Here is a 71,061-nt window from a genome sequence, read left to right on the forward strand (position 1 = left end):
GCATCCTTGGGAGTCTTACTAACTGTTCTTCAGAATGTCTCTGGGTCATGAAGTCCCATGACTTAGATCCCACAGGAATTGTTGGGGGTCTGTTAGCATCAGCTTTATGTCTCCGGGACACATTTTTTTTTTCCCCGCTGACCTTATTTCTTGTGACCAATTCCCTTGATGTTCTCACATTTGTCTCTAATGCCCTTGACGGAGGATAAGTTCTCTGGGAACTGGGAAGTGTGTCACGAGCTCTCGCCATCTCACTCTGAGGTTTCATCTCAGAATTTTCTATCTGGTCTCAGAATTTTATCTGATGACATTAAATTACCCAGCACCTGCCCATCTCTTCATCCTCCTCAAGAGCTACAGTGGCCTGGAACCAGCTTCTTGTCAAGCCCTCATGGCATCTTCCCTTGGTGCCCTTATGCCCAATGTTCCCTCAGCCTACAAAACTCTGCGACTGCCAAACTGTAACCCACAGACCAATCCTGTCGAGCCCATATCCTCCTGCATCCTTCAGCAGAGGGCTGAAGATACAGCTCTTGGGGCCCCAAATCCCCCTCCACAGAGCCATTGTATTAATCGCTTTGTTGACTGCTGTGGCCAAATACCTAAAAGAAGTTACTTAAGCCAAGCAAGGTTTGTTTTTGCTTCCAGTTTGAGGGGATATGGTCTGTCACCTCAGGGGTGACATAGCAACACGAGGGGAGGCATCTGGCCACATCACATCTGCAGCCAGCAAGCAGAGAGATGAAGGCGGGTTCTCAGCTAGCCTTTCTCTTTTCGTGAAGTTTGGAGTTCAGCCCTTGAAACGGTGCTACTCACATTTAGGTTGGATCTTTCCACAAGAAAATCCTTCACAGACACCCTGGAGGTGTGTTTCCATGGTGATTCTAGTCAAGCTGACAGTGAAGATTAGCCACCACGGCCACGGTGACTTGTGTTTGAACAAGAAACGTTCCCCACTGGCGCATGCATTTGAAAACCTGGTCCTCAGCTGATGGTTTAGGAAAGTTATTGAATCTTTAGGAGGGGAAATCTTGATGGAAGAAGTACATCACTGAGGGGCAGGCTTTGAGGTTTTGTGGTCTGCTTCTGCTTCCTGCTCTTTCTCTCTCTCTGTCTCTTTGTCTCTCTCTCTGTCTCTCCTTCCTGTGTGTGGATAATGTGCAATCATTCATGCTCCTGTGGCTGTGACTTCCCTCCCACGATGGACTGTATCACTCCGGAACTGTAAGCCCAAGAAAGCCCTTTCTTGCTAAGCTTGCTTTCTGCCAGAGTGGTCTATCATAGCAACAGAAAAGTAGCTAACACATGACTTTAGGCAAGAGGAAGACAAGGTGAGGATCCATAAGACGGAGAACATGGTCTTCATTATTACATAAAGCGGAGTAGCTGCGTGATGCTGGCTGAGTTACTTAGACAAGGTGTCTAATGTACAAATGGGATAAGTTATATCTCTCATTTCCACAGCTTTCCAAGGTCAGAGTCTCAACATAAAGACGAGCAGCAGGAATCTAGTAAACATCTCCCCCACCCATCTTTTTGCATCCAAGAGTATTTTCCTAAGAAAGAATCTCTTAGAAGGCAATTCTTGAGAAAGAATATGTAAATAGTTTTACAGACTCTTAAAGCCAACCACTCCTGAAACACCGTGACCCTGTGAAGCTCTCCACGAGTGTCCTCATCACGTGACACTCCTGAAACATGTCCTCATCACGTGCTCGCCGGAGTTGAGCACTGAGCATCTAAGCCAGAGGCCCTCATCGCTGCTCCCCTTTTGTTCCCCCCATCTTAGCACTCTGAGAGTGACTGCACCTCACTATTTTCCCATTTTCCATCTATATTAGTCACTTTTAAAATACTTTTTTCTTTTGTTTTTGAGATAGTCTCACTTCATAGCCGTGGCTGGCCTTGAACCATAGAGATCTGCCTGTCTCCCAGGATTCAACGTGTGCTCTGCCACATCCAGCAATTGTTTCTTCTTAAGGTAAGTTTTCATGATTCTTGGCAACTGTATACACATACGCAATGAAATATACTCATGCCCACTCATTTTCCTCCTCTTCCCCCATCCTGCAGTGTGCTGGCTTCTCCTCTCTTTAGGAGGTGAAGTCCCGGTCCTCCCCCTTGTAGCTGAGCTGGACTTGAGACTTGCTACGGATGAGAATGTGCTGGGGGAAAGGGTGTTATGTCACTTTAGAGTCTGCGTGCTCCCAAGTGTGTGCACACTGCCAGCTGTTCTCTCAGGACAGCGCCCAGTCACTCTGTGCCAATCTTGACCAACCTGCTAAGGAACCAGAGACAAGCCTTCCAGAGAGAGCCCTCCTGGGCCAGACAGTGCTTATCAGCCACTCTATCAGAGCGTGAGGGAGCTTATCTGAACCTCCATCATTCACCACATCACGAAGCAATGGGCTAAATACGGGGCCATGATTTTACGACACTCGGAATTAGTGTTTTGTTGCTGTTGTTTATGGTGTGTGTGCTGGTTATGTATATTCATATATATGTATACACCTGTTTGAGCATACATGTGTATGCAAGTTTGCACACACACACATGAAGGCTAGAGGTTGTTACCTCGTATCTTCTTTCATCACCCCGTACATGATTATTGGATCAGTGTATCTCACTTGTATTAGAACTCACCTATTCTGCTAAGCTAGCTAGTCAGCTTGCTCCAGGGGTCCTCGGATTCTGCCCCTATCCTACTGGAATCACTGGTGGGTTGCTATGACTACGAGGCTTTCACATGGGTTCTGCACGTTCAAACCCTTGTCCATGTGTGTGCATTAAATACTTCACCCAATGAGAATCTCCCCAGCCCTTTATTCTGTTTTTAAAAAGATTAAACATTTATTTTTTTGTGTATGAATGTTTTGCCTGCACCGTCTATGTACCACATGCTTGCAGTACCTATGAAGGCCAGAAGGGAGTGTCAGATCCCCTGGAACCTGAGTTAGAGGTGATTGTGATCTGCTTTATAGGTGTTGGGAACTGAACCTGAGTCCCCTGCAAGAGCAGTCAGTGCTCTTAACCACTGAGCCATCTTTTTAGCCCCTTGATTTTATTTCTTGAGACAGAGTGTCCTGTAACTCAGGCCATCCTTGAATTCACTACACAGCTGAGGCCATTCTAAATTTCTGATCCTTCGGCTTTAGCCTCCTAAAGTGCTGGGATTTGGAGACTAGGCCATCACGCCTAGCAGGGTAGTTTGTTACACAGAACAAGCTGGCTATTACACTCCCAGGCTGTGACAACAGGATACCATAAAATCAGCAGCTAGGCTCATTTCTTACCTTTGTTGTTTATTAGTTATACGATCTTCAGCCGGTTCATCCTTCAAGCGGGGACAGTTTCCACATGTAGTTTCTAGTACACAAGACAATTTGTGTACAGCCAGCAACACAGCCTAGCACATTCTAGATGCTCAACAACTGAGTCTCAGAGCCGAGGCGACACCCTCTGAAAGTTCAAGGTGTAGGAGGCGCCATTATTCTGGGAAGCCAGTCTTTTGTCCCTGATTGTGTGTCACGCGTGCTTTGGTAGGGAAAACATTCTTTTAACCATTATCTCGGTTCCTCGTTACCTGCGATTTCCACCTGCCCTCTTTAACTTATTTTCCCCACAAAGACTAAGCTAAATAGCGCCTGTCCCTGCAGGACACTGATGACACCCTGATCTTTGCTGACCATCTCCAGAGATCTGGAGCACAAGACACTGCAGATATAAAGGTGCAACATGAATCCCAACCCGTTTTTTTAAGCAAAAGTCAAGCTGCCAAAAGCTGAGGAATTATATAATTATCAGTTTTGCTTGCTAGATAATTGTACTTCCACATGCTCGTCTCAAAATAGCATTTCTCCCTTTCTTTCTTTCTTTCTTTCTTTCTTTCTTTCTTTCTTCTTTTCTTTTCAAATAAAAGTCTACATTTGCTGCCTTCTCTGACATAGGGATAATTTGAATTTTCTTTCTTTTTGGCATGATTTTTCTTGGTGCTAAAATGTTGTAAGAACTGGCATTACTATAAGTAAACAGAGCAAAGTTGGTGTGTGTGGGGGGGTCTTTTAAAGAGAAGATCCGCACTGCGTTCTCTGGCACTGAGTCTGGCCTTCACCATCCACACTGAGTGTAAGTGGGGTGCTCTCAGCACTTCCTGCATAGTTATGAAATTCTTAAAATTTCAAACCAGGAATTTCTATGCAGTGTGAAAGACAAAGACAAAGAACTCATCAAACCACCAAACAAACACCTGACTGGCTGACTGGCCTGCTTCCTTTACCCATCCTGGCTGACCTCCCTGCTTCCTTTGTAAATGGAGATCGGAATGAGGCGGGGGCATGAATGGTTTCCTCTCTCAGCATGGGTGTCAGCAAAAAGCAAGTTTACAGAAGCAAAAGCGTGGTTATCGGAATGAGGCGGGGGCATGAATGGTTTCCTCTCTCAGCATGGGTGTCAGCAAAAGTCATCCTGTTCCTATCTTATAGATACCCTGTTTTGCAGTCAACCTGCTTTGCCGATGTCCTATCTTACTGATATCCTGCCTTGCAGTCATCCTATCTCGTAGACATCCTGCTCTCCTAAGCAAATGGAATGTTCTTATGAGAGCAGGCTGGCTGCTGATCTGAGAAATTTTCAAGCAAACAGGGCGTTCCCCCCCGGGAGCATGCTAGCTGCGGGTTTTGAGGAGGGGGTCTGTAGGGTCTTTCAATCAATAAATACTTGTTGACTGGAATCATGTCTTTTTATTATTTCTATTTTAGTTATTTAAGATGCACACATCAAACAATGCCTGTGGCTGATTCAAGCCGCATCCAGACCCTGGAGGCAGATTCATCTCTGTACTTAGATATGCAAACCTCTTACTGTAACTGTGTCTGACTGTGGGGAAAACAGAGTTATATTTATTACCTGTTTCTCCTTGTAGCATGCTGAGAAAGGAGACATTGGCTCCTGCAATTTGATCGTCCTGATTTTCATGGGTCCCTCAGGTATGGTACAGTGGCCACAGGGCACACCGGTTCTAACTTCTGAGGTTCTCGGCCAACATTGTTCCTGCCATATAAATTAGCCTTTTAGGAGCAGGCTCATAGCTTGGTGGGGATATTTTGCTTTGTTTTGGTGTGTGGCTGATAGTCTATTAGCGTTGTCCCCAGCATCTATTCTCCAGTTTATTCTACATATTTTCCATGACATCTCTTCAGCAGGGACACGAGAGTCACTTTTCATCATACACTGATAGATTCATGTTGGGTGGCACAGGCTCCTGGCAGACTTTTGAAACTCAGTCTGCACATCTAAAAACAAACACACTGCCTACGGTTGAACATCGTGGCTGAAAAACCACTAGACTGAAGCCTGAAGATGCTGAACTACTGCAATAATATATTGTAATCTACTAAACGACCAAGCCTGTCCTCCAAGAGTAAAGAAGTCACACAAAACGACTGCCAGTTCCACATCCCACAGTAAGGCACGGAGCGTGCAAAGCCAGGCTTTCATGTCCACACACAGACAGAAGACATTTATATCTAATTCACCCCTACCTTTCAGATCCACTGGGCTGCAAGCACTAGAAGTTGCCCAGCTCCCGAAACACAGTCATCCACGACACATTTGGCCTATGATAAACTCTTGGCGCTCGTTTCAATGTCAAAGGATAGCTAGGGAACCACAGCGATGCGTGCTGCACTCCGATATAAAGAAAGAAGACAGTCTTTCCCGCTTGTAGTGTAGCTGAAAAGGCTTGCCGTGCTGGGTTTCGGATCTGCAAACTGCCTAGACCTTGAAGCTGAGCCTGACCTGCCGCTAGGCTTTTGTCATTGTTGTTGTTTGTTTATCCATTTGTTCTTTTTTTTTTTTTTGAGACAATCTCATTACATAGTCCAGGCTATCCTGCATCTCTCTATCCTCCTGCCCCAGTCCCATCTATTCTGGGATTAAAGCAATAGGTTCTAAAGCGGATGTTATTCTCAAAATAAACTATTCTGCCCAATGTTTTAAAAAATGCATGCTAACTCTGTAAACTTAATAAAGCCTTTGAATTTCCCAGTGGCGGCTCAGATTATTTAAGGGAGGATTTTTTTTTCTATATTTCTCCACCGAATCTCTACAGCTATGCTAGGTAAAGAAAATGGATTATAAACATTGGCAATTCAAATGCTCTACGTGTAAACTGTGAAGAAAATTAGATGTAGCAAATAGATCCCACTGTGCACAGGGGAAATGATGCTGGGATCTCTAAATGACTTCACTCAGTCACATAGTTTTGTTTTTGTTCTTGTCTTCTTTTTGATTTATTTGTTCTTAAAGAAACTAGTAGATTCACGAGGGAAGGTATAAAAATCTGGCACAGCAGCATCAACTCAAAATGCTGCTTTTGCCTCAAAGGGAATAAAAGATAATTTCTTCTGAGTCTAATATGAATGACCAGGACCTGGGAACACAGACTGAGCTTGCTCCTAAGTGACATGTGCCAACGGGAAGACAGTTGCACGCTATTTTTACAGTTACAGAACGAACGTCATAAACCAAGGCATTCCCAACGTATTAGTGAGGACATCAGATGGGCGGTCACCCCAAAGCACAGGAGACTCTGCTGTAGGCTTCAGATGCCATCAATGGCATTCTTAACTTTTGGGTTCGGGGAAGCTACCTGCGTCTGCTCTGCCAATAGTTTTCCCTGATAACGAAAAGCAGACACACGGGTGGACAGTGGATAACTGTGAAGGGGAGAAGAGAACTCAGATAGTTTGGTTCTGCATCTGTAATATTCCAGAGCCCCACAACCATGAAGTTCTGATCAATTGCTTGGGCTTCAATCTTCAGCATAGGTGTGACTTTCTGCTGGGAACTTCAGCACACAAGAGTCCTCTGGACCCGACTCTGTGTCTTGAAACCCTGGGGCTAAACGACAGGAAATTGCATATTCTTTTCGTCATCTTAAACAGCTACAGAGCCCCAGGAATGGGGCCCAGAATAAACCACACATTCAAGTGTGAAGTTGGCAAATTTGTAATTAATGACCGGGGAGAAATACCGAGAGCAGCAGGCACATTTCAGGAATGGTAACCTTTGCTTGACACAGGAAGGGAGTCAGAAAACAAAGCAGGTAGTCAGCCACAGCAAGGTCGTATCTGGAGAGAACACACAGAAGACAGCTAGTGAAAGTTTCTTACCCCGAGGCTGTTACGGAACTCACATAAACAATGAAAAAAACCAACAATTTTTAGCGTATTGTGTGTGTGTGTGTGTGTGTGTGTGTGTGTGTGTGTGTGTGTGTGTAGGGGGGACTTTGCCAGACAGTGGAAATAAACTGATCTGTTTGAGGGTCTGGAGAGATGGGGCAGTGGATTAAATGGTTGCTGTTCAAATATGAGGACCGAGTTTGAATCTTCAGAACTGATAGGCATGGTGGTCTCACTGTAATCTGAGGGCTTGAGATGCAGAGACAGGAGATCTTTTGGCAAGCTGCCTAACTAGACCAGCCAAAATAGACACACACCTTTAATCACTCAAAAGAAGAAGAGGAGGAGGAGGAGGAGGAGCTAGAGGAGGAGCAAGAGGAGGAAAAGGAGAAGGATAAGGAGAAGAAGAAGAAGAAGAAGACCCAGAAAAGGTGGTAACATTTTAGATATGCTCATTGATTCCCATTGTACGGAGCTGACTTACCAACCAAGCGAGAAAAGAGATTACAGGCTCTTGAATTCCTTGTTTTCTCTTAGGCAGCAGCTGACTTCTTTGTCTTTGAAGCTTCTCAGTGGAGTGGATCGTGGTCTGTTTTGATGAGTTTTCAAACCAGAGAGACAACCGTGTTGACTTCAGAATAGGTCAGAACCAATAGCTGACTTGATTACCACTGGTGCGCTGGAGGGGAGAGATGCAGAGACGCCTACGATCCGACTGGGAACGCCTATATAGTGAGTGGGATAGAAGGGACAGCAGAGCACTGGGTGACAGGATTGGACTTGACATTAATTCATAGGTTTATGGCCCTGGTTATTGGTTCAGTGTCTATGAGTCCCTATGAGCTTGCACGGGACTGACCTAGGCACTTTGCATATATGTCACAGCCGTGTAACTTGGTCCTCTTATGGGACTCCTAACAGTGGGAACAAGGGCTATCTCTGACTCTTTTACTGGCTTTAGGGACCCTACTTTTCATACTGGGTTGCCTTGACCAACCTTAATACTTGGGGGCTGGGTGAGGTGCTTAGTCTTACTGTGATTTGACATGCCATGTTTATTGATACTCACAGGAGACCTGCTCTTTCGCGGATGGTGACAGATGAAGAGGCAATTGGGGGGTAGGTGGGAGAGGGGGATGGGGAGAGGGATTGGGAGGGGAGGATGTAGGGGGAGGCTGTGACCAGGATCTAAAACGAATAGATGAAAAAAAAAAAAGAAAAACTATATTAATCTGATGAGCAGACCGTGGCCTGCACTCCGCAGGCTCATTAGACTAGCGAGCTCTACCATGGAAGAGTCTCCCTTTTTCCCCCTTCTGAAGCTTCCACCTGGAGCTCTCCTAACCCCTGTGTGATTCTGGGAACAAATAGGGCGGATTCTCTCAGAGGTTCCATGATCTCCATCAAAATCTCTCCTCCAAGCCACCCTTAAACCCACAGTGGCATCGCAGTCAGGGCAGCCTCCTGGAGACACTTCCGGGTCCTTCCTCAACAAAGCCTACGGGTGCCTGGATCTGCTTATTAATTTTCTCACCTTATGTAACTTCCTCTCAGGTCTTAAAGTGCCCTGCACACTTCAGTATGACGGCCACTCCTTTATTCCTGTCTTCTTCCCACTGGTATGTGGAAGTTTCAGACAGAGAGGGACCCTGTATTCCAAAGGAGGTGAGCCAGAGTCTGGCTGGTTAGACTAAATCAGCCGGGGTGAGTGCATTCTTCCCCTGGAGGAGGTGGATCCTGAAACACGGCAATAGTGAGGGGTGTTTCAGAGTAAGGCTGTAGAGTTCTGCTCTGCTGCTTTTGAAGGACTTTTTTTTTGAAGGAGATTTTTTTGCTTTCTTTTTCCATTTATGTGTGTGTGTGTGTTGGCGTGTGTGTGTGTATATGTGTGGGGTTCAAATGCATGTAGATGCCTGATGTTATTTTGTAAATCATTCTTGTTCATATTATTCATTGGGGCAAAGTCTCTTGAACCCAGAACTTAGCTCAACAGTATGGCTAGTCTTGTTATCGAGCTTCCTCTGAGGACTCCCCCCTCCCCCATCTCTGCCTCTGAAGATGAAAGAGCAGGTGAGCTGCTGTACTAGCCTGGTGTTTATGTAGGTTCCAGAGATCCCTACTCTGGCGCTCAGCCTGTGTGGGAAGCACTCTAACCATGATTTGTCTCTCCACCCCTTGGAGATTTCCCTAGACAACCTCAGAATGCCTCTGACTCTTCCACTCAATTTGAGCTCCGTGAGTGAATATTGCTCACTTATGATCAAAGTAGTGCCTTGGTCGGGCTCCATGGCTACTGTTCCACTCCCAAACAATTTCTATTTCAGTGGCTCACTGTGAGCGTGGCGTTCCTTTGCAGACCTCTATTTGTACTGGAATGACCATCTATGTCTGTACTCAATGTCACCTTTCTTTATTAAAAAATGAACACAAATGCCACTTCTCAGGTAATAAGACTGTAGTGATTCAAATATACAAGGGTGTCCTCTCTCTTTAAAGGGAAATTTAAAATTGACATAACTTCATGATATCACAAAGAACCCAGGCCTCTGTTTTATTGCTCTGTAAGTTTTTGGTCTTGTCTTAAAACTTTAAGGCTACCATATAATCCAAGAAGGCTGCTGAAGCTCCAGACTTTGCCAGTCATCAAACAAGCTAGCTTTTCCCAAAATCACCTTGAGGGACAAAGTAGCTCAGAACTTAGTTGCTTGTAACTATGGGCATTTATTTATCGGTGTCAACTTCTGGGTCTACAGTCCTATGTGGTGGCCCCATCAGGTCAAATGTTAGCTGCCAGCTGATACTGAGGTCTGAGTCATGTTTCTGTATGTTCGCCTTGGGCAGTAGCTGCTCAACAAGTGGCAGGAGTTAATCCAGGAGGGTGCATATCCAGTAGAGTCCCATTGGCCATGTAAGTAAGATGGCCACAATTAAAGACAAGATGCAGAAGCCGGGCGGTGGTGGCGCACGCCTTTAATCCCAGCACTCGCGAGGCAGAAGCAGGCGGATCTCTGGGAGTTCGAGGCCAGCCTGGTCTACAAGAGCTAGTTCCAGGACAGGCACCAAAGCTACAGAGAAACCTTGTCATGGGAAAAAAAAAAAGATGCAGAGAAATGCTATAATTTAAAGGGATAATGGTGTTATGATTTGGATCTGGGATTTCCCTCAGAAGTCTAGGAGTTGAAGGCTTGTTCATAGTCTGTGGTGCTATTAGGGGATGGTGGACCATGTGGGCGTGGCAATTAGTAGGAAGTTAAGTCATGGGCATCACACCCTTGAAGGGATACCAGGGCCCCATACCTTCTTATCTTTGCTTCCTGGCAATCATGATATAAATAGGTCCACTTGTGTTCTTGTCATGGCATACTGTGCCACCACCAGGGCCAAAGCAAGCATGAACTGAAACCTCTGAGACTCTGATACACGCCTAACATTTCCTCCATTTAAAGTGGCTAACTCAGGGAGCTAGAGAAATGGCTTAGTGGTCAAGAGTGCTTACTTCTCTTGTAGAGGACTTGAATTGCATTCCCAACAGCACATGCCATGACTCACAAATACTGGGGATCGGACAAGCCTCTGCTGAACTCTGTGGGCACCACCTACACGTATGTATACACAGCCACCGGCACTCTAGACCCACACTCTAGGACACATCATTTAAAATCATAAAAAAGATCTTTAAATTTGGTTATTAGTGAGCTTGGCTGTTTCGTCACAGTAACAGGAGACAGTCCTTACAGGTGGATTTTCTAATTCTGTTAGAAGATGGAGCCAAGAATCGACCCTAAATTCTAACCTACTATAGACATCATTGTGGGATGCTGGGACGAGGCAGGAGGTTGGAAGGGGCAATGGAACATATCTATTAGCCTTAGAATCATTTTGAGAGTCACACACAAAGCTTCCCAGTTATATTTCACTGGCCAAAAACTTCTCTCCCAGCTATTTTGGGCACTGGGACAACTGGGAAATACTTTATTGCGGATTACAGTGTATTCTGCTAATAACTGGGGTTCTGTTGACAGGCCAGAAAGGGGGAAAGTGGGCTGGACAGCAGTTCAGCAGTTTCCTGCCCAAGGTGTGCGATCGCTGCGCTCCTCTGTGGTGTGTTGTCTTGAGCTGGAGCTTGGTCCCTGCTGCGGGGTGGATTCACCAAAGCCAAAGCCACCTGTAAATGATTATTCACCCTGCCATCAGCTGTTGCTCGACTGTTGCTGTGGCAGGCAGAAAACACACCATCTGATCTCTCAAGCTCAGTTTCTTGACTCGTATCTGCTCTTTCCCCAAAAATAAAGAATTGGACTAGAAAGAGTGGCTGTGAATGGCCTCTAAGGAGAAAATGCGATCTGTTACTGAAACTCCACCTCTTCGGTGTGTGCTGCTGAGAAGGGGCGATTTCGCAAAAGGCCTTCCATGGCATCAGTAACCGCAAGATGGGAAGACCTTTTACAGTGTGTCTCTCAACTTGTGAGTTTGGACCACTGTGTTCTAACTTTGATTCTGGGTGCAGGAAGGATGCTTTGGTGGAGTTCCTACAGTCTGCTTTCTACTGCCCGCCGGAGAAGCAGGGTTGCTGGGGTTCCAGGTCTCCTTGACTTGGGTGTCACCAACTGAGAACACTGTGGAGATACAGGTCAAAACCTGTCTCCAAGTTCCTTGGCTGGAACAGCCTTGCTGAGGGAAAGGGGGAAGGAAGGAGAGGAAGGAGGAGAGAGAAGGGAGGAGGGAAGGAGATGGGAGAGGGAGGTCTCTTGGGGTCCTTACTGTCCTGAGAGCGCTCCTCCAGCGTCCTGCTCTACCAAGTTCACCGCCAATTCCACCGCCCACAGGACTAGGGCGAGGTGGGGCGGGGCGGGGCGGGGCGGGGCTGGAGGGGGGCGGGGCGGTGCGCAGTTGTCAAGCTTGAGCCGGGAGACTTTGCACTGTGGCTGCCGCCTGTGCCTACAAAGCGAACAGGAGACCCAAGCTTCTTGGTACAGACTGTAGTCCCGGAGCCTTCCCGTGTCCGCTTGGCCGCCGTCGGGCCACGTCCCGGAGCTGCCACCTGCAGCCAGGCCGCCAGCCATGCCAGCCGCGCCCGCCCTGCGCCCGCCGCCACCGCCCGCGACCCCGGCCCCTCCGGCACCCACCCGCCCTGCGCCTCCAACTCCGGGTGAGTGCCCCTGGCGACTGTCGGTTGGAACCCCACTCTGGAGCGAAGGGGCAACAGAGGTAGACCCCACGGGGCTGCGCTGTGCATGCGTCGGTGCATGCGTGCGTGTGTTGTGTGCATATGTGCACTTGTGCAACCCCTCTACACCACGGGGAAACTCACTTGCAAGGGGGTGATAGCGGCTGGAGCTGCTCCCCTTTCTAAGCAGCCAGAGCGCCATTCCTGGAAAAACACACTGGGCAGGTGCTGCAAGGCTGCAGGAGGAAAACGCGCGGAGGGAGCTGTCAATGATTGATTGTCTTCGTGTGCCAGGCGCTAGTCACCTAGCGACCTCCCTCGTTCCACCCTTTCTTGAAAGAATCTCTGTTTTGACGAAGCCACCGCCTTGCCTAGGATCACCCCAGAGTGGTGGAGTAGTTTCTAGAACCCTGTTCTCTGGAGTGCTGATCTAGCTAGAGAGACAGACACTGAAGAACAAAGGGGGACCAGGAAAAACACACTACAGGCAGAGCATTTGGGCATCAACAGGATAAACCAGAGAGGGAGAAACCAAACCATCAATTCATTTCAAATATAGAGCCACGTTTTTCACTCCTTTCCACGTCTGATTCTGGGGGCGAGGTGTGGTGGAGAAAGGATAAGGCTGCACCCGGGCTTTGCAGAGGCGTCTGGGGACACCTTTCCAGAGTATCTGCCTGCTGGGAGTGGGGGTGAGAAGTTGTGGAGGGAATTAGGCTGTTTGCTCCTGACAGTGAGTCATTTCTCCACCTCACTCCTTCCGAGCCCAGACCATCCTCTTCCTTCTACTTGGTGGTGGCTGTCCAGTGGAAGCCAGGTCCCATTGTCAACAACTTTTATAACACACTGTGGCGGCGGTGGGGAGATGCGCCCTGTGATGAGTGTGGTAGCGGCTGCGGAATGGGGTCTGTGGATTACAGGGGTAATCTGCTGAGCTGGTCACAAGGAAATGGGGCACCCAGAGCTATAGGCAGGCACACATTATCCCCGGGGCAGGCAGCAGAAAGCAGAACCCCAGGGAGGTAAGCAGGGCTGGAGTGCTGGTTTACCTACAGCCCAACTTCGGGAAAGCTTGTTGGTATGCAGTTGTATTGTTAATGATGCCACAGGAGAGAGAGGCAGATGTGATTTCTGAGTTATACTCTCCCACTCTCTTTTCATTTAGTGCTAAAGGTTTTAGAGCATGGTCCTTTTAAGGCCAGCCCTGCTATGCTTGCCTGTCTGTGCCCTGAGTACTTGGTTCCCAGGGGCAATCCCCTGTGCCTGTGGAAGGGACCTTTGCACTGCTTTGCTTGTACAAGCTCAGAGCAAGGACTGGGTGGAACTGTATGTCCCCCCTGGGGCAGCCCTTGACAAGGAACTGGTGAATCTTCAAGAGAACATTATCCAGCTCCCAGGCTCTTCACTAGGACAGCGAGTGAGGCACGATACCCTTTGCTTACCAAAGTTCCTGTGGCCTTCCATCAGGTTGATCGCCAGGCTCCTGGCTGGCCTTGCTTGGCTTGCGCTGGTTTCTTGGCTCACTTGTCACCCGTTCTTTCCTGTGAACAACTGCTAGCATGCTAACACACTAACTCACTGTCCTAGGAATTCTTCCTCAGCATCTGATTCCAAGGAACAACAACCAAACAAAGCAAACAAACAGAAAAATCCAATCTCAAGACGGGGAGTCATTTCCCTCCTGGTCTAGTTTGCCTTCTGGTGCTGGTGTGAACACTATAACCAAAAGCATCTTGGGGAGGAAAGGGTTGATTTCAGCTTTCTGGTTGCAGTCCGCCAGGAAGGGAAGTCAGGCTAGGAACCTGGAGGCAGAGACTGAAGCAGAGGCAGTAGAAGAATGCTGCGTACTGGTTTGCTGCCCATGGCTTGGTCCTCTTGCTTTTTGATATAACCCAGGTTGACTTGCCCAGCGATCGCACTGCCCACAGTGAGCTGGACCCTCCCACATCAATCATTAATCAAGAAAATGCTCATCGACTTGCCTACAGGCCGGTGTGAGGGAGCCATCTCTCAATTGAGGTTCCCTCTTCCCAAGTGACCTGACTTGAGTCAACTTTACCAAAACCAAACCAGCACACATTCCCTTTGCTTCTCTTTCTTTCTCTTAACTTTTTCCTTCTCCCCATTTTTTTCTTCCTGTGTTAACTTTTGAGGGCAGGATCTTGTGTAAACCAGGCTGGTCTTGAATTCATGATCCTTTTGCCTCCACCTCTTGAGTGCTGGGATTACAAATCTGTATCTCCATATCCGACAGCCTTCTCAGGCAATGTGTTCCTCCCCCATTTGCTCAAACAGCAGTGGACAGCCTGGGTCCTTTAGGGTGCCTTTGGATAAATTCACAGAAAGTGCCCTGTCTAGGCCCATGGGTCTTGGTGCCCAGACGGGGACTGGCAAGCCGCAGTGCTGTGGCCTTCATCAGTGTGCCTTTGGCAATACATACAAGTGTTCTAGGGGGCACAGTCCTTGGGCTTGGGGCTCAGAGAAACAAAAACAAAGTGGAGAGTTGTTGGGCTGTCCCAAGTTCTCGTTTCTCTCTATGTCTCTGTGTGTGTGTTTGTATGTGTGTGTGTTTGTGAAAATGTACGTATGTATGTATGTGCGTGTTTGTATGTGGATGTATGTATGTGCATGTTTGTGTGTGCATGTGTATTATGTATGCATGTGTGTGTGTGTGAAACTCTCCCATTTCCCAGTCCAAGAGAAATTTCTCTTATGTTTCCCTTACTGTTTCAGGCAAATTTTTGCTTTTCCCTGGACAAGCTGAGTAAATAAAGGCCTTCGTGTCTTTCTAAATGCAGCAAGGGGAAGGGAAAGCACCGGGTGAACCTGGGTCTCACAGCTTCAGTTATAGTGGTGCCTCTCTTGGGGTGAGTGGCTGCCTTCTCCCAGCCTGGTCTCTGCTCAAGCAGCAGCAGACAGCCTGGGTCCTCTAGGGTGCCTTTGGGTAAATTCACAGAAAGTGCCCTGTCTAGGCCCATGGGTCTTGGTGCCCAGACATGGCAAGACGCAGTGCCATGGCCGTCATCCGTGTGCCTTTGGCAGTACATACACGTGTTCTAGGGGGTACAGCTGAGAGGACTGCTTCCTTGGAGGCCTTTGATTGATGAATGTTCCTTCCTTGAGGTTGAGGGTGTTCATGCCCCAAGTCTCCCCATTTTCCCAGGTGGCTGCCTGCCAATATCTAAATTCATCCTGCATGGTGGTAGACACCCCCCCTTTTTTTTTTCAAGACAGCTTTTCTCTGTGTAACAGCCTTAGATGTCTTGAACTCAATTTATGGACCAGGCTGGCCTTGAACTCACAGAGATCCGCCTGCTTCTGTCTCCAGAGTGCTGGGATTTGAGCTTGCGCCATCACCACCCAGCTGCCAGAGCCCCTTTTGAGGTGTCTATGGGGGAGTCATTTGAAAGGGGTGTTTCTGTGAACTGCATGGTAGTGTAGGTCAGAAATCCAGAAAGGTGGAGGAAGAGGACGAAGACATCGATCCTGGGAATTGGGGAGGGGCTTTGGGTTTCATTCCTCGTTATCCGATGTTTCCCAGAGATCCCTGGCAAGACTTTGAACTTCTCTGGGAATCCAAAGTCTTCACCTTCCTTTCCATAATGAGAGCCCTTCAACTTCCCTCAGCATCTTCCATGATTAAAGGGGAGATATTTTCATGAACTCGTCAAACTGTTATTGAGCAAGCTTGTAAAGTACTTACTTGGGGATGAGAGGCCGTCTCCTAGGGACAGTGGCATGTGTGGAGGCTTCATCCTGTGGGCAGGAAGAGAGAAGGGAGGGAAGTGCTGGGGCAGTGGTGGCATGAAGGAAACTCTCTAGAGCTGCCTGTCTACCCTCAGGGCTAAGTATTCTCAGAAGTTTGCAGATAGCAAGGTGCCAGGTCTGTGTGGTTACGGAGTGAGGGCTCTCGAGTCCTTCAGACCTGCCTGCGAATCCTGGCTCTGAGACGTCAAGGCCACAAGACCTGTGACCAACCCACTCTGAGCTTCTTTCCTTTATTGGTAGGGTGGGCAGTTCCAACTGTTCTGTGACCGTGATGTACAATGCTTACCAGATCCTACAACCAAAGCCAATTGAAATTACTGACATGTTTAGGCAGAGAAGATTGTTTGGCTGTACCAGACTTTAAAGCAGCTTTGGGCATTTGAGCCATCTGGTGATGTAGGTAAAAATGGAGATTTGGGTTCAGAATGTCTTCGTGTCTGAGATGCCGCCTTTTGTACTAGCTCCTAAACTCTTGTAGGTGTTTCTTGTTTGGGGATCACACTTTTAATACAAGGTCCATGGTCATTCCTTCCCAGGAGAGTGTGGATCCTCAAGGGGGCTGAGCATGAACCTCTCCAGTGGAGTAGATCCCTCAGGCACTGCTCCTGCGGTGCCTGATGGTTTAGATGAAGTCGGTTGAGCTTCTTGTGGGTGTTGTTTTGGTTTCTCGGGTCTGCAGCTAGAGCTCTCTGGAGATTCAGTTTCTGTGTGGCAGAGACAGTTGGTCTCTGCAGATGCCCCTGTGTTTCCCCTTCTCAGCTGAAGCCGTTGTCTCTGTCCATAGTCCCTGATCACACCTCCTCTGTCCTTTGCAATCCACCTTGGCCCTGTTAGAGGGCTTTCTCTGGTAGCAGGGGTTTGATTGGTCCATCTTTAGTGAGGTCCTGAAGCACTGGGCGGTTCCTGAGCATTGGAGACATCCCCAGCTGCCAGAGGGACACAGATAGTTTTCAGTGTCTCTGTCACCTGTCTCCTCCAGGCAGGACAGCCATGCCCACACTTGATGGGGATTCTTAGCATGGTAGCCCCAACTCCATTCAAATCCTTTCCCAGCTTCTGCTTTGGGGAGGGTCCACTGTGGGTTTTATTTGGGTTTGTATGAGCAGCGACTGTGTGGGTGGGAGCCCTGTTTGCCATCTCCCAGGCTGGGCAGTTGAAAGCCAGGGTACTTCTTCTACTCTGTTCTGTTGCTCTGGTGATTCTGAGGAACCGAGTTCCTCAGCTGGAGGAGCTGATCTAGAGGAAGCCTTGGAGTCACACTGGGATTCATTAGAGCGAAACCTCCTGCCGTGAGCCCTCAGCTTCTGGGCATTTATTAACAGAAACACTTGCTTGTCTGCCTCTGGCCATCAGGGGGACCCTCTAAGGGGCCTCTACCAAAGTCCTGTGCTTTCTACCTCCCTATTCTCGGTGAGGACTCTTGACCCACACTTTCACTTTTAAAAATTTTGTACTTTTTCTCTATTCATTTACTCTTTTTGAGACATGATCTCATATAGACCAGACTGGCATCCAACCAGCTATAAAGCAAAGGGTGACTTTGAACTTCTGATCCTCTCGCCTCCACCTCCTGAGCACTGGAGTTACAGGAGGCTTTGTGAGCATTAGGTAAGCCTCTACCAACTAAATTACACCCCCATATCCGACCGGTTCTCGCTTCTAAACGACTCTTCGGGGGTGTTAAGATGAAAGTAAAAGCGAATGGCTTTCTGTGCCGCCCTTAATCACTGGCAGGGCAGCTTGGTGTCAGTTTTGAAATTTATCTAAATTCACCCTGTTTCTAAATCATTAGTCCATTGTCCCAACATTGAATAAAAATGATTCCAGCTTGCCTGCGTGGCTTGCAATCGTCTTTGATTCCATATTAAATTATAGCATGCAGTGGTAGCTATTTGGAGGCTAGAGTTTCGATATTTCCTTGAGTTTCTAAGAAAGTACCCTTATGACCGGATCTCTGTAGTGCATGCTGCAGATTCTTAAATAGGGGGTTGTGACCCACTGGGCTTGTATAACTGAATGTGGGGCTGGGGGTCACAAAACACTTGGCACCAGAAAGGTTTCTGAACACACAACCAAAAATTAATTCAGAGGCCAAGTACATAATGAGCCGGAGGTGTTTCCGCCAGTCTTCATGGTGTTTCCTCACATGATTTCATTGCACTTTGCCCTTTGTGTGCTGCCATACTCTTTAACCCCAAGGAATCTTGGGTAAAACACCTTGGCTCTGATTCAAGACCAGTGTATTTTATGAACTGGAGTGTTTTCATCCCTGATTTACAAAGTTTCCTGCTCTTATAAAAGCACAACGATTCAATTAGAAAAGACTTCTGACGGTTTTTAATGTTTTCATGTTGCCATTCATCAACATGTAAGTATAAAATTAGTAATATTTGTAATGTTTCAGAATGATTGACTTTAATAATAGTTGTTTAAATTTCTGGCTTGAGTTTCATAAAGAATGATTCAATGAATTTTGACTTGGGATTAGGACAGGATTTCTAACAGTTTCAAACATATTGTTGCCACCTCTTTACTATGTATTTATGCAAAATGGCATTCGCAGTATTGATAATTATGAAATCAAAACATCTGTCAACTCTTGAGAGACACTGAAGATGCCTGTACCCTACAGAATCAGAGCTGTCGGCACTGGCATTGGGTTCTTGTGACCGGGCTAGAGAGATTAAACTACTTGCTGCGTGAGTATAGGGACCTGAGTTTGGGTCTCTGGCAGTCATGTAAGAAGCTGTGCACTGTGGAACATGCCAGCAATCTTAGCCCCGGGGAGTGGGCACAGGAAGATCCCCAGGGCTCCTTGGCCAGCCAGTTTAGCTGAAACTGACCTCCAGCTTCAGTGAGAGAGCGCTTCAAAGAGAAAATAAGATGGAAAATAATGGAGGAAAACACCTGCTATCAACTTCTGGCTTCCACATCTACACGCATGGACACATGTTCTCCTCACGCATGCCCTTTGATCAGATGCACGCCTACCTCCCGAGAGACTGTACACACCCTCGGGACAGGCAATGTGTCCCTTATCTGTGTTTCCCACTCACGGAGCTTCTGCAGAGAAGCAGATCCCACAGGCATGGGCTCCTGCGGGACTCTCCAGGAAGATGGGGAAAGCTTGGGAAACCCCACTGTCTTCTGAGCCTAACTCCTCTACCCCTCACCTCCTCCTGTTCTCTCGGAACTTATGCAGTGTTTACATAGCCTCGGACAGACCTACGGATTACAATGGGGAGGAGCTGGCTGCTGTTTAGAGTGGGTTTGGCTTCTTAGGGTTTTACCTTCTTCCATGGCTGTGGGTCATATGACTCTTCCAACACCTCTCACAGTGTGTGTGTGTGTGTGTTCATACCAGAGTGTTGTTCCTCAGTAGCTCAGCAATTTGTTTTTGAGACAATGTTTCTCATTTGGCTTGGAACTTGCTTAGGCGGCAATGGATCTACCTTATGGTCCCCCCAGTGCTGCGGTTTCAAGCAGGTTCCACTGCACCCAGCTGTTTGTTTTTGCATGGGTACTGAGGATGGAACTCAGGGCATTAGATTCGTGCAGAAAGCACTTTACTAACCAAGCCCCTCTCTCCAAACCCTCTTCTCACAGTTTTATACTAGTCCTTACACCAATCAACAACCAAGCTTTCTAGTTAAAGCTCTCCCCTGGCATTTTCAAAAGTTGATTTAAAACACACACACACACACACACGCACAAACTTATTGAAGCTTCTGGAGGGAAGCTGGCATGTGTATCAAGTTTCCATTATACATTGAAATTAACGTATAAGAAACATATGTCACTAAGTATTTTTACCTTATATTTTGCAGTAAGAAAGCGTATAAAATGATTTCATGAGCTCAATTTGCTTTTCAAAGTGGCTCAGAATAATTAATAGGCATATCCTAGATCTGAAGTGTATTTATGGAGGGAGGGAGAGAGGGAGAGAGGGAGCAAGGGAGCCAGCAAGGAGACTCACAGAGGCCCTGGACCACAGCGTCCCGCTCTCACAGAGGCCCTGGGCACCACAGGGTCCCGCTCTCACAGAGGCCCTGGGTGTCACGGGGTCCCGCTCTCACAGAGGCCCTGGGTGTCACGGGGTCCCGCTCTCACAGAGGACCTGGGCGTCACAGAGTCCTGCTCTCACAGCCAAGTATGGGGTTATAGACGTTGTGAAGACAAACAGCTAGGGTTCAGCGTGCATTTTCTCTTTGAGCCACATTCTCTCACATGTATAAAACCCACGTGTGTCTGGTCAGAGACTCCAGTAGTCCACACATCAAAGGCTTCTTGCAGACAACTGGCACTTGTCAGTAATAACAGAGCCTGGGTAACAGCAGATGGTGCCAGAGGTAGCCGCCTCTGCACTGATGCTAAAGACGGGCCTGGCAGGCCGGACTGGTTAACATAAAAGCAAGTGTAAGGACATCATGTCCCAAGTCATGTTCTTAACCTGTGCACATGTTGAGAAAACCAAAATGATAGGTTCTACTTCAAAAATAGAAAGGAAACAAAGAAGTTGAGTATATTAGCATCAGCTCCCTTTATATTTTGGGATTTGGGGACACCTGCAGCCCGAGGCTTGCAGAGGCCTCAGCATCTGACTTAAGAGAAAGTCCCAGTTTTGTGGGTGGAAATTTGCTGGGGTTGGCTGTGGAAGTCACTTGGTGCTTTTCCTCGAGCGCTGCTTTATTAAGTTAGACTTTTGATGACCTGATTGTTTTATGCCCAGAGCAGACAGCTGCAGAGCTTTCTCTGCTCTTGAAGAGGGTGTTTTCTGAAGATGTTGACACCGTGAGAGGAAGACAGTCACCAAGCTCACCAGGAGGGACTCTGGGAGCCCGCTGACAGTCTAGGGTCCTGTGTCCCAGCCATCTGTGATGGTTGCTTCCTGCTTTCTATACCGTTTGGTCTGTTATAAAGCAAAACCAGCCATCTGCCCGGCCTCTCTCTGTTTAGTTGCTTATATTTTCTTCATGGCCAGTACCAAGCGGTGAAGCATGTTGGTGGAGGTGCAGGAGTAGGCGTAGAAGCAGAGTGGGCTTCCTCCCCGGACTCCAGGAGGCTGGCTGGGACAAAGGCACAGTGTGCGGGTTCTTAAGAGCTCTTAGGCGTGTGGCCACAGTTAGGGAGAGAAAGAAGGCTCAGTGGGCCAAGTGTTTGCCATGCAGGAGGATCTGAGTTCAGATCTGCAGTACTCAGGTTAAAAGTCAGATGTGACGACCAGCTAGTCTAGCCAGGCAGTGAGTTGCCCTGCAGTGAGAGAGAGATGAGAAGGCTCCTCTGGTAGAGGCGCTTTTGTCTTGAGCCTGGTGACCTGAGTTTGAGCCCCGGAATCCCTGTGAAGGTGAAGGAGAGGGCCAGCTGCACATTTTCTGACCTCCAGACTCACACATTCGCACGGCTGTACACCCTCGTGTGTGAGTGAACACACATAATAATTACACATAAGAAATAAAATGGAGAGTGATTAGGAAGACGCTGGGTCGCTCTCACACCCACAGGCACACATGTGCACACGTGAACACACACATGTGAGATCACGAACGGTGGACTTTGTGCAGGATGGAGTAGAGCACTAAGTATCTGTTCATTTAATGGGTAAACAGGAAAGTTTTACTTTTCCCATGTTGCCTGGAGTAACTGTCAGAAACTCCGCCTTCCTGACGCATGAGCCGTCTCCATCTGGAGATTGGCATTGTGTTTCTTCAACCTACAATTAACTACCTTCCTCTCATACAGCCAGTCACAGGCATGACACTTTCTTAGTTTAGTAACTTTCTTCCTTACATGTTCTTCATTCTTTCCATTTTCTCAATGATATCTCTTTTTAGGATAATAGCTTTAAAATTAGGTTACCAGGACAACCACTGATAACGGCCACGAACTAGCCACTCATTCACTCACACGTAATTACTGAGCGTCTGCTCCATGCCAGTGGGGTCGACACAGCAACGTCATGGTAACTGTGGTATTAGAGCTGGAGGGGCCAGGGCAGAGGTCAGAGCATCTCAGTTCCTCCGTTGGGACTGTACAGAGGGTTGGTGCTGGGGTGGACGATGTGTGTCCTTAGCGGATGACTCAGGGTGGGGCGTGGGGTCTCTGGAGGACCTAGCAAAGGAGGGGTCTATGAAACAAACGGTCGAAAGGCACTCCGGTGAGCTCTGGGAGCTCTGTCACTGGCATGTTCACACACACACACATCTTTATAGGTGCACATGTATGTAAGGGGGGAACACTCACATGTGGGGTCACCTCTCAGTGAGTCTGTGGAGAACTCCAGGGCATGCGTGACACCAAGGAGTTGTCATTTTGGGCAGCTTTCTTGTGTTTCTCCGGCCTCTCTGTCAACCATCATTGATCAGGCTGGGTGTGAATGTGGAGTATCTGTGTGGGACTCACGGGTGAACGGAGCAAGTCAGGCGGCAGAAGGTAATGCATGGGAAGACGGGCATAGAGGGGCCCTCAGTGCCAACAGAGCAAGAACAGGGGTTAGAGATAGTGCCTACCTGGAGATGGGGGCCTTTTCACCAGCCAGAGGCATGCTGGACTTGCAGAAAACTGACTGAAAAGTTTTAGATAAAATGTGGGTCAGAATAGCTGGGCATGGTGGCCCACACTTTTAATCCCAGAGATCAGGAGGATGAGGCACGGCCATCTCTCTGAGTTTGAGGTCAGCCTGATCTACATAGCAAGATCCAGGGTAGCCAGGGCTGCACAAAGAGACCCTGTCTCAAAAGGAGGAGGAGGAAGAGGAAGGAGGGAAGGAGGGAGAGAGAGAGAGAGGACAAAAAGGTAGAAAACCCCATGTATGTGATTGACATGTTTGCCTGGCACATTCTGAAGGTTACAGACTCAGGCTGCAGGCTGTTTGCATTAATACCACCTATGGCTTCCCTCATCTAATGCCTGTACACTGCTATGCACCTCAGTCCTAGCAATAACTTGGTATGCAAATCCATTTATTTAGTAGACTCCACTCTTGCAAGCCATGTTTCTTCTTCCTCCTCCCCCCTCCCCCTCCCCCCTCCCCCCTCCTCCTTCTCCTTCTCCTTTCCCTTCGCCTTCCTTCCCCTTCCCCTTCTCCTTCTCCTTCTTCTTTCGCCACATGGCAAGAAACAGTATCGAAAGGTTTTTTAAAGAAACTTAGCCATCACTCCCTAGGGAAGCCAGGAGCTGCTAGGGGTGACTGGAGGTTCTGAGGCCATCTGTGTTTGATGCCCTCAGAGAGTGGTGTGGGCTCTGTGGTGGAACTGTTCTTGCAGGGAAGCATCCTGCCTTGGTGGCACTGTGGTCACAGTGTGCTGATTGCTTGCTGCACACACCAGAGCTTATGGCTGGCACCTCACTCCCGTCTTTACAGGGTGTGCCACAGAGGGGGGATGCTGGATCCTGCCAGCATCTGTGATGCTCTCCCAGCCCCTGCTTCTCTGAGTGGGTGCTCTGTGGACACCTGATGCTGTGTCGAGTGTCCATCATCCTTTTCCTTCTTCAGGTTAGAGAAAAACCACACCTAATCTGAATCCCGCCCCAGGGGGAAAATGCTTTCTCTTAGTCTGCTTTATGCCGACAATCTCTTTTGTTTGGACTCTTCATCCACTTTAGAGAGTTTTTTTTTTTTTTTCAGTCTGTCTGCAGGGACATCAGGACGCTCACCTGTTTATCACCAGCTCTGGGAACAGGATGTGACTGTGTTTTGCCCTGTGGGATGCTGACTGACTTTGCAGCTAGGGCAAAGCTGAGCTTTGGCTGTTTTGCTGAGGCGTTGATGCCCACTGCTGAGTCTAGTATCTGTTCCATTTTCTGCTTTGTTTTTATTTGTGAGACAGAATTTCTATGTAGCTTTGGAGCCTGTCCTGGAACTAGCTCTTGTAGACCAGGCTGGCCTTGACCTCACAGAGATCCGCCTGCCTCTGCTGGGATTAAAGGTAGGCGCCACTACCACCCTGCTACCTGTTCCACTATCTCCGCAGACCCTGAAAGTTTGTTTTAATTCGTGATTACAAAGGACAACCTAATGCACCAGAACTCTTGTTCAAAACGACTCAGGCGCCACGAAGAGTTGCTTCAGTGCCGGCTGATGGTGTGCGTGGTGACTGCTGTCTGCTCACTGGCTGCAGCTGTGGTTGTATATTTATCAGGGGCTGCTTGCCTATTGATAGATGCTTTCATATACAAATATTTGTATTCAGACAGCTTTTGCACCCTACACAGTCCTCCTGAGACTGGATTTGTGACTTTACTTTTGTTGACAAAGGATTTCTATTTCAACACAAGCCTTCTTAGGGATTGTTACCAGAAAGATCACATAAACCACCATGTTACTGAATATTTATGAGAAGTGTCTTGCCAATCAGGTGTACCCAACTCTCAGATAACAGCACAGTGTAGCGTGGCAATATTTGTCTTCCATGGAATTCATACATTTCATTTGTATTATTAATTGGCACAAAATCATTCAAAACATTTACCTATTATTTATTTTGCAACCAGCTCCGCTATTTCCCACATGAACCATTCATTTTTCATGAATATGAATGAAATCTATATTTAAAATATTTATTTTTAAATTATATGTATGTGTGGTGGTATGGGCACATGCGTGCAGGTCTCTGTAGGTAGAGACCAGAGGAGGACACTGGACCCCCTGGACTGGAGTTACAGTGTTCCTGAGCAGCCACTGTTGATGCGCGGATCTGAACTCTACTCCTCTCCAAGAACATCAGGTGTTCCTAGCCACTGATCAACCTTTCCATCCCCATAAAACTGCATATTTTTGAAACACCCTTGTTAAAATTATTCTAATTGCTTACTATTCAGCTATTTGTGGTTCACTGATGTGGTCTTACTAGGAAGTCAACATCACTTAAAAGAGGGTTTGGGGGCAAGGGTTTAAACTCACCATGTAGTTCAGACTAGCCTCCAAGTCGTGGCAATCCTCCTGCCCCAATATCCTGAGGGCTGGGATTACAGGTGTACACCACCACATTTCGCTCTAAAAAAGTGGCCATTTAAAGAATCTTCAGGCCACGTCGCTCTTCTGTTCTGTACAGTAACAGGGAGGGGGACTCTCTCGGTTCAGATACACACACAACCCAGGGACAAGTCCCAGGTGCAGGTATTGACCGATGGTTCAGGTGTCTTTGTATCCGTCTAACCCATCCAAACAGACTTGAGGAATTGAAGACATGTGAGTTTGATCTTTAAAAAACAAAATTGCAGATGGGCAGTGGTGATGCAACCCACAGAGGCAAAGGCAGGCAAATCTCTGAGTTCAAGGCCAGCCTGGTCTGCAGAGTAAGTTCCAGGACAGCCAGGGCTTCACAGAGAAATCTTGAAGGTTTTTTTAAATTTTATTTTTATTTTACTTTTTATTTTAATGGTGCTGCGGATGAACTCCATGGCCATAGGCATGTTGGGCAGGTGCCCTACTGTGGAGTCAGTGACCCACTGACCAGTCCAACCCTGGGACTTGGCCTTTCTAGTGCTTTCTGTAGCCCTATAGGGAATGTACTTCTTACTTTTCTATGTCATCAAACATCTGACAGAAAGTAACTTCTGGGGAAGCAAAGTTTGTTTTGGCTCACGGTTTGAGCAGATAGAATCCACTGTGGCAGACAAGGTGTGGTGACTGATGGCTTCTCGGCAGCAGGGGCACGCAACAGGCCCTTGCTCATATCTCAGCAGAACAAGGAGAGAGGACAGGGCCTTTCAAGGAGCTGCTTCCTCCCTTGGGCTCCACCTTCTAAAGTTTCTGCAGTTTCCCAAACAGGATCTCTCTGGGGGCCCAGTTGTTCAAACACGGGAATCTGGGGGCTATATCTTACCTTTAGACCCTAACAGGGAGAAGTGTGCTAAGTCTCCCTCCAGCCTGGGGTGTCTGAAGTGCTGTAGACACTGACCAGTGGCCTGGGGAGTCTGGAGTAACCAGATGGCCCGAGTCAGTGGTGGTCTAGCATCTATATGGCTGGAAGAGAAGCGGGCACAAGGTGGTCCTTCCGAATAGCCTTTCTTACATAGCACTCAGCCAAGCTACTAAGATCTCCTCTGCTCGAGTTAGGTTTAACAATTCAGGCCAAAGAAAGAAACCTCAGGGCATGGAAACTCCACCCTTTTGGGATTTCATGCAGTGGGTGACAAAGCCTCAGGGGCGTAGTTGTAGGTGAACTGGCAGGAAACACTAAACCCAAGGACAGGAAGGAAAGAGCAGCTGTCCCCAGAGATGGCCCTTGCGGACTCAAAGCAGGCCAGCCTCCTCAAGTGTCCTAGAGAGAGACAACGTGACGAACGCGGTAGACTGGTGAGAAGAACGCTGGCCAAGAGACTGTTCAAGTAGAGTGTAGGCCACTTCAGAACCAGTGAGAGCAGAGAGGAGCTGGGGAGAGCCTGCCAGGCAATGGCCAAAATGCCCAGAGGGAGGAAAGGGAGCGGGAGAGAAGGATCACCATGACTGCCAGCTCCGGGAGCAAACGGGGCCATGTTCATAGCAATGCCCAGTGTGCCGAGTCCCAGCAATCTCCTCACACAGGCCCTCTACCTGCAACCTCAGTCCACAGAGCATTGAACCACTTAAGTCTCCTGTGGCTCCTCCTCTTCCCCCAGTTGCTATGCAACTTCTGACCCCCCCTCTTTTGACTTATTGCTGTCACCATTTCTTCCCGGTTTCTGCTGGTCCTGTGCAGGGTGGCAGGCAGGGGTGGCTCTTCTCACCTGTATCTGGTCACCTGGGGCCCAGAGCTCATGCAAGCTTTGGAAATGTAGCCCCTTCCCCCGCTTCTCCCCGTAGCTCGGAGGTTCTTAAACCAACAGGGTTGAGTGCCATGTTGTCCCCCATTATTTTTCTCTGAGTTGGGGTCTTAAACTCGCTATGTACTGGAGGATGACTAAACTTTGGATTCTCCCGCCTCCATTTCCCAAGTGCCGTATTCCAGATGTGCACCCTACATCCAGACCTCATGAGTGCTAGTACCCTACCAGCCTACCTACACCCCAATTTCTGTTCCCTCTTCTCCCAGGAACTCAGGAGCCTGGGCACAAAAATGCCTTCCCTGCTATTCCGTAGCCTCCGGCTCTTGTGACAACTGGTGCCAATAAAGGTGTACACCCAAGTCTGGCCTGTTGGCTGTTCCCTATGGAAGGTAACCATGGGTTACATCCCTTGTCCCTGTTCTCCATGGCATGTTTTGATAATATCACAAGTTCCTCACTATTAAATAAACACTTGCAGACAAGCAACACTCCTAGGATACCCTGGATTTTGACTCTCTAGCCTTGCTACTCGGAGTGTGGGGCAGGGACCAGTAACATTGATTATTGAGAAATGCAAATTCTGGGGCTCACCCCCAGAAGATTGGTCGGATACCAGTGTGCATTTAACAAGTCTCAGGTGGTTTCTGTGCACTCTGACATGCAGGAAGGCCTGGACTACAAGACACAGCTAATTGGAAATTAAACAGCAAGCTGCTGGCTTAGTTATTAACATAGGCACTCAAGGAGGCAGCAGATACAGGAGGGGAGAGCTCAGAGCCTGGGTACCTCCATTTTTTTTTGTCCTAGGGTATCTTTTTATTTTGTCCTCGGGTGTCTGTAGGCTGTCTCCTGAGGTCCTGGGACCTCCAGGAAAGAGAAGCCTGCTTTCTGGCTGCAGGAGGGGGAGGAGTTTCAGGCAGTAACTGTGGCAGAGTTGGAAGTGGCACTGTGATGTGTGATGGGTGGGAACCGGGCACCAGCTGAGAGTGAGCTAGTAGGTCTAGGGAGAAGGGACAGGCACTTCCCTTTACTTGAAAGGTGCCAGGGTTAGACCTTTAAAACAAGGAAGGTATGCTCATTCCGAGATGCTCCGGAAGTGGGGCGTGGTGGCACACACCTGTAATCCCAGCACTTGGGAGGTAGAGGCAGGAGGATCAGGGCTTCAAGATCATCTTCAGCTATGTAGGGAGTTCAAGACTCTGAGCTACATGAGACCCTGTACTTAAAGAAGGACCCCAGGAATACTGGAAGCAATATGGGGGTCACAGCCCTTCTCATGTGGCTGTCATTAACAGTTTAGGAAAAAATAGTCAGGCAGAATAGACTAAGGACTGGCAGGTGCCACTCACAGAGACCCTGTCAGGTGCTGGGACTCTGTGCTGGCAGGCACTTAGGGACATGGTTGCCAGTGGGTCAGCTGATAAAACCAATGCAAAGTAGAGACACTTCCAAGACAATAGCAGAGAAACAAACTTAATCTCCCTTTGGGTGTCTCAGTCACGGTCACTAGGGCAGTAAAGATCAAAGGTGACGCCGTGTGGGAGAGCCTGGTGTGTCACCAGTGATGGCAGTGTATACAAAGCACCATGATACTTTGGTTTTCTTCATCAGTGACTCCAGTTTGCATCCTGTGGATGCTGGCTGGGTTCCTGAAGTACAGAACGGAAGCATTTCCGCAGCTTTCTGTGAGGCCATGTTCCAGCTTTAAAACTCCTTTAGGAAACTCTCCTTGGGGTGTTTGCATTATTAACTGTGACTTCACAGATGTTTCTCTGATTGCAGACCCACAAGTGAGCGGAGTGAGTTTGTTCCCAAACAGTGTCTGGAAAATGCCCAGAGCAAGTGACTCGGTGCGAAGGGAAATTTCTTCCAGTCCCCCTCCCCATCTCTGCCTCCTCAGTGAATAGTCTCAGCGCTGAATCTGCAGACTGCAGCAATTCATCTGGGGAAATCACCAGGAACAGAAAGGCCAATAACAGGGAACATATAAAGGGGAATTTCCCTGTTAGGGAGAGCGAGTTCGTTATTCTCTATTAGGTGCGGTAACTTTTTATTTTTATTTATTTATTTAGTTTGTATTTGCTATTACAGGGTATTTTAAAACGCCAATTCCCCCTTTTTTTGTTTATTTTAGAGGTCGGTTTCTCTGTGTAACATCCCTGGCTGTCCTGGAACTCACTCTGTAGACCAGGCTGGCCTTGAACTCACAGAAATCTGTCTGCCTCTGCATCCCCAAATGTGGAAAATCCTGCGCCATTGGAGAGCCCATCCGGGCCAAGCAGGACGCCGGTTCCCTCAGTGTGAATGAGACATTGTGGCTGTTTGGGACTGTCCTACGTGTCTTTCTATTGCTGTGATACATACCATGACCAAGAGCGACTTGGGAAGGAGAGGGTTTATTTGGCTTACATGGCCTGATCATAGTCCATCACTGAAGGAAATCAGAGCGGGAATGCAGAGATAGGGACCACAGGGGAATGCTACTTACCGCCTTGCTCCCAGGCTCACTTTCAGCTGTTTTTCTTATACAGCCCAGGCCCATCTGCCCAGGGGTGGCACCTTCCACAGTGGCCTTGGGCCCTCCTACATTAGTCAACAACCTAGAAAATGCCACCTGGATGTGCCTATGGGCCAGTTTGATGAAGGCATCTTCTCAATGAATTTTTCTCTTCCAAAATGACAAAATAGCAGGCAGGCAGAAAAATTGAAACCCAAAGGGATTGTAGCATGTTACTGCATGCTCTCAGCTAATGAGACTCACTCGGGTGGATTTAGTATTTAATGGAGGTCTTCTGGTTCTACACTGGAGGCTGCAGTCACAAAAGGAAGTTTGGCCCAACTTGGAGCAAATGGACCGCTGTTGCCTAGTTGTCCTCGACACACTTTCCTCGATGGTTTTCCTTGTGGAAGGTGAGTGTTTGATCACAAAGTCTTTCTCCCTTCAGCTCCAGCCCATTCAGTAGGTGGTCTGCTCAATGACAACGCTTGCTGCTCCAAATAGTGACACTGTTGCTTGTGACAGAAGGTGTGCAATGGCTGATCTTGATTGTCAACTTGAACGGGTCTAGAGTCACCTGGGAGGCAAATCTAGGGGTGTGTTCTCGAGGACGTCTCCAACTCAGGCTAACTGAGGTGGGATGACCCGCAGGAACTGTAGTGGCACCAGGCCGTGGGCAGGAGTCCTGGGCTGACAAAAAGAGCAGATTATGTAGCACGATTAATAAAAACCCAGAGACAGAAATTGGTTCAATCTGAAGGTCAGAAAAACAAAACAGTCAGCTACTGGCTCTTACCTTTACCTCAGTCCAAAATGATGATCCTACTTCCAGGAATCTCAGAATGAGACTGTGTGTGAGAGCTGTCTCCTCCTGTTTTATATTCCTCTCTAGGGCTGGGATTAAAGGCGTGCACCACTACGGCCTGGTTTTATGGCAAACTAGTGTGGCTACTGGGATTAAAGGTGTGTGTCACCACTGCCTGATCTGTAAGGCTGATCAGTGCAGCTGTTTTACTCTGAACTCTAGGCATTTTAATTAAATACAGATGAAATATCACTACAAGATTGGACACCAGCCTTTATCTCTTTCTCCTTTCTGGCTATGGATGGAATGTAACCAGCTTCCTCCCCTTCCTGCTTCCACGACTTTCCCCAAATGGCAGACCATATCCCAGAGCCGAAATAAACCTTCTATTCTGTCAGCCACTTCTGTCATCTTTCCTGTCAGAGCTCCAAGAAAAGCAACAAATACAGTCACCAACACAGCTGCATTTTCCCTGGGGATCCCTAGTTCCTTGCTGAAGCCAGAACTCTGTAAGCTCCAGTGTTAGTGGGAGGGTGAGGAGCTGAGTTCTCTGTCTTTCTTCGGACTATGTTGTTTCCAGTGAGCTGGGTGTCTAGGCAGTGGACTGGACATAATTGATGCTTTGTTGTGAAAACCGAACTGTTCTGTTTTTATATTCCATTTGACCGTGTCCTGGGTTGTCTTCTTGGTTCCGAGATGTGGTCCCATCAGCTCGCTCTTCTAACTTCCCGGGATCCATGAAAACTTTGGGCGGAGTCTTCTGAAGATGTCTAAGTATAGCTATCCTGACAATCCATTCTCTTCCACCCAGGCCTGGGTACCTGGGGTCAAACTGCTCATCAGGACCTATACTGTGCACTTGCAATGTTTGTGCTCTTGAGGGGGCAGGTCCTGTTATGGCTCATATCTTCATTCTCCTAAGCTGCTCTCTCGTGCAGAGGCCACCCAGTGTTGGTCCTGTTTCATGAGCACCACTTCACACTGCCCTCTCTCTGGGGTCTTTCTAAGCCTTTTTCCATGATGAATGCCCACCTTCGCCAGTGTATTTATGGATTTTTGTCTGCCTGGTTGTCCTCTGAGGACCCTTCTTCTCTTCCTCCCTGGAATAGAGGATGCTTCTCTTGCAAAGTCCATGGATTTTGAAGGCAGGACTGGGAATTTAGCTTTGCAGGGCTGCTTCAGGGCTTCCTATTTTCCCACATCCCAATCCTGTTCTTCCCCAGCTGAGGCTTGTCTTGTCCCTTGGTCAGACACTGTCATATAGAGACTGATCATTTCTTCAAATAACTGGCATTTTCTGCTCCCCCTGGAGTTTTGCATTTATTTGTAGTAACCTCAGGACCACATGGACAACCTGTGCAACTCCATGGCAGGGTCCTGAGCCCCACTACTGTGGGTCTTTACCCCATTTAGTGCTGAAGGCTCAAGTCAACGCCTGTCCTTCAAGCATTCTATTTATTTATTTATTTATTTATTTATTTATTAAAGATTTCTGTCTCTTCCCCGTCACCACCTCCCATTTCCCTCCCCCCTCCCCCAATCAAGTCCCCCTCCCTCGTCAGCCCAAAGAGCAATCAGGGTTCCCTGCCCTGTGGGAAGTCCAAGGACCACCCACCTCCATCCAGGTCTAGTAAGGTGAGCATCCAAACTGCCTAGGCTCCCACAAAGCCAGTACATGCAGTAGGATCAAAAACCCATTGCCATTGTTCTTGAGTTCTCAGTAGTCTAGAAACTCTTCTTGTATTTGTATTCAATATGCATCTTGGCTTCCTGGAGGGTGGCCTCTGATCCTAGCCAGTATTTGATCCTTTGAGTTACCCTGTCCTTTCTCTACCCCTACTTGGGAATGCTCTTTATGGGATATTGGCTGAGATAAGCATTCTTTGTTCCTAGACTTTGACTTCTCAACCAAGAGTTTGATAAGTCTGAATCAAGGTTCTACCTCACATAAAGAGCACAAAACAAAAAAGGACAATGTCCTTATTTTTATCAACCCTTCACATATACACGTACATTCTTGGTCACCTTCCTCCTAGCCTTCTTCAGGTCTGCAACGCAGGGCGTTCAGATCAGTGTTCCACTGCCTACGACCGAGGCAGGGTGACTGCGAGAAGAATAACAGATGTCCATAAATAAATCTCCTAACTGTAACTGTGATTGTCAAGCTCATAAATTCCTGGCATGTGGGAAGATCAGCGCCAGCTACTACTCTGTCATCTGATCGACAACGTGCCTGGATAGAAATCATCTCAGAACAGATTGTATGTTATAATTAAAAAAAACAAAACACATTCTGTGTGGACATGTGGGCCAAGCTGTCCATCTCTGCACGAGTGAGATTTCTGATGTGCTGGATTCAAATACGCTCACAGGTATTAGAAAGTTTGAACTCTATAGTTACTTGAAAAGTATTTTTCTTTTATTTCAAAATCTTTGTGTGTGGGTGTGAGTTTGTGCAAATGTGAATACTGGCCCCTGAGAGGCCAGAAGGAGGAACTGGATTCCCTGGAGCTGGACTCACAGGTGGGTGGCATGTGTGACCGGGGTGCTGGAAACCGAACCCCAGTCCTCTGCAAGCCCAGTTTGTGCTCTTAATCACTGGGTCATTTCTCCTCCCCCACCCCAATATTAACCCTTTAAAACTAATGTTATTATTATTTTATTTTATGTGTGTGGGTATTTTCCTGCATGGTTATATGTACAACATGTGCATGCCTGGTGGCCAACGAAGTATGTATGTTGAATTCTGCAATCCAGCACCTAGAATCTTCTGGAAGGGCAGCCAATACTCTTAACCACTGAGCCATTTCTCTAACCACACTTTTTTGAGACAGCATTTCACTATGTATCCCTCATCTGGCCTGGAGCTCACTGTGTAGACCAGGCTGGCCTTAGACTCACAGAGATCCCCCTGCCTCTGACTCATGAGTGCTATGATTAAAGTTGTGTGCTGTTGTGCCGACTTGTTTATTTGAGACAAGGTCTCATTTTGTAGCCTGCCAGCCTGGAACTCAGGCTCTAGCCTCAGTCTCACGCAGGGCAGTTTTTGTGCCTCAGCTTCCCCAGTGCTCGGGTTACAAGCTTGTGGTACTGTACCACCTTTCTTTCCTTTTAGGATAATTCAGGGCTTTGTACCCTGTTCCTGTTAATTGCACTTTGTAACACTGAGATATAGCTTACTTTAAACAAGAGAAGAAAAACCTTCTACAGAATGAGGTTTCTTTATATGGGTTGAAATCAAATCTTTACAGCAACATTTTCTGCAAACTCAATTAGAGCTTTTAACCCTGCCCCTCCCCCCGCATTGGCCCAGCCCTGTTTATGATGCCAGGCAGAGCTGTGCCTACAGACTTGTACCTCAACTGAATGAAATGATAACACAAAACCAATACTAAGATTGTAAAGTAAGTTCTGATAAGTGTCAGTATTTTGTTAATATTTGTTAATATTAGTATTTGTTCATCACTTTCCTATTTACTCTGCAAAACCAGGAGGAAAATCCTATTGTATAGATGAAGAAAACGGAAGCACAAATACTTTGCCCGCATCTATAAACATAGGGGTCACTCAGGAGAGACATCCTGGGCATCCCCTCTTCTCCTACCGCCTTTCTTGTAGGAGTTGAAAATATAGCTGGACTAAGGATGGGGAAGATCGGAGACCCTTAAGTTCTGGGATGTTTTAGCTTCATCTTGCATCCTAGGTAGACAGTTTGGGGCTTTAACTTGTGTCCAATGGACCAGATTCTGACTCTAGAAGGTCCCAAGTGTGGCCTGGCTCAGGGGAGGTCCCTGCAAAAGAGCCACCTCATCCTTCTGCTGATTCAGTTCCAGGTCCTATTTTCTCATGGAGGAGACTGGAACTAAGACAACAATGCTTAAAGGCTCTGCCATTTCATATACTTAAACAGTGACAGTAGAATATATATTACATATAATATAATGGATATGTCTGTCTGTCTACCTATTTATGGCTGGGACATAGAGCCCAAGTCCTCTCATGTGCAGGTCAGCTGCTCTGTGACTGAGTTACACTTCCGGGTCCTTCATCAGTCAAGTTTGATGAAGTCCAAAGGATTCTTTAAGCCCACTTTGACTAGCCTCCTTTGTCTTTTTCCTGTTGCAGGCCACCGAGGACCATGTGACCAGTCTCTAAAATGTTTAAGCTCGAAGATTTCTGAGCGAAAGCTGCAAGGCTCCTGGCTACCTGCTGGGCGAGGACCTCTGGAGAAACCCGTCCTGGGGCCCCGCGGTGCCATCATGCCCCTGTTCAGTCCTCAGAGTGGCCTTCACTCAGTCCGTGCTGAGCACAGCCCGCTGAAGCCCAGGGTAGTGACGGTGGTGAAGCTGGGTGGGCAGCCCCTCCGCAAGGCCACCCTGCTCCTCAACAGGCGGTCGGTGCAGACCTTTGAGCAGCTCCTAGCAGACATCTCGGAAGCTCTGGGCTCTCCACGATGGAAGAATGACCGTGTGCGGAAGCTCTTCACCCTGAAGGGCCGGGAGGTCAAGAGCGTGTCGGACTTCTTCAGGGAAGGCGATGCTTTCATAGCTATGGGCAAGGAGCCTCTCACCCTGAAGAGCATCCAGTTGGCTATGGAGGAGCTGTATCCCAAGAACCGGGCCCTTGCCCTGGCCCCACACAGCAGAGCCCCGTCCCCAAGGCTGAGGAACAGACTTCCCAGCAAGCTTCTGAAAGGAGGCCACCGCTGTGGGGAGGTGGGAAACTGTAACGAGGTTATGGGAAGCAGGACAGTCACCAGTCATCAGGGCAAGACCCCTACGGAGCTGGCCCTGGAAGACAAGGTGAGGGCCCAGAAGAAGTGGGTAAGAGGGAAACAGGAGCCAGAACCTGGTGCCCTGCCACCACCCACGGAAGCCACTTTGGAGGAGACTCATGCAGGTGGGGAGAAGCATCTGGGGCTGGAGATTGAAAAGACTTCGGGGGAGATTGTCAGGTGCCAGAAGTGTAAGCGAGAAAGAGAACTGCAGCTCTCTCACGGCCTGCAGAGAGAGCCGTGCCCTCTGGGGATCAGTGAGCTGGACCTGGGGAGGGGTCAGAAGTGGGATTCCGAGAAGCTGGTGAGGACCAAGAGCTGCAGGAGGGCTTCTGAGGCAAACTCCACGGATGGAGAGGAAGGGCAGAAGGGCGAGAACCATCGGAGCAGCCCCAGGAATCCCCCTCAGGAGCTGAGGAGACTCAGCAACCACTCAGACAAGAAAGAGAACAGATGCTCCGAACCTCAGGAAAGTCACTCTCAGGGAGTAGCTAGGACCCAGAAGGACCTCGCAGAAGGTCCACCAGCCTTACAGGACGGGCTGGTGGATGCGCGGAAAGACTCCAGGCACACATGCAGGAACAAACATGGGGCCTGGCTCCTGAGGGAGCACCAGGCTGAACCCCCACAGCTCCCCAGGACCCGAGGGGAGGAGAAGGAAGCGGACCACGGGAAGAAGCCGGGTATGTCAGGAGGAAGGAGGACGGTGCTAGAAAAGGAGCCGAAGACGAAGCTGGAAGAGAGTAAGCCAGACCGGCCCAGTGGCCGGAAGCTGCGGCCGCTGGGCATCATCTCAGCTGATGTGGAGAAGCACTACGACATCGGGAGGGTCATTGGAGACGGGAACTTCGCTGTCGTGAAAGAGTGCAAACACCGCGAGACCAAGCAGGCTTTCGCGATGAAGATTATTGACAAGTCCAAGTTGAAGGGTAAGGAGGACATAGTCGACAGTGAGATCTTGATCATTCAGAGTCTCTCTCATCCCAACATAGTGAAACTGCACGAGGTCTATGAAACGGAAGCCGAGATCTTCCTGATCATGGAGTATGTTCAGGGAGGGGACCTTTTTGATGCCATCATCGAAAGTGTCAAGTTTCCAGAGCACGATGCTGCACTCATGATCACAGACTTGTGTAAGGCCCTCGTTCACATGCACGACAAGAAGATTGTCCACCGGGATCTGAAACCGGAAAACCTTCTGGTAAGTGGAGAGTTTGGCTGTTAGCAGAGAGGGTTATAAAATGTAGGCTGGAAGGAACAGCAGCTGCCCACCCTGTGTTACCTTTATGTTAGAGAATTATGGTACTTCAATGTGCTTAATTTCAGTACGTAAAACTTTGGTTATAGCTCCTAAATTGCTGAGTGAATTTGTTTTGATTGTTACGGAAATATAAGCCTTTTGATTTAAACAAGTCAGGAAATGTTTCCTCTTCCCTAGGAGATGGTGACCATGTGACTTAATTTCTTGAACATTTGCACATCCTCTAGTACAGGCAATGAGTGTCTGCTGGTGGTGGCTTCTCCCTCAAGCTTTGCAGCTACCATCTGACCCCCTCCTTGAGTCCTCTTTGAGAACAATGCTTTGCCAAGGAGTTTCCAGTCTGCAGAGCTGGAGAGACCTGTGTGAGCATTGCATGAGGCTCCTGGCTTCTATGCTGTGATGAAACACCACCGCCAACAGCAAACTGGGGAGGAAAGTGCTTAATTTGGCTTTTGCTTCTACATCACAGTTCAACACGGCAGGAAGGCAGGACAGGAACTCAAAAAGGGCAGGAACCCGGAGAAAGGCAGGCGCTGATGCAGAGGCCATGGAAGGTGCTGCTTACTGGTTTGCTCCCCATGGCTTGCTCAACCTGCTTTCTTATAGAACCCAGGACCACCATCCCAGGGGTGCATCCGCTATGGACTGCATGCTCCCCCATCAATCACTGATTAAGAAAATGCCTTACAGGCTCGCCTACAGCCTGGTCTTATGGAGACACTTTCTTATTTGAGGTTCCCTCTTCTAGGATGACTTTAGTTTATGCCAAATTGACATAAAATCCCCCAAATTTGCTTCCTGGTTTTCTTGGTTTCTTTCTCTAGATGAAGTCCTTATCCTTTCTGGACCTCAGTGTTGTGTGACTTTTCCTAGGTAGACATGAACAAAAGCCTGTGCAGTCCAGACAGGTCACAAGTGACAGGCAAAGAAATGATTCCCACCAAGTTTAGCTTAGTGGACCAATGATTTTGTTAGCGTTACCTAGAGGAGTGTGACTGAGAAGCTACCTAGAGGATTGTGGGAAGTTAAAAGGCAGCTGTATCCCAGCTCATCCCAGCAAGGGTGATGGTGAAGACTCACCCAAGCTACACCCTGGGGTTCTGCTCAGCCTAGGGCAGCTCTGCAGAGACTCTCTTCTCCTCTAGCAGGTGTTTGCCACTTTTCATAAAACCTTGGGGAGGGATGGGGATGGGAGGGAAAACGGACTTCCTGTGTCTTGTAACTTTCTAAGCTTCATGAGTCTTAAGAGTCTTCCTCTTTGACCTAAGATTGAAGGTTTTGATTAGAAGGAAATAGCTGCATAACACATAGTTTCCTGATTTATTTATTTATTTATTTATTTTACTGATGCTGGAGAGATGACTCAGTGATTAAGGACACTTGCTGCTAGAGGACCAAGCATCCATGCTTGGTACCTCACAACTGCCTGTACCTGCAGCTCCAGGGGATCCAACACCGCTTTTAAACTGAACACATGTATGCATGCACACACAGATAATATACTCACATATATACATTATTAAGCAACCAAATATATTTAAAATTATTTATTAATATTAATATCAATGTGTGTGCATATGTGTGTGCACGTGTGTGTGTGTGTCAAAGAGAGAGAGAGAGAGGGAGGGAGAGAGAGAGGTGGGGATGGGGCATGCATGAAATGGCATCACGTGTAGAGGTCAGAGAACAACTTTATGGAATCAATTCGCACTTTTTACCTGTACTTCGTTTCCAGGTTGGTCTGTCAAGGATCCTCAATGGGCCATCCTTTTGGCTCTAGTTTCCTGATTTAATAAGAAAAGAACACTAACAGCAGTATCTTGGGAGGCTGAGTGAGAACAGACACGTGAAAAGCAGCAGCCCCTGCCATGGAGTCAGCACACGATTCCTTGGCTGTGGCACTCCCTTGTTAAACATAAAAATGTCACAGTACACATACTTCCCATAGGGCCACTCAGCATCTTGGGTGGATCAAGACAAAAACAAATCCCTTTGTCATAATGTCGGGAATCATTGTTCAAGCTGTGAATGTGGTTACGTGTCCCTGTGACGACTATCAGAGACTGTTGCTTCATCTTCCCACCTTCAGAAGTAATCAGGACACACAATCATAGACAGCCAGGGTGGTGTTACACACCTGTGACCCCAGCACTTGGGAGGAAGAGGCAGGGGGATCAGGACTTGAAGGTCACCGTTGGTTATTTCAAGGACTAGCAGGGTCTTTTTAATGGCCTATCTTTTTGTTGTTTGTTTTTTGAGACAGGGTTTCTCTGTGTAGCCCTGGCTGTCCTCCAGCTCGCTCTGTAGACCAGCCTGGCCATGAACTCAGATGATAAATAAGCCTGTCTCTGCTTTCTGAGAGCTGAGATTAAAGGTGTGTGCCGCCACCTGCAGGCCAATGCCCTATCTCGACTGCGAGACACCATAGAATGACTCATCCGGACCCTGTCCAACCCAAAGTCATACCCTGTTTTCGTGGAGCTGCAGGTACAGGCAGTTGTGAGGTGCCAAGCATGGATGCTTGGTCCTCTAGCAGCAAGTGTCCTTAATCACCCAACACAGTTCCAACCTTCTAAGTGTTTTGGGTGCTCTCTGATTCAGACCAGGATCCCAGCCAAGTATTCTCTCTTACTGCAGTGAGCTAATGAACCCAACATGTCTTATAAGTATGCCCCTAGGAGTCTTGGTCAGGACAACAAATCTCACGCTGTCACCATCTGGAATCTTTGTCTCATTTTCTTGGTCTAGCCTTGGCTTGGGTTCAGGTCCTGAGGTGGGGAAGGGGCATCGGCACAAGGAAAACTTCTGATCAGCAAGTGAGTTGCACTCATGTGGCTCCGAATAGCTCAGGCTGTCTTTATTTATACTTATCAAGAGTTTTTCTTACCAGGGTTACATAAACAGCTTTATTATTGGCTTCTATTTTTGACTTTAAGAAATACATCATAATTTAAGGACTACATAGTGATCACTATGAATGCCCCCATTGTTCCCCTTTATGTGTCTCCAGTACACCTTCCCACCCCCAGAATAACTTTATTCTAGATATAGAATTTAGCATTTTTGCAGGCCTAACTAAATATGGAGCCAGACACATTTGCTCTGGCTGCACACTGTCAGCTGATAGCGACTTGCGATTACAAAGTTAAAACGTAATAGACATGGGAACAATGCTTTAAGGACAACATTTTCAAACCCAGATTTTTTTCATGTCTGCAAGATATATTTTTATAGAGTTTCCTTTTCTACAAGAGGGCCCCATGTCTCAGTCTCTCTGTAAAAGGCAGGCTTTGACTAAGCCCTCTTTCCCCATCCCATTATACCATACTTCTCCCACCAATGTAAGCTCCTGTGTATGGTAAAGATGGATCTCTCCACCCCACATTTTGCACTATAGTTAGTTTTTCCTCTGGGAGCATACCAGATTCTATGCTTGCTGTGCAGGTAACGTACTCTCAAGAGCTGGCCCTTTGTGCATTCCTGAGGTCCCCCCGCCTGCCCATTGTGTGTAAGCATACCCTATTCTCCATTGCAGAACTGTGAGGCACGGTTAATGCTCCAAGTGTTGTTTTCTCATATGTATCTAACTGTCTCTCTTGAGTCAGAAAAGTTCCCAGGCTTGGGATTTATAGTTAGTGTTCAGATAAGAGATTTGAGAAGCATTCACCCCCTGTTGAATCTTAGGGGAAAATATTCAAGAAAGAATAGAATTTCCAGGGAAAATTAGAGCCATTGCACATGTGACTGAAACTAATATCCACCCAAAGAATCACCAGTATAGTGAGAGAGAAAAGAACCTGCACACTGCACGAATTTTGAAAATTCCTACGCTGTCATGTGGACTACTGGTTCTTGCCCAACCGAGAGTCTGTTTCCACAGATGCTTTGCCCGCTGGACAGGTAGTCATATCCCGATCTGAGATTGGGCTACACAGTTCCCTGTTCCTGACAGTTGTGATCACACCCGACAGGTTCTGATCACACCCGACAGGTTCTGATCACACCAGATGGGTTCTGACCACACTTGACAGGTTCTGATCACACCTGACAGATTCTGATCACACCTGATATTTTCCATATCTCTCATTTTAAGAAAATTATTAGGGGGCTAGAGATATGGCTCAGTGGCTAAGAGTACACAGTCTTTCTTGTTACTATTTCTGTGTCCTCCAAGGTTACTGGCCCTGGATCTTCTGGGAACTTCTCCTGTCTCTGTCCCCACCTTCTTGTAGGAGTGCTGGGATTGCACATATGCCCCTGAATCTGGCTTTTTACATGGTTTCCAGAGATTGAACTCACATCATGAGGCTTGAACAAGTGTTTAGTCAACAGAGTCGTCTCCACGGCTCAACATCTCCTTTCGTTTTTTCCTTCTCTGCTGGAAAGACAGGCGCAATTTTGTTCAGACTCCACCATGAACCTGAGAACGATTTTGCCATCTGGCAGAGACAGTTAACAGACGTTAGTTGGATGCCGCCATTGCATGCTACCTGGGAAACAACAAGCACTCCTTTGGCTGCTGATTCCGTTGAGGTCAGCATCTAAAGGCCTATGGTCCCCAGACACTTATCATGAAGGTGCACTCAGAGACAAGGCAATAGTGCATGGAGACAGTTATGCCAATAAGCCACTTGTTTTTTGGATGGGGAAAGGGGTCAGGAATTTAGCATGTTTCCTTCCATTTGCAGGGCTGCAGAGCTGTGTCTGTGAACTGCCCCTATGAGCAGGCTGCAGGCAGAACGAGACAAGCTCGTTTTCCAGTGAAATGAGGCTTATGTTGACCATTAACCCAGGCACTCATGTTTTTGCCAACTTTAATAGAATTGCAAGAACAATCTGGCTGGTTGCCTGCATGGTCCGAATTAGTCTTCACCAGAGAAATGGAATTTTTATATTGGTTGTCCTTGTCACTTCTCTGATGCTTTAAAAAATATTATTATTATCAGTATTTTTTTTTGGCTAATGTGTTCACTGGTGTATGCCAGACTTGCCTTCAGTTTGCTGTGTAGCCTGAAGATGACCTTGAACATCTGAGCTTCCTGCCTACATCTCCCAAGTGCTTCTGGGATCTAACGCTGGAGTTTGTGTGTGCTAGGCAACCGCCTACAAATCCAGGAGTTCATGTGTGCTAGGCAAGCCTCTACAAACTGAGTTACAGGGCCTGCCACTCACCCATTTTTTGTCTCTGTTTTTCGGGTCTGAGCTGAGGCATTTTCTACGCATGATGTCCAGAGCCCTGCTCTTTCTGTTTTCACTGACTCCTTTAAGCAGGAGAGATTCCTATGAGAGCCCTGGGTAGGTCCTGTGGGCTTGACATTTCCTACACATGTCTACTGACGCATTCTATCAGTTATACACAGCCACAGTTTACACACGTGAGATCAGGTGTCCCCCAGGACTGTTTCCACTTGGGGACAATTGACTTACCTTGTATTTTCTAACAGTGTACTGGAATCGGTGGGGCTCAGGTTGTTCTCGCAGTGTGAAGGGGGGGTGGATTTGCTGTCAGGCTCTCACTGGAGAGTGAGCTCTGTGGCTGGTTGGGCATGTGAAGTTGCTTTGGGCAGTAGATATGGTAAAGGTGTGGATACATATCTATGTAAGTCCAGATAGGCACTGTTCCTCGTGGAATTAACTACAGCTGACACGTTCAGTGCTTCGAGGCAGCAGAATGTGTGTGTGTGTGTGTGTGTGTGTGTGTGTGTGTGTGACAGGACAAACTGCAGTTTAGCTGTAAGTTTTCTTTTTAAAAATGTTCACATTTGCATACATGTGCAGAATATTTTATGAGCAGATTCATCTCCCATAAGTGTCCGTCCTCTCCTGATGGTGCTCACTCGTTCTTTCCCAACCAGTCTCCTAGTCTCTCTCCCTGCCATGTTCATGTCTTTGGTGTGTGTGTGTGTGTGTGTGTGTGTGTGTGTGTGTGTACAAAGCTTGCACAAGTAAATAGCTATAATTTTACAGCTCAAAGACACGATTTGTTCATTATTACCAATTGAGTTAGCATTCAGGACTTCTTATGATTTTTAAAAAGCCTATTTTATTTTCTCCAAATAAAACTCTCTCTCTCTCTCTCTCTCTCTCTCTCTCTCTCTCTCTCTCTCTCTCTGTATGTGTATGTGCACATGTATACGTGTATGGATTCAAAAACATCAGAAAGCTATGTGTGAGCCATCTTTTTTGGAAGAGATAATGCCCTGCTCTTCCTGGGTGGTTTGTCAGTAGGCCCTCATTGAACAGGTATGTCTATCACATTTATGAAACATGTTTGTTCTTTTTCTGGCTAAGTATTATGTCAGGAGCCTAAATGTTATCCAGTGCCAGGCTTTCTTCTTCTTCTTCTTCTTCTTCTTCTTCTTCTTCTTCTTCTTCTTCTTCTTCTTCTTCTTCTTCTTCTTCTTCTTCTTCTTCTTCTTCTTCTTCTTCTTCTTCTTCTTCTTCTTCTGACAAAGATGAAGCTAATGTCGGATTTGATGACTGCTGGTTTTCTGGGTCTCATTTCCAAGCGTGTTGTTAGGATAATTACGTTGCAAATTGGTTTGGTTTTCCAAGATTCAATATTCATCATTGTTGCCATGGTGATCACCGTCCATCAGTTAGTGTTCTTTGCTTACCTAAACATGTTGTCACGTGAATGCTTCCTTCCTTTAAAGGATGGCTGCTGGGTCTCTGTTAGACCTGTCTTTGCTAAACCTGGGAAAATGACTATTTTAGCATCAGCTTCTGACTGAGCAGTGGATTGTAACTGCAGCTGCTTTTGCAGACACTTTCTGAGCATACTAAGAGCTCTTAATGAACGTAGCTGCTTATCATGATGTTTTAATCAACAGAAATATTTACATCTGCTAATTAGGCCCCGGAGTAGCGTTTCGGGCCCGTATTGCCAGGTTCATCAGATCCCACTGATCTCGTTTCCTGATATTACACTTCTTCTCCCCTTAGGGTGCTTTAGACTCCTGGGATCTTGCAAGCCAAGTTTTAATTATGAGAATTTCCAGCTTGCAGAAATAGCCATGTTAATGGCTTCTTCTACCGGCATGGGATTCCTGGAGGGGTTGGGATAGTGTTGACTGAGTCCTGGAGAGAGACGGAGAAAGACACAGGAGCCTGACAAGAGATGGCGGTTAGACCAACTCACCCAGGATGGATATAGTCGGCCAAGACAGCTGGGCGAGCATGCGAGCGGTGGAGGAGACTCCAGGCTGGCGCAGAGTCATTCTGGAGGCATCTGTTGCAGTGGGAGGGGATGGAGAGTCAGTGTTGCTCTGGAATGGCGTTGGGAGGAATGAGATGGTTGTGACCAGTTGTTCCTCCAGTTGGTGTATGGAGTATTGTTTTTCTGGATCTCATCGCTGTTCCCCAACCCAGGGACTACAGCTCTGAGCACTCAGAGCTGGAGAAATGGTGGCTGTGTGGTGGGGTCAGGTCACAGCTTGGGTGAAGACAAAGACGGGTTCTCTTCTGATGTCTCCTTGGTCTTGGGATGGCGTAGATTTGCCTAGCTGTCTAGTGACTGGGTGTGGATTATGCGCTGAAATGTGCCCCTGAGGTGATAAGGGACGTCTAAAATAATAAGATTCTAAGGCGTTCCTTGCCTACTCTTCCTCTAGAGCAGAGCTCTTCTGTAATTTTGTTGACCTTAATTCCCTGCATTCTTTTTTCCTCTCACTTCTGCTGTGATAGACAAGGACTCTGTGGTAGTAATTCTCCCTGATCCACAAGGCATTTCTTCTGCTAGCACTAACTCTTTTCTCCTTAGCGAGAAGCTAGACATATACCCCTGTTTTCTTGTTAATGTCCAAATATTAGGAGTTTTAAAAATTGGTAATAACTATGCAGAATATCTCATTAGGCTAGATTTTATTAAATCCAAGAAACATGGGTTTCAACAATAATATGGAATATAATATATTTCTGATATAATAATGTTATATATTATTAATAATAGGGAAATAGAAGGAAGTGAAATGAAACAGGCCTTTAATTCAGGTCTTTTTTTTTTAGGGAAAATACTGGCAATATCTTGTTCTTACCTTCCTAGCAGAATGTGTTCTGGTGAGGCCTTTGAGGTTCTAAGATTGTATTTCTCAAAATTCTTTTAGTTGGAGAAAGCAGCTCAGCAAATCTCTTCCACGAGTTTCCAAGATCTAGTTCCCCCTAGGCTCCATCTCTTGTAGGAGGATGGGTTTCATCTTCTTCTCAAAGTCCTGTCTGTTGGCGGTTATGTAAGCCAGGGAGGAGTCTGCGGCCAGGGCCGTGGTTAGCTCCTTGTGGGGCTTGAGCAGGAGACACTGAGGTTGGTTTCGGGTGGCTCAGTAGAGGTGAATAAGGACAGGCGGTCACCTTGAGGGTGGTGCCCTGATCTGTGAGTGGGTTGGGATGGTGGGCGAGGAGAGAGGGCTCTGGGGTTTCCGATCTGCAGCGAGTTAGTGTGAGGGTCTTCTTTTCAAGGATACTCCATGGCACTTACAGGAATGGGAGCGTGACTGAGTTCAGGGTATCATGGGCGGTGAAAAACTGCATGTAGTACATACAGACATCTATTTCAAGGGGTCTCCCCCCCCCCTCTCTCTCTCTGTGAAGGAGATCACAACGTTGAACAGAAACAGGAGCTGAAGGGATGTGCAGATATGGGCTGTGTTTTCTAAGTTGGGAGATTTGACATATGTTATAATGGAGCCATTCTGTGGGCTGGGGAACTAATCTCTGAGAGAGGAACAGGGTGAGTGAGAAGCCATTGTTCCTTATCTGGGGTTGATTCTCATCCTCTCAAACGACACAGTGGTGACATGAATGTGGTGCAATGAATATTGAAGCTATCAGATCCAGCCCAGGAAACACTCATGTCTAACTGTCCTTCCTCAATAGGCCACCCCTCTGAGCCAGATGCTGGGTGTGCTCTAGGCTGCAGTGCTCTGGGCTGCCCGGGTTTCAGTCCTCTGAGTTACAGTGCTCCAGGCTGTAGAGCTTTGATTGCAGTGCTCTGGGCTGCAGTGCTCTGGGCTGCAGTACTCTAGGCTGCAGAATTCTGGGCTGCAGTTTTTGGGGCTGCAGTCCTCCAGGCTGCAGAATTCTGGGCTGCAGTTCTTTGGCTGCAGTGCTCCAGGCTGCAGTGCTCTGGGTTGTTATGCTGTGGGCTGTAGAGCTCTGGGCTGCAGTACTCCCAGCTGCAGAGCTCTGGGCTGCAGTACTGCCAGCTGCAGAGCTCTGGGCTGCAGTACTGCCAGCTGCTGAGCTCTGGGCTGCAGTACTCCCAGCTGCAGAGCTCTGGGCTGCAGTAATCCCAGCTGCTGAGCTCTAGGCTGCAGTGCTCCGGGCTGTTGTGCTCCCTAGCATATTCAGGTTAAAGCTGAGTTTGTTTCCCTGGCTAGAATTTGATAAAAAAATCAAATTGGGGTACAAAGTGGTGAGTTTCATTAGGGCATTTTCACACACCCTTTGTTTTTGCTCATCACCCTTCCCCATACTCTGGCCTAGAACCTCTGCCTACCTCTTGCTGATCCCTTCCCCTTGGGTATTTTATTGCTCTTTCTTTATCTCCCTCATCCTTGTTCCCCATCCCGTGAAGCCCCTTCTCCTCCTCTCAAGGGTCTCTTTTCTAGAATGACGCATACTCAGTCTCTCTACATATACACACATATAAAAATATAGTTTAGGATCTGTGTTTGAGAAGACATGTGGCCTTTGCTTTTGAGTCCAGGTAGCTTTGCTTAAGGCAATAATGTCCAGTTCTAGTCTTTTCTTGTCTGACCTGCCGGGACACCGTTCTTCTCCATGACTGCATGGAGTCCCATCGTGTACATGTGCCTTCTGCTGATGGGCATCTAGGCTGGTTCCATGTCCTGGCTATTGTGAACAGTGTGGCTGTAAAAATGATGCCCAAGGATTATGGTACCTTTATGTTCCAGCATAGATTAGACTGCGGCATTGGCATTTTGATATGATGTGGTTTTTAAGATTGTCCCAGTCCATATTAGTTGAAAATGTACTAGGAGGGAAATGATCCAAAGGACCATGAAGATTCAAGCAGGAATTTAGCAGAGATACACAAACCTACTAGAAGCCTAGCTGTTGGGCTGTACTCTGCTGTCCTCTTCTGGCTGTACAGTGGAAGCTGGCTGGAACGCCATATCCTCCTGAGTGCTGGGATTGAGGACATGTGTGTGCCTATGTCAGGTTGTATAACCATGTTTAAATTGATGTGCTATGGAATGCAGAGTGGAGGCAAATTGATTACAAAAATAAAGATATCTCTCGAAGGAGAGGAATGTAGCTCAGTTGATAGAGTGCTGACCACACGAGGCCCTGGGTTTGATCCCCAGCCCTGCATTAATTAGTCATGGAGTACACACCTATAATCCTAGCACTTGGGGTCTGGAAGTGGGAAAACCAGAAGTTCAAAGTCATCCCGAGCTACAGAGCTTGGTCTACGTGATACCCTGTCTAAATGTTTTGTCTCTTGAGGTTTTGGTCGTGAGGCTTTGGGGGCACAAGTGCGGTCATCTGACGCTTGCATTACTAGTGCGGATACCAGGGTTTATAGAAGGACACTCTGGTGTGGTTGGAAAGGAGGACATAGACACAGACAACCTGGTCAGTCATTCATGCTGTGTGCAGCCGCCTCTTAGCATCCTAGCAGGCAGAGAGCCTGGACCAGCCCAGCAAGAACATGGTCCAAAAGAGTAGTTTAGATAAACCTGGAGATGTGGGTTAGGGGTTAGTTGAGACATGGACAGGTGATTCAGGGCAGGCTGGCTTCCACACCCAGGAAAGTCAGAAAGGCCTGGAGACAGAGGTATTGGAGTGGACGTTCAATGGGGTCTTTGGCTGCTTGGTCAAATGAGAACCCTTGTGTCACCTCCCCTACACCAGAAGCCAAGTCACATAAGGACTTGTGAGGAGTCTTGGGGTCAAGCTTAGAGAAGTCAGAAAGCAAGCTGGCATGTGTGTGTGTGTGTGTGTGTGTGTGTGTGTGTGTGTGTGTGTGTGTGTGGTGTCTTTCTCCTTGCTTCCCATCTTTGGAATGAATGTGTCCTCATTCACTGTCACCCCAGAGAAGGATGTTGAGAAAGCAGGTTGGGATGGACTTCTGCGTCAGCACAGATGGATCTAAGGTGAACAAGTATCTGGCAGGAAGATGTATTAGATTGAATTCCTGTTTGGGTGGAGGTCTGACCAGAAGGCGAGACAGGAAGTGTTCTGAAGCAAAGAATTAAAGTACCTGTTACAAAACCAAACCAAAAGCATTCACACGCTGCATACCCTTGAGTGGAACAAAGCCATTCATATAGTGAAGTGAATGGCGGCTTTGAAGTGGTCTGAGGAGACAGGTCAGTGGGTAACGGTGCTTACCATGAAAGCAAGAAGACCTGAGTTCAAATCCCTGGCACCCACATGAAATCTGAGTATGACTGTGTACCTGTAATCGCTGTGGGGGAGAATGGAGACAGGTAGGGACCAGGAACATGCTGGACAACCAGCCTAGCTGAAGCTTCAGGTTCAGTCAGAGATCCTGTTTCATTAAATAAGGTGGGCGGGGGGGGGGGGGGGAGAGGACAGCCAATGTCCTCATGTGTGCATGCGTACTTGTATCTAAACACATGCATGCCCGTGTCCCACCTCTCACAAATAGATACATAATAAAATAAGAATAGACAACTCTGGGATTATGGAGGAAACCCTGACTGTGAAAGCTGGAGTCTGAACCACACGGGTCCTTCTCAGCACCGGTTGGTGTTCCAGGTGGGAAAAGCTCAGCCGTGAAGAGAAAAGAGCAGCGTGCTATGTTTTAGACAGACCCATACAATCATCTAAAAACCGATGTGATGTTCTGAGAACATGGTCAGGACATTGAACACAGCGCAACTTCAAATAAAAGTCTGAGTTCCCAGAACATTTCATGTGGTCTTTACTGGTCCAGTGGGCTATGCTTTGGAATTGGGAGTTTCCAGTTAAGATTTGATATCCATTTTATTTTGTTGATATTCATTTTATTTTGTTTATATCCATTTTATTTTGTTGATATCCATTTTATTTGATTATTTAATAAGCCAGATACTTTTAACGCTGATCATTTGACTGGAAATATTTGCAAATATTCTTGAGGGGAACATTTTTCTCAACAATTACCTAGGAAATATGATGAATGTACACAGTCCATCTGGAGATTCCAGGCACCAACAATATTTTGTTTTCCTTTCCTTCCCAACTAGAATTTTTTAGCCTAAATTATTTTCTTGTTTCTTTCAGGCTGCATCTGTCTGTGTGCAGGGTGGGCAGAACTGTCCTAGGGTCTGCAGCTATGGTTTCTTCTTGGCCAGGTTAGTTTAGGAGACAATGATGTGTAGCAGCCTAGGCGGGGGTCTGCAGGGCACCCACTGGGGTTTCCAGGTTCTCAGAACAAGGATCCGGACCCTGGACACATGTCAGGGACAGAAACAGCACTGACCAAGGAAGAAAATCTGTGGAGAATAAAAATGAGCCCAAGTTGGATAAGAGTCATAAGCTCCGTGGCTCCAGTGATGGGCAGTTCTGAACCTGTGGAGAGCTCTCTTCCTAGGCATGCTTCTTCCCAGATGGCAGCCTTGTTGGGAAGGGTTTCCAGCCTTTCCCTCTGTCCTTGCTCCCTCTCATCTGTCAGTCTTGACCCAGACTCAGCAACTAAGACATGATGCTCACGACTTGCAGAGATGTCAGTTCACTGGCGGAACCAAGTGTGGGAAAATATGACATCATCAGGATGTCATCCTAATCTCTCTTCTCCTTTGGAATCTCCAGAGAAAGAATTTTGAGGCTGTGTAGAGTGCAGTGTGGAGATGGTAGTATTTATTACAGTAAAGTGGAATGTTTTCAGGAGACCAGAGCCCCAAAGGGCCACTCAGGTTAGACACACTTCCAAGTGGGGAGAGTAGACAATGGTCAAGCAGACCACTGTGCAGACCTTTATTGCCTACGTCTTAGGCAGGCTTTTCCCTATTTCTAAATTCTCTAGAATAGACAGATTTCCATGAAGGGTTTTCCTGCCCAGGTGATTGACAGGCCATGGATGAATTCTGGGAGGCCACATTAGTATTTTCTTATTCTTTGTCAGGAAGCTTGTGACTAGATATCATGATTTTACAGTTTTCTGGGTGGTTCAGAAAATCATGCCTCTACCTGTGGGGCCAGAGAGTCCACTCAGTCCCATTCATCTGAACTGTACTCACAATTCTGCCATTTCAGTTTCACGTTTAACAGGAGATTTTACAAGGTAGGGCTGCGTTCTTCAAAACCTCAACCATCTGTCTACCTAGCAAGGAGAGACAGGAGGACTGCTCCATCCTACACTGCTGGCTGCCACCATGACTCAGACACAGGGAGACCCACCATTCCCCCTTGGGCTCCACCCATAGGTGCTGATAGGAGCACAGGAGATCTGTGTTCAGGTCCCAAAGAAACACAGTTAAAGTAATATTGTGCAAATGCAAATGTAACACATCTTTGCCTAGTTGAAGTAATATTCTACAACAGTTGATCTTTGTATGTGCTTACTAATATTGAAGGAGGCCGGAGTTTGAATTTGGGTCTGGTTATCTTATTTTTAGTCCAGATGGAACCAACTTCTACTGTAGTGAAGTTGTAGGAAGGTAGTACTAGGTTTGCACACTCATGGTTTGTGTCATGTGGAGTGTAACATATGTTTCTTTATTTGAAGTGGGGTGGGAGTGTGTGTCACATCATATGTGTAGGCTGGAGTCAGTTTCTCTTGCTTTCCAGCATGTCGGGCTTGGGAATTGAACTCAGGTCATTAGCTTTGATGGCAAGCACCTTTACCCACTGAGCCATCTCAGTGCCCCTCCAGACCTTTTCTTGTTCTTCTATAATTTATGCTCGAAGCATCACTGATCCTTGTTATAATGCAGTGCTGCCCCACAGAAATAGTTTCCATCTACACTGTCCATCATGGTGTCCAACTCGCAGGAGGCTGTTGGACATACACATGTGCCCAGTGCAACTGAGAAACTGGGTTTTGATCCATGAATTTGAGCATCTCATCTGATAACGCGATGATGTTGTCCTCTATGGCACAGTGAACCTAAATCTGGTTCTTTGGTTGAAAATGTGAGCGGTTGCATTGAGGTTCAGCTAGATGTGGCTGTCCTGGGATACCCCATAAGCTTCCACGAGTTATTGCTGCTCTGACCTGGTTGCACACGCTCACTGTGTCAAAATCCCTTTTTGTCTCAATTGCAGTTTGATGGTTTGGACGTTTTGATTCCTTGTAGGTTCAGCGAAATGAAGACAAGACTACCACCTTGAAGCTGGCTGATTTTGGCCTGGCTAAATATGTGGTGAGGCCTATATTTACTGTGTGTGGGACGCCCACATATGTAGCTCCTGAAATTCTTTCTGAGAAAGGTAAGTATTTCTCTCTGCTCTTTGATACTCAAGCTCAACAACCAACAAATGCTTTTCTTAGTGTTTTCCAACAAAGAGCAGTTAAAAAATTCTCAGTTGAAACTCATGCTTGCTAAAAAACTTTATTTGTGTGTGCTGCATGTGTGTGTGTGTGTGTGTAGGCAGGACAATGAGATAAGAGAACAAGGAGAGAATCTGCTCAGAGAAGGCCATTTGTACCCAGGTCTACCACTAGGGGAGAAAAATGGAAACATTTCTTATGCTAAATGGTAAAAAATTCCTCCACTAACCTCCATCTAAAAGCAAAAGGGATCTCATATCAAACTCCATGAATATTCATTCCTCATTTGTGAGGATCAAATGAACTGCTTTGGCAACATACTTTGCAGAGCATATAAACAGAAAATATATGGCAGATAGCCTGACAGTTGTTGCATTGTGAAGCAAATTTACCTCCTGGCCGAGAGAGGCTCTGGGCGAGTTGAAAGCTTGGTCACAGGTGGAAGACATGTTGGATGGGTAGCTCCTCATCAACACAGGGACCTGGAAGCTGTGACGAGGACACAGAGCATGTGTGAGGCTGGGGTGTGTGTGTGTGGAGACTTGAGAAGACTAGTCTTACTGGATGTAGAGAGTCATGCAGACATCCCAAACAAGAAATGTTTAGATTTTGAGTAACAGGTGTCATGGCCACTGAGATGTGATAATAGTGATATTAGAGAACACTGATAGCAAAGATGAATTAGATGAGAGACAAATCAAATTAGCATATGCTTATAGGGAAAGCACACCAACTAAAACAGAGACCCACATTAGAATAGAGACATCAGTACATCAGTATAGACTACATCAGTTTAGAGACATTAATATATAGACACCAGTATAGAGATATCAGTATAGATTACATCACTTTAAAGACATTGGTATATAGAAAGATATCAGTATAGACCCACACTGTTGTCCTGTTGGCAAGGATGGGAAGTCCTGGATAAATGAATAAATGTGTTGTATTGACTCTTCAGTCTGATGGCTAAACTGGTGGGCTGGTGGCTCTGCAACGATGCCAGGACAAGGACAGTTAAGCTCGGACAAGCCACAAGTCCTGCCTGCAGGAGGGAAGGCAGTCAGTAGGGGCTGGGCTACATGGAAGATGTAACTGGATTAGGAAAGAACACGTTATAGAAGCCAAGGGAAAGTTTTAAGAGAAGGGCAGGCAGAAGACTCTGTCCCTGAGACTTAACAGTGCTTGAGAGTTGGACAATGATCATTGAGCTGGCCCCAAAGGGACCATTAGGGACTTTTATTCTCTTTAGTCTCTTATTGATTTGTATCTTGATAATCTTGCTCTGAACTTAGGAAATGAACTTCTAATGTCCATTTAAAGCTACCAGTTGAGTTCATTTCCAAAATCAGAAAGTACTTGAAAATGTGTCCACGCCTGTTTGTGGGCGGATAAGTGAGGTACATAAAAGCCTTAACCGGGCATCACTGTTCTAGTTCCGTTCTGCTCCTGGGGCAAACACCATGACCAAAAAGGCCACTTAGGGGAGGAAAAGGCTTCTTTCATCTTGCACTTCCAGGTCACTCTCAACTTAGGGACATCAGGGTGGGTAAGCAAGGCAGGAACCTGAAGGCAGACTGCTTGCTATTCCAACCAGAGACTTTGCAACCAGGAAAGCAATAGAAGCCAAGGCAGAATGATGCTTGATGGCCTGCTCATAGGTTCATTGGTAACTAGCTTTCATATTCAGCTCAAGCCTAGGGATGGTACTGCCCATAGTGGGCTTGGCCCTTTTATCTGCATCAATTACTAATCAAGATGATTCTCTATAGATACTGATCACAGGCTATGTTCAACTTCTCAGGGAACTGTAGGCTATGTAAAAAGTGACAGTTAACTCTAACAAGGGCAATTACTTTGTACATCATCTCATCTCCAATAAGTCATATTACAACCAACTGTCATGTTTGCTACTTCTTTTCATTGTGACAAAATATCCGGCATAGGCAGCTTAAGGGAGCAGGAGTTTTTGCTTTTGTTGCTGTTGCTGTACAGCTCAAGAGATAGTTGTCACCCTTGACCCTCCTGTCTGGGGTTTCCTGCTACTGTGTTCTTGCAGGTTATGGCCTGGAGGTAGACATGTGGGCTGCCGGTGTGATCCTCTACATCCTCTTGTGTGGCTTCCCGCCTTTCCGAAGTCCCGAGAGGGACCAGGATGAACTCTTCAACATCATCCAACTGGGCCAGTTCGAGTTCCTCGCTCCTTACTGGGACAGCATCTCTGATGGTGAGACTTGGGGACTCCCTGGGATGGGACCAAGGGCTGTGGGACTCTTCTTACTCTTTCAGAGTGGCCTGGAGAGGTATTTGGAGGGTGTGGGTGAAGCTTCGTGTGATGTATCAACTGTCCTCACGCATAGATAAGAGACTGGGAAGGCTCTCAGTTGAGATGGGGCCCTCCAGTCTGTCGATTCTCCTGGGTGCATTGTATTAGCTTTTCCTGGGAAAGACGTTGTCCCGAGAAGGCTATGTCAGCGGCAGAGATAAATGCATACACTTGTGTCTCTCTCCACAAAGGCAAAACTTATTGAGTAACAATAAAGTCATAAAATAATGTTCATGGTAGCAATTTGCCAGATTGATAATTGGACCAATGTTAATACGGGTTCTTTTATTCCAGTCTTAATTACTACTATTAGCTCTTACATCATATGTCACAGGATAAGCATGTATACACACACATGCATGCACACACACGTGCACACACATACTATTGAATAGATACAAAAGGCCGAAAAGGGTTGCAGCAGAATTTCAAGAGGTTTCAGAGGCGGACAGAAAGAAATTAAGTAGACTCTACACTGATAAGATAAGGACCCCAAATTAGAGACAGTTGCAAGGTCGCCAGTGCCAGGCCATGCCACCCACTGCCATTGTCAGCCAGGCTGCCATCACTCACAGGGTTTGAGAGTGAAGTGGCAGGGTTGACTTTGACTGAGAGTTTAAAGGACAGGCTTAGGTCTGTTGCCAGAGCTGGCAAGCAGGTGGGTGGCAGGGCCAGACAGGAAATCAGGAGGATGGGTTTGTGAAGCACGATTAATGAAAACTCAGAGAGAGAAATTGGTTGTTCAACCTGAAGGCCTGAAAAGCAAATCAGCCAGCCACTGGCTCTTTACCTCGACCTCAGTCTGAAACGGCGATCCTGCCTCCTGGAATCTCAGAATGAGGCTGCGTGTTGAAAGCTGTTTCCTCCTGTTTAATAATCCTCTCTAGGGCTGGGATTAAAGGTGTGCACCAGCATGATTAAAGGCATGCACCGCCCGATTTCTATGGCAACTAGTGTGGCTACTGAGATTAAAGGTGTGTGTTGCCATAACCTGGTCTGTAAGGCTGACCAGTGGGACTGTTTGACTCTCAGATCTTCAGACAGTCTTTATTAAAATACAATTGAAATGCCACCTCAGGTTTGTAACAGTTGGGTAGGCTGTATCAGCAGTGGGGACAGAGCTGAACTGAAGCCCCAGGGACACCTGGGAGTACTCTGCCTGTTGGTCCTTGATTCATATACCAGGTATCACAGGCTGATGGGGATTCTTGCCAGTGCAGTGCTGGGCGTCCTCTTTCTGGGTTTAAGTCAGGGTATTGCACCCTTTTCTTAGTCTGGTGTGTTTAAGTGTTTGGGCCTGGGGCCCATGTTCCCTATGGCCTCAATCCACTCCAATACATTTGTAAGTGGTAACTTTTCTACTCTCGGGGAATACAGTATAGGCTGAGCCTTGTAAGTGCTACTGGGTGGACAGTCCTAGTCATGTGTTCACCCAGGTACTCAGCCCCCTCTATCCTCAGGATGGATGGACTGACCAAATCACGTGTCCGCCCTATCCTCAGGATGGATGGACTGTCCCAGTCATGTGTTAACCCAGGTGTCCAGCCCTGCTCCCATGGAGTCAAAATCTACTTATAGAATGGAGCCTCTCAAGGCAAGGAAAGTCTGGAAAGCCATTGTCTTCAACAATGTGGCATATAGTGCAGCCTACACAGTAGGCATGAACAAGTGTTGACCAAAGCTGCAATTCCTAAAAGTGCCACTTGGGGAACCAGTGAGTTTGTTGAATTTACTTTCATAGTAGGCATGAAGAGTGATGTACAGGAACAAGTGTGGCCCAAACACAGCTGCATCACTGCATAGTTCCACCCCATCATGGATGATGGCCTGTGGATTATGGAGCCACCTCTGCTGTCAGCATCCATTTTTCATATACTCCAGCACCTTCCAAGATCACTCATAGTCAAGGGAAGGAAGAAGGGAATAATGGCTGGACTATCAACTGTGGCTCCTTTTCCTGCTAGGAGGTATCAGTAGCTGCCACCATTACAGACCTAGCTCCATGGCTTCCCCTGACTCCACCTCCTTTCTCCCAGCATTCAGTTTAGTTTTCTCTGCCTAGCTCTGTTCTACACTATCAGGCCAGTCCAGTTTCTTTATTAACCAGTGGTATTCACAGCATACAGAGGAGAGTCCCACATCACCTACCATTTAGGTTTGGAGGGGAGAGAGAAGTGGGTAGGTTTGAGAGTGAAGCTAAATTGAGTGTCCCTCAAGGGAGCCACAGACGGACTAGCATGGCCTGGTGGAGGGCTGAAGCAAGAGTCTTCAAGTTCTACCAGACAAAGGAGGTCTCTTTATTTAAAAGTTTCTGAGAGGGGTGTGGGGGGGTAGTAGTGGCTCCGGATCCTATGGAAGCAGGCTTAGTTAATATGTAAGCTATGCTATGTGCCTACATTCCTGTTGCCTCTGATTCCCAGGCAGGGGAGAAGGGGCTAGGCTCTCTTAGTGAGGACAGAGGGTTGCAGCTGCTGGGAGTCTCTTTACAGCAGCTGGATGTGGACTGTCAATCATCCACAGGAGATTGCAGTGGGGCAGGACCAGATCTGTGAGGCTTTTCCCTTGTAGCCCCTGGGGGGGGGGGTAAGGGTGTTGGGGATAAGGAGGTGGGGTGGGAGTTGGGTGGGAGGTGGAAGGGTATGGGCATGGGTGTGGGGTGGGAGGTGGGGGGTATGGGTGTGGGTGTGGCGTGGGAGGGGGGTGGTATGGGTATGAGGGTGGGGTGGGGTGGGGTGGGAGGTGGGGGACAAGGGAGTAGGGGTGGGGTAGGAGGTGGGGGTCTGACTTCCAACAGAGTCCCCATCTCTCTAGGCTCAGCATGGACTTGAGTGGAAGGTGAAATTCAGTTGAGTTAGTGCTAACGGCTGCTTAGGTTTCTTTGCATAGTTTTCAGTTTTGTCAGTAAGCAAGAATATTTATCAGCTTAGGAAAAGGGAACATGTTTTATTTAAAACTTGGTTAGTTTGATATAAAAATTTAAAGTGTGTAGATGTGGTGCCCGCTCTGTTTCCTTGACCTGGGTGTATGGGTGTCAGCAGTGGGCCTGGAAAAAGCAAGCAGCTGTCTGCTACAGCTGTGCTATCTAGCCCTGCTTACCCTTGGCTAATTCTAAATGAATTATTCCAGGGTCAATAAAGTAAGGTTTCATTTATTCAACACCACTAGCCGGATCTCTCTTCCCCTGTTCTTTCTTTCCCATTTCCTCTTCTCTTCCCTTTCCTCTTTCTTTCCTCCCCTACTTTTCCTTTTGTCTGCAGATTTTTATCCTCTCTTCCCCTCCTCTCCCCACCCCTCCCCTCCGCCCCTCCCCTCCCCTTTTCTCCTTTTTTTCCTCCTCTTTTCTCCCCTGGCTCTTATTTCCTTCCCCTTTCTCTTTTTCCTGTTCTTTACTTCATTTCTTTTCTTTTTCTTTTATTTAAATTATGTTTTATCAGACAGGACCTCACTCTGCAGCCCAGACTATCTGGGAACTCACTATGTAGCTCGCCAAGGCTAGCTCAGACTCAAGTACTCTATCCTCCTACTTTAGCTTTAACTTCATCTCTAGTGCTCGGGGTTATGAGTGGTTGGAACATGTCTGGGATGTTTCCAACTCCTGTCCTCCTATTCCAAACAAGGAAAGCTTGCTAGCATTCCCATGGTGCTGATGTGGAAGTGTGGGCTTCCACTTCATGGCTTGGAAGGAAAGAATACCATAAAGCCACCTGTATCTATCACTCTTTCCCCAATTTCTCTGCCTTCCACAGCTGCCAAAGATCTGGTGAGACATTTGCTGGTGGTGGACCCCAAGAAGCGGTACACAGCCCACCAGGTCCTTCAGCATCCCTGGATTGAGATGTCTGGACACAGCACAGTGAACCCACAGAAGGACGAGTCCCCCAGCAGCGAGGGTTGCTTCCAGAGCCAACACAGGAAGGTTGCAGGGCAGGTGTCATAGTCCTGTCTGGGGCACCTAGCCAACTTTCTCTCCTTGATGACACGGAAGAGGGTGGCGTCTACAAGAAGACCATGCAAGCCCCCTCTCCAAGGACTAGAGAAAGAGAAGAGACACCTGGCATATTTTGAAGAGTGGTTTAAAAGCAAGTCCTACTGTTAATTGCTCTATGATATTTTTAGATTTGTATATCTAAAATCTTTAATACTTTTTGGGTAAGAATTGCCATGAATGAAGAATTTTGATAATAACTATGAGTTCTGTTTCCTCCTTGTAGTCAAGTTCATAGCGGGCTACGTGAGTGAGCTTTCCATTGTGAGAGCTCCCCATATGACGAATGAGGCTAATCCTGGCTTTTCTACTTCAATAAAGCGTACTCTGAACTGCCTCGTTCAGTAGTGGTGGTGGTGGGGGCGGGGAGAGAGCTGGGGAATAGAGTTCAACACAGCTGTGTTTTAACCTTTGACAGGTGTGGGAAAATCTTGTTTTCGTCTCGGAACAGCAGAGACCAGTCAGTAAGTGTGGTTCTATGAGCTGAAATTCCATGAAAACAAACAAACAAACAAACAAACAAAAAAACAGCACTTTTTTGGGAAGCATCTGCAGGCTGATTGGTTAGAATTTCATGATTATGGAGAATTGGAATGTACAGACCGAGAGCCAAAACTTATCTTGGGTTATCTTTATTCCCCTAATAGTTATGTGTCACCAAACTGTGTATCTGACCTAACAGATAAAGCTGTTAGAACGTACTAACTCAGCCGACTGCGAGTTTCTAACCCCCAAACTAAGACGGAACAGCATCCAGAGCCCACCGAAAAGACATCCCTGCCTTGCCATCAGCCACCTACCTAATTCTATCACCAGTATATTTGGTAAATTCATTGATTTGTGACTTTGTTTTATTTGGTGATAATAAAAAAAAAATCATGTCACAATTTCCAGGATGGTTTATCATTTAGGGCAACATGAATGTCTGTTGCCAGGCCGTGATCACTCACGTTTGGCTCAGAATAAATAATTTCTTATTCTTTTTGGAGCAAGAGCTTTATGTTTTTTGTTGACAATTCCCACCCTACTTTACAGATGGAGAAACTGGGGTGAGGAGCGGCCTGGTTTGCTCGTCATTATTTAGTTTACAAAGCCAGTCTTAGCTGTTGGAGGAGGACCCAAGGCTGTGCAGAGCAGCCCCGTCCCCTGCTCTTGTTGCATTCTTTCACTGAGGAGCTGAAGCATTGATTCCCCTCTAGGGATGGAGAGGAGGAGGAACTGGGGGAGGAGAAACCAGGAATTACTACCCCATTACCAGAGAGGCACAGGCTGGCCCTGAAGGCCTTGTGATAGTTCTAGAACCTATGTTTCCTGCATTATGAAGATAACCAGGCTGTGGTCTGTGACGTGGGTAATTGCAGGTAGAGGTAATGGGCCTCACCGCAGTCACCAAGCAGGTGGTGTGTGTTCCCGTGTGTGTGTGTGTGTGTGTGTGTGTGTGTGTGCACAGGTATGGGGGCGCCGAGGGCACGGTTAGGTGCTGTTCCTCAGGTACCATCCATCCTGTGTTTTGAGACACTGGCCCAGAAATCACCAAAGAGGGTAGGCGGCTAGTCAGTGAGGTCCAGGCAGTGGGATCACAGCACTCCACCAAGCCCAGCTTTCACAATGGCATTGAGGTTAGGATCTCAGGCTTGCAAGGTAAGGGCTTTACAGACTGAGTCATTATCTCAGGTCACCTGCTGGATTACGCTGAACCCTGTGGCGGCAGAGGCGTGGTCAAAAGACTTGAAAAATCACAACAGAAGAGACTTTGGCATACAGCACAGACGTATCGTCTCTGCACCCCTGTGGGGCTCAGCTCTTCCCAGCTGTGGTCCCTGGCTGGTCCTTACTATTGTACTCTTTCAGAAAAGAAGCAAAAACTTTTTTTTTTTTTTGAGACAGGGTTTCTCTGTAGCTTTGGAGCCTGTCTTGGAACTCCCTCTGTAGACCAGGCTGGCCTTAAACTCAAAGAGATCCACCTGTCTCTGCCTCCCGAGTGCTGGGATTAAAGGCCTGTGCATTACTACCACCCAGCTCTTTTCCCCAAAATTCTTTTTCATGTAGAGGGTTTTATTGGGCGGGATGCATGAAGAAAAGGGAGAGAGAAGGGGAGCTCAGAGTGGCCTGTGGGAAGACAGAGAGAGAGACACACAGAGAGAGAAGCCTCTTCAGAGGAGTGTTGGGGAAGAGAGAGCGGGAATGGGCCCAAGTTTTTTTCCCCTCAAAACACTTAAAACAAAACAAAACTATAAGAGCATCCTTCCCCCAAAGAGATCAGTGAATCTGTTTCTATCAGCAAACACCCAAAGTCAAACCTTCAGCTGTAGACGCAAGTTTCTGTCCCACCCAGTTCTGAAGCTGTTCAGTTCCAAATAAACACACAAAGGCTTATATTAATCATAAACTTTTTGTTCTGTTAGCTCAGGTTTATTATTAATTAGCTCTTATGAATTAAATTTACCCATAATTCTTCTTCATGCTTACCCATGTGGCTTGGTACCTTTTCCCAGTAATAAGGCATTCTTGTCTTGTTTCCTCCTCATCTGGCTGGCAACTGTGTCTCTTCCTTTCTTCTTCCCAGAATTCTCCTAGTCTGGTTGCCCCAGCTACTGATCAATCAGTGGTTTATTAAAACCAATACAAGTGACAAATCTTTACAGTGTACAAGAGCATTCTCCCACAGCCTTCAGCCTCAAGAGAGTGATTCCCTTTGCTGTGCCCCTGGCTTCAAAGCTCCCATAAAGGGGAACTTATCTTTAGGAGATGATAGAAGGCTGAGCAAAGCCAGCAGAGTGGATTTGCCTGGGATCAAATGGCTCTGGCTCTGAGCCTGCCAGGTGGACACTTTGAATTGCATGGCCCGACTCTCTCAGCCCCATAAGCACTGCTCAAGGGTTGAACACCAGGCTTTTCTCAGTTTGTCTGTCCCTTTGACAAGCAAGGAGCCAATTTATCTCCTGTAAGGTGAACCACACTTTCTGGCTTCATACTTTTTCCTCTTCCATTCTCCTCTCTTTTCCTCTTCTCTTCCCTCCTCTCTCCCCCCACCTCCTCTCCTTCCTTCTCTCCTCTATTTTTCTCTCCCGCTTTCTTTCTCTTATGTCTCTTCCTCCCTCCCCCTTTTTTGTCTCCTTCCTTGTCTTTTGCCTCTTCTCTTTCAGTGTCTCTGTCTCTTCTCTTTTCCTTTAGAGACAAGGTCTCTACTCTGGCCCAGGCTGGCTGGGAACCCACTGTATAGCCCAGGCTGGCTGGGAACCCACTGTATAGCCCAGGCTGGCTGGGAACCCACTGTATAGCCCAGGCTGGCTGGGAACCCACTGTATAGCCCAGGCTGGCTGGGAACCCACTGTATAGCCCAGGCTGGCCTCCACTCGTGATGACCCTGCTATCTCAGTCTCTCCGTGCTGGGATTACAGAGCAGGACCAGCAGCTGTTCTCTTGGACACACATCTCCACGGCTCGCTTCTCAAGTGCTTGTCTGACCACATGCCCCGGTCTTCTCCCTGGGAATCACCACTGTCTAAGCCCAGCGGTCACCTGCCTCGGACGGGCACTCTCATTCCTCCCTCCCCTTACACACTGCAGGACAGCCCACATCCAGGACACCCTCACCTGAGTGTCACTTTGAAATGGCAGCTGGTAGGGTGTGATCCAGAATGAGGAACAGAGGTCAGGGTGACACAACGTGAAAATAGGAGCATCCATCTTCTCTACCCACCACACCCCCAATATCACTTCCCAATGGAAAATGTCCATGCCCCTTGACCTGCTGCCAACACCAGCCAGTCTCTTTCGCTGTGAAAACAATATAAGCATCAGGGAGCTTGGAACTGGCAGCTTAGGGACATCCACGTGACTCAGTCTCAACCAACCAACCAGCCAACCAATCAACCAACCAATCCTACCACCCAATTTTAATCTGCGGTAGAGTCTATGGTTTATCTGCATCCTACCTGTCTTGCCATCCTTGCTCCAGATTCCTCTAGCTTCTGGAAGACCATCCCTTCCTGCCACAAGTAGGTAATCATATGCTTTGATTTACCAATGGGATTCGAGCACCTAAGTCAGTGGCTGGCAGCTGTGGGTTTATCTGCTTGTCCAGCTTGGCCCAAGTCCTGCTTCCGCCTGCCACAAAAAGAGAATGCCCCGGGAATTCTCAGTGAAAGAAGACAGACCCCTGGAAGGGACCAGAAGCTGGCCTGTATACAGGAATGGAGTGGCCCCATCTGACCTTCCGAACGACTGAAGAGAGCAACAGAGGGTTGTGATTATGAGCCGTGGAAACTTGGATTGTTTGTCATGAGACACAGCATAATCAACCCCAGCAGACTAATGGTGAGTCATGTAAGCACTCCCTTTGGAGAAAGAAAGTCTAGTAAACCACTGAGGATGATTAATGTTGACTGCCCATTAACAGACCCTAGTTTCATCTGGAGATGGCCTCTGGGGCATTCTTGTGGGTGGGTATAGTGATAATCAGTTGAGGTGAGGAGATCCACCCACTGTGGGCAGCAATACTTCCCTGGTTGGGATCCTGGGATGTGAAATGGGAGAAGGAGACCCGAGTGGCGGCACCCGTCCCTCTCTGTCCTGACTGTGGGTGTGGGATGAGCGTCTGCTTTAAGCTGCTGTTGCTTTGACTTTCGCACCATGATGGCCTGTGCCTTGACCTGGGAGCTAAAATAACCCGGGTTCCCCTTGCGTTGCTCTTATCAGGGCATTTTGTTTTCTAAAATCACAGCAACAAGAACAAAGACTTTCTCTATATGGACCTCATCTATCTATCCATCCATCCATCCATCCATCCATCCATCCATCCATCCAAACACCCCAAATAGCAGTGTGTGTGTGTGTGTGTGAGAGAGAGAGAGACAAAGAGAGACAGAGACAGAGAGAGGGAGAGAAACAGAATGATACACACAGAAATAGAGGGAGAGAGACAGAGACAAAGAGACAGAGAGAGGCATAGAGAGAGAACGTTGTAGGATTTCTGGCCCCTAAGTGGACTGTTTCAATTCAGAGGAAATGTCTGCACAACAGTGAGAGAGAGAGAGAGAGAGAGAGAGAGAGAGAGAGAGAGAGAGAGAGAGAGAGAGAGAGAGAGAGAGAGAGAGAGAGAGAGAGAGAGAGAGAGAGANCAAAGAGACAGAGAGAGGCATAGAGAGAGAACGTTGTAGGATTTCTGGCCCCTAAGTGGACTGTTTCAATTCAGAGGAAATGTCTGCACAACAGAGAGAGAGAGAGAGAGAGAGAGAGAGAGAGAGAGAGAGAGAGAGAGAGAGAGAGAGAGAGAGAGAGAGAGATAGAGAGATGCATAGAGCCAGAGAGACAGGGAAACAAACCAGAAAGAATGAAACCATCTTGTACACTGTAAATGTATGTTAAACATTAAACTGTAGTGTTAAACATTGCAGAAAATACCAGAGACACATTTCTTTTCTTTCTTGTATTTTTTGTTGTTGTTTCGTGTTTTGAGACCGGGTTTCACAGAGTAACCCTGGCTGTCCTGGAACTCGCTTTGTAGACACATCTATGGTCCGTGCCAGCTCAATGGACTGGGTGGTGGTTTGTGTTCTTACAACGTCTTTTGCGTGGTGAACGTGACCCTGACTATTCCGTCCCAGGTCCTTCTGAACTAGATATGTGTGCGACACAGATGATCCACTTTAATTCCGTTCTCACAACCCTTTCTATAACGTGTGCAGCTTGTACCTGAATCCTCAGGCTAGCTCACCTCTGGCAGAATCTCCCAGCTTCTCCTGGGATGCAAAATAAACTTGATAATGGGACCTAGTTCTATCCCATTATCGATCTGATAACTTGGTGTGCATTTGTGGTCACTTATATTTTGGATTATCGTGACAGCAAACACCCTCAGACCACTTAGAAATTGCAGAGACCCTGATTTTGTTATTCTGAAAAGACAAACCAGACTTTCCGCATTCTGGGCAGCAGGTGGCGCTCCGAGCATTTGGAATCACTCCGGCGGCGCCGCAGAGTCCTCTGGTGGATCCTAGGATCGGTTTGCTGGTGGTGCATTGCGGTGGGCAGAAGGCAGTGCATTTGTTAACTTCACGTTTTGTTTGAGACAACGTCTTGTTCTATAGCCAGGCTGGTGTCAGGTTTGTGATTCTCCAGCCGCAACCACTCCAGTCTTGGGCTAATAGGTGTGCACCACCTGTTTACGGGGTCACGGGGGTCAGCCACACTTGTTCAGGCAGGGGTCTGGGCTGCTGTTTAGCCTTTAGACTCTGTTCTGTACTTTTTCTTTTTAGAATGTAAAGTGGTTCTAGGTCCAGCACGGTGGTGGATGGTTTAGCGGGGGGGGGGGGGGGGGGGATTCTTAAATGCTCCTGAATACAAGCAGGCAAGGCTTTGTGCCATTCTACCCCTGTCGTTGGAGGCTGGTGGGCAGCTCTAGTGCCAGGGTGAGGGTGAGGATTTCTGTGGTCAATGTCACACGTGGTGGCTGTGTGACCTTGACTGCGTTTTGCTTTAGGACTCAGGGCAGCAGCATCTTTGAGAGACGCACTTAGAGGATAGACTGCTGCATGGTTTAGGGCGAGCGCCCTGCATGGTTTAGGGCGAGCCCCCTGCATGGTTTAGGACGAGCCCCCTGCATGGTTTAGGGCGAGCCCCCTGCATGGTTTAGGACGAGCGCCCTGCATGGTTTAGGACGAGCCCCCTGCATGGTTTAGGGCGAGCCCCCTGCATGGTTTAGGACGAGCGCCCTGCATGGTTTAGGGCGAGCCCCCTGCATGGTTTAGGACGAGCGCCCTGCATGGTTTAAGGCAAGTGCCCTGCATGGTTTAAGGCAAGTGCCCTGCATGGTTTAGGGCAAGTGCCCTGCATGGTTTAGGGCGAGAGCCCTGCATGGTTTAGGGCGAGAGCCCTGCATGGTTTAGGGTGAGAACCCTGTGTTTTTTTGGAGGGGGAGATTAAATGGAATTGTAAAATTGGAAGTGAAGGGATCACTATATGCGGTTACGACTAATCGTCTAGTCCCAGAAAAGGAAAATGCACGTATTCCAGGAGGCAGGGGCAAATAAATAGCCCCTCGCCTTCACTGTGATAAAATACTTGGCGACATCAGCTTAAAGGAAGACAGGTTTCTTTCGGCTCCTGGCTTAGCAGCGGCAGGATCGTGAGGCAGCCAGTCCCATTGTGTTCTTAGTCGGGAAGCAGAGACGAACAAGGTGCTCAGATCGCATACTCCGATTAATTCAGTCCAGGACCCCAACTACAGGGTAGTCCACATTCCGTTTCTACATTCTTTTATTAATGAGACTAAGAACCCCCAAAGGGGACCTCAGTTTCCCCAGTAGCATTCAGACACCTGGTCACTCCTGACCCAGCTAAAGGACGGACAAAGTGAAGCTTGGATGCCTGGTTTCAATTCCTTACTCCCGAGGCTCTGGCTTCGGTCTCTATTTTATATTCACCTGTGGGCCTCTCTATCTCGAGGGACAGGTCACTACTGAGACCCACCCACTGTCTATCCCTAGGGCACCTCAGGGTCTGGAGAAGCCAGAAGCCCTAACATTTTTGGGTTATTAGGTTCTTAGCTTTTTTTGCCCTATTTTCACTTGAGGTCTTGTGACCTCCACATGGCAAAGAAAGTGAGTACATTGCTTTATTTGAAACTGAATTAGTTTTTTTTTGTTTTAGTTTTTTTTTCCCTCACATCTAGGCTCTGTGACATCTTGACAAATGAGCAAGGGAGAGCAGGTGTGGGAAGGAATACATGGCTTCAGACTGCTGTGAACTTCAGGCTGGGTGACCCGGCAGATCACCAAACAACCACCAGGTGGCGCTGCATGCAGCCTCTCGGTCCACCTTTCCCGGGTCAGTAACTGAGATGTGTCTGGCCTGTGGCAGCAGCTTTGCTTGGATCAGGGAGGGCCTGAGTTTTGCTTGTGCACAACAATGCCTAGCTGCTCATACTCCCGACCTTGTACCCCAGGGATTGTAGCTATATTGGTTTCTGACAAATGCTTTTCTGGCAATCTGGCTTAGCATCTTTCTCATTTTCTGCCTTGCTAGGTTTAACGTCTCAAACTGGGATATTTCTGTCTGACAGATCAGGACTCTGTCATCAGAACAAGATGTTCTTGCTTCTGGCGATAAAAAGCCTTTACCTTGGTCAGCCCTGGTGTAGTCTGATTCTCTCCTAGGGCAGGGTGAGGGCGAGGCTGGGTGGACCAAGGCCCAGGGTGGGCTGTGCTAGAGTCAGGGACAGAGAGAAGGATTCTAGAGGTGGGGGCTGTGATGAGAAAAGGTTCACAGTTGGAAGGATGCAGATGATCGGCGTGGGGCTGTGGAAGGGGCTTAGGAAAACACTTTCACAGAAAAGTACAAGAATATGATTTGCATTTTGATGATGTCTGCTTGGCCATAGTCATAGAAAAAGACAGACGTGTTCTCAAAGTTAGAAGGATTCGTCAAATTTCTTCTTGAGACTTTTTTTTTTTTGCTTCACTAGGGAAAACGTCGGGGTTGCATCTTTGGCAGAGATTCTTTGTCAGGGTGGTAGACAGGTGTCATGGAGCCAGCTGTAAGCTGTGGCCACACCAAGGGTTCATTTGTGCTTGCTCCCTGAGAAAGGGGGGAGGCAGAAAGTGAGATAGATAAATAGGCAGGTAGATAGATAGGTAGGTAGATAGATAGATAGGTAGGTAGGTAGGTTGGTAGGTAGATAGATAGATAGATAGATAGATAGATAGATAGATAGATAAGAGAAGGGTTGGGCTTGAACACTAGCCCTGGAGAATCCCTCTCTTTCTCTGCTCTTTACTTTTTTCTTTCCTCTGGTGCCTCTTCCTGTCTTCCCTGTTCCTCCCCACTGCTCTTTCTCTCCCTCACCCTCAGTCCCAACTCTTTGGTCAGGGAAGTTCAGATGAAATCAACCGCTGTGAAGGAGAGATAAGGTCTTGGAACTGAAATGCTCATATTTGACCCCTGTCCCCATCACAGCTGCGGACAGTCATGAGACCTGTGCCACTGTCCCCTCCAGGGGGCCCAGGTTCAAGTCTTAGCACAGGCACGGTAGCTCACAGCTCTGCGTATAACTTCCATCCTAGGGGGTCTGACACCCTCTTCTGGCGTCCTTAGGCCGTGCACACACATGCTGCACAGAGAGATATGCAGATCAAACACCCATACATATAAAATAATAAATAAATAAGAAATAAAAATGTAAAAATCCAAACATTTAGATTTGGCGGTGTGTTTATGTGTGGTCTAAGGTGTCACAGTTTGGCCACTTAGAATACTTACTTTTTTTTAAAAAATTGATTTTGAAGCAGGATTTCTCTGTGTAACAGTCCTGGCTGTCCTGGAACTCACTCTGCAGACCAGGCTGGCCTTGAATTCACAGAGATCTGCCTGCCTCTGCCTCCCCAGTGCTGGGATTACAAAAATCTTTTGGAAGTTATCAATTCTATTTGTGTATGTGTGATGTGGAAGGGCATGTGACCGTGTGGACAGATGTGTGCCACAGCACGTGTAGAAGCTAGGCAACAACTTTGTCCTTACAGCATGTGACCTGATTAACACCTGACATTGGCCTCCGGCCTCGTGTATGTGTGCACACGCACATATGCCCTCCATGTGCACAAACATATGCATACATGCGGAATTATTGAGCTCCTGCATTGACAGGACATCTAGATGTACGGATTGAATGTGTTGTGGCTAGAGATTAGCTGGCCAAAGCTAGACATGGCCATGCTGTCCAGGCTTGGCCGCAGTGACTGGGGAAAATTCTCATTAAGACTGAATGTCTCTGGGGCAGGGTCTGCATCTTTCATGGACCAATAGCCTGTGCTGGTCCACACATGTAAGCCCCAATGCAAACCCGTGTCTCCAGCCTTAGCTATAGGCTCAGATCTCACAGGGCAAAGCAAGTTTATCGCTGGCCTCAAAGCTATAGAGCAAGGACTAGACTCCACTGTTGCCCACCTGGGGGGGGGGGCAGACTTCAAAGGCTGGGAGCAGGGTATGGGCTGGGGAGGTGTAGGAAATTGGTTCCCCACATGTAATAGTGTGCACAGAGACCCTGTGCGTTGATCAGAAAGTCGCTCTCTGTGTTACTGTCAGCCTGACACTCACATCTGAAGTCAATGTCTTTTACCACCTTCTAGAACCTTCTTTGATGCTCTCTTCAAAAAAAAAAAAAAAAAAAAAAAAACCCTGCCACCCCATCTCCAATACAGACAAATCTTATGTGTGCCCGCCTTTCTCCGGGTAGCCCTCCCTAGTATGCCTGAGCCTTCCCCTTGCTTCACAGCTGAATACAGGTTCTGCTTCCTCTAAGATGTCCCAGCTTGGTGCAGACTTCTTCTGAACTCACATTATTGATCGTCTCTTACGGTGACTGATTTTCCTCAGAGCTCTGAGAGGTGTTTATGAGTCTAGGGCAACTCAGAACCCCAGCCTCTGGCCCAGCAGTTGGCTCACCAGTAAATGTTCAGCCAACGATCTTTGTGCCCAGCACCTAAGAGCAAGAGAAGGAAAGGACCCTGACTCTTCTAGAGCTGGGAAGCCAGAGCTCCTGTCTCGTTTGTCACCAGCTCAGCCTGCCCTGTCCTTGTCATTCTCCTGCTCATGTTTGGACCTCTCTGAGGAGCAGGTCACTAGAGGACACCAAGTCCTGAATCACAGCCGTGATACGCATGCACCTCACCACTCTGGTTAATACCTGATCCTGAGCCCCATCGATCCGCCCCTTATTGCTTTACCCAGAGCTGATTAAGAGGCAGGATAATTGGTTAGTATTAACTGGATAATGAAGTGTGTGTCTGAGTCATGAGCCTGCTCCCTCGGAGCGTCTGTCCTGTCCTGGCATTCTCTCGGGGTGTTTTCACCCGGTCTTCCCACTCCTGGAGAGCTTCCAGGTGCCTAGAAGAAGTCAAAACCCTGTTCTGCGCCCTTCTCTCCACAAGCCTTTCTCAGAGTCAGGGACAAGAACTTCTCTATCACCCTTTGGTAAGTGACACAGTTGCTGTGGTCCTTTGCTTTAATACAAAGTGCACATGGGAGAATATGCCCAGTGTCTAAGGTGGGCATCGCATATGTGAACGGACAACAAACAGCCTTTGGTGATAGAACCCTTCAGATACACTCCAGATAGAGAGAGCAGCGAACGTCCCTGTGCCCACCTGGACTGGAGCCCACTGGAGCTGATAGTGGGCATCATTTTCCATGTCTTGTCTTACTGTTTCTCCTGCATTTTGTTTTGTTGGGCTGAACATTTTAATTTTTATCATTGTATTCTATTTTCTATTTGTGTGTGTGTGCACACACATTTGGTGTGCCTATGTGTAAACATATATGTTTTTGCATGTGTGTGAGCATATGTAAATGCAGACACGTATGCAAGTGTGCACACCTGCATGTGAGGCTTCGAGTTGTGTCTGGAATCATCCTTCCTTCCTCTTCTACCTTAATCTTCAAGGCAAGACCTTCCAATCAAACCCAGATCTCACTGATGTGGTTAGTCTTGCTAGCTGTCTTTCTTTCGGCCATCCCACTCTCTGCCTTCTGAGTCTGGAATTAGATATATACATAGATTCTCGGGGGCTGAACTCTGATCCCCAGTGCTTGTTGGTAAGCACTTTAATTGCTGAACCATCTCCCCAGCTGCTGAGCAATTTTAAAACACCACAGGTGTCAGGCTGTTTCACTCTTGACGACTCAGACAGTTGATAAATGTTCTTCTGCCCGGTACTTCCCAGCATCCGTGGACCTCTGGGGCTGCTCACATTCTCTGCTCTCTGCTCAGCAGACTGAGCATCTAATCGTGTCTTTTTGGTCATGTTTTTCCTTTGTTTGTCCAGGGAAATTGCAAACAAGAGACAGGAGGTTTGTTGAGCCTCGTCCCTGTGTTCAGCTAATAGCTACTGTGACAGAGGGCAGGTGTTCTCTTTGCTGACTCACAGCTGCAGATCACCAACAGAGGAGTGTGGTGCCCCCTTGACACATGGTGAGGGCCCAGGTGGTGGGACTCACACTCGGGGAGGGAACCACAATAGGCGAGGTTGCATCTTAGCTGCCTTTACCTGCAGCTGTGAGTCAGCAAAGAGAAACACCTGCCCTGTGAGTGAGAGAAACTGTAACTCCAGAGCCAAAGGAACCACAGGTCAGAGATGAGCCCCTGGGTTCCTGAGAGGTGACAGGGCTCACTCAGTGTGACAACCTGACAGATGTCAGTCTGGGGCAGGCATCTTGGCAGCTGATGGCCTTTCTTTAATTAGGGACTTGCTGCTGTGTTCTGTAGAGTGTTCTCAGAAGAGCGTCTGAGAGGACTGAGGCCCCATCTGAGCTTTCAAATGGTGGAGTTCGAGACTTCTGTCTCTCTTCCATGTTTCCCATAAGATTTCCTCTGGGGAGAAAAAAAGGTTCACTACCAAACACTAGTTTGCAAAGCCCCTCTCCATGTGTTTCTGCAGTCTTTGAAATGGTCTGCAGCCACACACCATTCACAGACCCCTTCTGCTGTGAGACAAGGTGAGGAGGTAGTGCTAACCACACTCCTTCGACAACCAGCGAGATGGCTTAGTGGGCAGAGGCGATTGCTGCCAAGCCTGGTGACTTGAGTTCAATCCCCGGGACTCCAGTGATAGACGGAGGGAACCGATTTCTGTAAGTCACCCTCTGACCTCCGTGCATTTGCCGTAGCATGCACCTACCCCCTCCAGCACACCACATGTACACACAGTTATAATAAAACAATATGTAATAAACTCACATTCCTCCCTGTTTCCAAAACCATGGAAACACATCTAAAAAAAGAAAGAAAAAAATGTGTTTCTGAAATTAAACTTCCAGTATTTTTTTTAAACACTGAGAAATCTCAGGGTGACTGAAAGCCAATACTCCTGGCCTCATTGACTCTGTTTCTCTACCTTTGAAATGATGATTGTTCTGGTACCCAGATAAACGAGGTTTGCAAAGCACCACGTCTTTGAACCTGTCTTCTGTGATCATGTCCATGATGGACAGTCTCCTGCCTTTCCTCAGAGTGGCACTCGAGGTCTCCCTCTGCTCTGCTGTCCCCAGAGTCCTTTAAATCTGTATACAATTACTAGGCCTCGTGTAAACAGCCCAAAGGATCAGAAGAAGAAATGCCAAGGGCAGCTCTCAGGCAAAGGAGCCACGAGAGTTCACTGTGAGTCCCATAACCTCTTCATCTTCTGCTGAATGGGTGCCAGTGTGCACCTGTGTGGCTCTTCCCCAGTGGTCTAGAGACTAGATACAACGACGGAGCATCCCACAGTCTGCTGAGGTCTTGAGTACTCTCAGAAAAAAAAGCCATCTTCTAGGGGTCAAGAGGGTTGAATGCCCAGCCTGTGGCAGGAGGATCGGGACAGATGGTACCTCTCCCTTTACCTCCTCTGTGGGGCAGCTGGAGAAGGATGAGGTAGCCTTGGAAATCTAGGTAATTGCACCTTTTTCCTTTCTTTACCCCCGTCTGTCTGTCTATCTGATCCTGAACTTGCTATATAGCTAAGGAAGCTTGAATGCCAATCATAATTCTAAACTTAATCCCAACCCTTCCCAGCACTAGGATTCCAGCACCAACACACTTGTCTTCTGCTATGCTGACCATCGAGCCCAGGACTTTGTGCATTCTAGAAAATCACTCTACTGTTTGAGCTCCATCCCCAGCACATGGTTTTTAAAAACAGTTACGTTATGGGCGTTTGGGCTTTGTGTATGTCTGTGTACCATACAAGTGTCTGTTGCCTGAGGGGGGAGGGCATTGGAGCTCCTGGAACTGGAGTTACAGACAATTGTGAGCCACAATGTGAGTGCTGGGAATTGAACCCAGGTCCTTTGCAAGAGCAACTACTGGTGCTCTTAACTACAGAGCCATCTCTTCAGGCCCCCTAGTGAATGCTTTTAAAATTATTATTATTATTATTATTATTATTATTATTATTATTATTATTATTATTATTATTTTGACTACTGCTTTTATTTGGGACAGCTCTTTAACCTGCATTCCACAAAGATTGAACAACAGTATCTCTTTGGTCTTAGGTTGGGAAAGATCTGCTGGGAAATTTAATTTTCTTTGGGAGTTTATGAGCATCTGAGGCTAA

The 71,061-nt window shown here is 47.5% G+C and overlaps 1 protein-coding gene and 1 long non-coding RNA gene across 3 annotated transcripts; one reads left to right on the plus strand and one right to left on the minus strand.

Moving 5' to 3' along the window:
• Positions 1-6,293: 6,293 nt before the first annotated feature.
• LOC126500036 (uncharacterized) lies at positions 6,294-14,225 on the minus strand. Of its 2 annotated transcripts, XR_007591229.1 has the most exons (5): positions 13,791-14,225; positions 12,493-12,584; positions 11,943-12,119; positions 7,666-7,860; positions 6,294-7,130 (listed from the first exon to the last, which is right to left on the minus strand). It is a non-coding gene; the product is annotated as an uncharacterized lncRNA (long non-coding RNA). The 2 variants fall into 2 exon arrangements; XR_007591230.1 differs by lacking the exons at positions 6,294-7,130; positions 7,666-7,860 and adding an exon at positions 9,560-11,346.
• Dclk3 (doublecortin like kinase 3) lies at positions 12,115-57,479 on the plus strand. The gene is made up of 5 exons (XM_050139644.1): positions 12,115-12,330; positions 34,290-36,139; positions 50,467-50,599; positions 52,720-52,887; positions 56,733-57,479. The coding sequence occupies exons 1-5, from the start codon at positions 12,243-12,245 to the stop codon at positions 56,921-56,923; spliced, it is 2,430 nt and encodes an 809-aa protein (XP_049995601.1). The 5' UTR covers positions 12,115-12,242; the 3' UTR covers positions 56,924-57,479.
• Positions 57,480-71,061: the final 13,582 nt, after the last annotated feature.

This window comes from Alexandromys fortis, unplaced genomic scaffold, assembly GCF_014885135.2.
Source record: "Alexandromys fortis isolate MF-2015 unplaced genomic scaffold, M_Fortis_MF-2015_v1.1 scaffold_36, whole genome shotgun sequence".
Taxonomy (NCBI): domain Eukaryota; kingdom Metazoa; phylum Chordata; class Mammalia; order Rodentia; family Cricetidae; genus Alexandromys; species Alexandromys fortis.

Excerpts from the sequence above, each read along its gene's own strand:
- Dclk3 (XM_050139644.1), top strand. The coding sequence starts at position 12,243 with ATGCCAGCCGCGCCCGCCCTGCGCCCGCCGCCACCGCCCGCGACCCCG. Across the intron at positions 50,600-52,719 it reads TGAAATTCTTTCTGAGAAAG|GTTATGGCCTGGAGGTAGAC; the intron begins GTAAGTATTTCT and ends GTGTTCTTGCAG. Across the intron at positions 52,888-56,732 it reads CTGGGACAGCATCTCTGATG|CTGCCAAAGATCTGGTGAGA; the intron begins GTGAGACTTGGG and ends TGCCTTCCACAG.